This window comes from Cryptomeria japonica, chromosome 9, assembly GCF_030272615.1.
Source record: "Cryptomeria japonica chromosome 9, Sugi_1.0, whole genome shotgun sequence".
Classification (NCBI taxonomy): domain Eukaryota; kingdom Viridiplantae; phylum Streptophyta; class Pinopsida; order Cupressales; family Cupressaceae; genus Cryptomeria; species Cryptomeria japonica.
Genome location: NC_081413.1, coordinates 316,191,050 through 316,263,138, shown reverse-complemented (window position 1 = coordinate 316,263,138; position 72,089 = coordinate 316,191,050).

Here is a 72,089-nt window from a genome sequence, read left to right as displayed (position 1 = left end):
AGAAAGGTGCTCAGGTACTGTAACTCCCTTTCCCTTTCCCCAAACATCCGTCTGTGTCAAGAATACATTAACAATCACAAAATTAGTATAAATCACTAAAAAATAAGAACATAATAATGTAACAGTTTGCTTCTATCTAATTTGTACAATTACAATGAGGTTTACCTGCTTTGTAGAAGTGTTGCAAGCTACATCCCTATCTGCAATATGTGATGGATCCATGTTGGCCTGTGACAAAGAAAAAATATAAAAAACATTAGCAAAATTAAACCAATAGACTTAGCAAAAAACTTCATAATAAAATGGTATATTGGATTCATTAATTGGAGGTTGGTCAATTTAAATGGTATATAGTATGTACCACCCCCATGATATTAACTTTGTTTGTATCTATACGATTCAAACTGTAATCGATTAGAAGCTCTTCACCTGCACTAATTGATTTTATCGCACATACAAATACATGATTTCCCTCATGCGCATCAAATATGTAATTGGGTTGTTTATTAGTTGACCCAAGTCGCATACTATTTATAAAACCTACAATATTCTCGGTTGCTTTTGGCCAACCATCAATGTATACAACCACTCATTTACTTTTATCATTATATTTTTGGTGTATATAATTTTCTGATAGTGCATACATATGCATACTTTTTTATATTTAACAATCTACATCCAATTATTGTAATTGTAACAAGGTCCAACAAACTCCATCAATTCAGCAACTCTATTGTAACAGACCTTTATGCCGTCCATGGAAAATAAGCCTAAACCATGTAACAACAAAGGTGCTATGTGATATATCCTATCATTAACACAAAAATCGGTGTTTATTGGAGGAAGTTCCTTGGGCACCCATTGTTTTTGTAGATGCTTGTACCTTAGTGGCACCTCAATATCACCTTTGGTCTCATCATCTTAAGAACATGACCCCCCTTGAGCAAGGAAAAATTTCATTCATTTATTGAATTTTCTTCTAATCTTTTGACCTCTTGTTGGTCTCCCTATTGTAGACCTACTACATGTGTCACTTTCATTTTCTATTCCTACATTTTCCTCACTCAGTGAAGACAGATCTGACAAATACCTATTTGGGGGTACCTGCACTCCATGAAATGAGAGAGTTAATTGGTAATGATAGAGAAATTTTTCAAATGAGGGTAATGTTGATGAAGAAGTCAGCCCTAAAGTTGATTTTGGGATTAAAATTGGAATAAGTCCAACTAGGGCCTCAAGTGTTGATAATTGTATTAGATTTGCTGCTAATGTCGAGGTTTGAAAAACTAAGGAAGTTTGTTTTCCAAGTAATTCTTAAAAAATAAATTGTTTCTATAGGGTGTATTGACTAGTTATACCTGTCCATCCATGAGATTGTGTAGGATCCTCGTCAAAGGGGTTCAGGGTCATGTATAATGTAATTCAATTATCTTATGTTAGCTAAAAATTACATAGTACACAACATGAACAACATGAACTTTGTAGACAAAAAGAGTATTAAATAATAAAAAGATGTTGTCATCAAAATCATTGTAAATTTTTGAACTCCTTACCTTTACTTTACGTAGACTATGCAGGATCCTCAACTAAATGATTGATGATGTCTGTAGTCAATGACCTGTTCCCACCAAGGGTGACAGCATCACATGAGGACTATACCTTAAATCAACACCATCAATTGAGCATCATAAGCATTACTACATTTGTAAGTTGATAAACAATAAATACATACGTATCATAAGCATCAGAAGCATCACATCACATCATGTGTCATCATATATGTAATTGAGCATCACAACTAGCATCATATATGTGTCATCATAAACATTTAATCCATCACATATGTATCATAAATCACCATCCATCACATAGGTAATAAACAATCCACATTATATTTTATCGGCCTTCCTCTTGGATCATGTCTAACAACAAATGACCAACCCGGTTTATGTGGAACCTCTGAGTAAAATACTTGCTCACATTGGCTTGGAAGAACATAGGGCTCATCCCCAACTAGTTCAAATGACCTTGTATTTAGCTTTACAAAACCATTATCATGTTCAATAATAGTTCTATCGGGATCATTTTTATTCAATCGTATTTTGTACCATTTGACGATGAACAAAACTAATTTGAAGGAATTAAAGTCACACTCAAGTATATCATCCAAAATGCCATAGTATCAATTTTGAGACTGTTGAGGATGTATGTCATTTCTCGATGAAATATTTGTCACCTCAAAGACTACAGTGATGCCAGAATCACAAGTTTTCTTCGTGTCATCCAACTTTTTTATGCAAAATTTATGACCATTGCAGCACATAGCGTTGTGGTGTTTGACCTGCAATATGTCAAACATGTAAAATTTATTGCATTGTGAGTTGATAAACATATGGGTGATTAATAAATTTATACGTACCTGTTTATCTCTTAAACCATATGTTAAGAAATTTCCCTTTCCGTAACATTGGAATCTCCATTACGATGAGCTTCTTTAACCAATGAAGCCACACCTTCCCATGTTAACGTGCATCCAGAATGTTGACAACATTCAATCCATACCATCATCCAATCAAGATTGTTTGCAATATACAAATGTAGTGCATCCCACTCTTGACCAACTGTACAAAAAATAAATAGATGTCTTACAATCGATTTAATTTGAAGATTAATAATTAATTAACTACAATAACATCTTATAATTACCTCTCACTTTCCTCAATCTACCTTTCCCCGTCAAGTACTCCCCTTCAAATTTGATAATGGTGTTGGGATCCCAAATACGATCCACATGGATCTTTGCTACAAACTTAGGAAGGTATTCAAAAATATACACCATAGTCTCGTATACAATGTTACTACTTATTATAGTTGCCATTAGTTTTATATCCAAAGTCATTCTATATACTCTAGTCGGTTACTACTACCGAAACATTCAGTCAATATGCATAGAACAGTCGGTTATAGAAGAAAGTAGTCATAGAGCCTAGTATTCACCGAGCTATCTACCAAGTAACATTCCATGTCTACCAAGCAGAAATAATGATACACCGAGTGAAACGTGTTACCAGATTCATTGAATCTAGACACACATGGGAAAACATGTTACAAGATCAAGGAACATAGAACCATTATCACATTGGAAATTGCACTTAAAGATTGTGTATGATTTTGATGTCATCTAACCAATGAAGTATTTTGTATAGTTATGCATTCGATAAATCATGATTGTAAGATCGAAGCAATGAACCTGATCAATGACATAAGAGATCTATTTATACAGCATGGATTGAGATCAGATATAGAGATACATAGAGGTGTATGAAGCAAGACATGTGTGATACATAAGAAAGCACTGAATGTTATGACTGTTACAGAGACACAAAGGTCATCGAGAAGGATTTCAAAGAATAGTCAAAGAACAGAGTAAATAGAAGGGTTTACCTAGTTTTTATACGGGTTACCGAGGTATGCTATAAGCAAGGTAATCTCATTTTGAGCATATAGAATCTGCTATAGCATTACAAATGTAAAGTTGCAAATATTTGTAGAGATTTTATTGTAATGTTTTGAAGTTGTAAGAGAAACATTTAACAGGGTAAAAGACTCTAACAAAGTCTATAAATTGTAAAGCCTTTAACCAGGTGCAGCATTTAGAATAAGTGTTGTAAAATCCTTTAGCAAGGTAGATCTAACGATCTTGATACTCCTAACAGGGTAAGCTATCAGAAATAGTTGAACATGTAGCTCTAACCGAGCAACCTTTATTATTGCAGTAGTGAAGTTGTGGGTGCCATCCCCACTACAGTTTTTCTCTCTAACCAAGAGTTTCTATGTAACCAAAATATATGTGTTATGGAATGAATCATGTATGATTGTTATTTATTTGTTTTAGCTTTATGTTATGTTACAGCAGTTTGTAGTTTATGCATAATAGTAAAGATATTGTTGATAAAAGGATTTGAAGTACTGATTCACCCCTCCCCTCTCAGTACATTAGCTTTCCATATTGGGCCTAAGAATTGGTATCAGAGCTTGAATCTTGGAAAAAGGTTTAACAACCTAAAGAGAAAGATCTTATCAATGGAAGGCTATAAACAATCTCAGAGAATTGTGAATCTACAAGAAGAGTTGGATCATGCTAATCAAGTGATTGCAGACATGCAAACACAAATGCAAAAATCATTGAAAGTTAGAAGGAGATTATCTAATGATTTGCAGGACTCTCAAGAGTTAGTGGAACAAATTGAAACATCATCTAAGAATAGTATATCTGAAGAGACTGAAGAGATGATTGAAGAACTAAAGGAGAAGAACAAAGTATTGACTAATCAACTAAAAGCAATGAAAAGAGGACATGAACATTTCAGCACACAGATGACTGAGAATCTTGATGCATTAAGGATAGCTGCAGATAAAGTAAAAGATCTAGAAAGAGAAAAACAACAGCTTGAAGCATTAGTATCTGAAAAGAATGATGAAATCATAAGGTTGACTGGGATTCAACAAAATTTGTCAGACCAATTGGGCTATGCACATCATGAAGCAAATCTCAAAGATGATGAGAATCAAGCATTGAAACTTGAAGTATCAAGGTTGACCAATGAACTTGAAATAGAAAATAAATCCAAGGAAACACTAAAAAAGAGTTATGAAGCATCAAAGATGTTGGATGAGCAATTGAATACAAGAAGACCCAACAAAGAAGCAGGACTCGGTTACAAAGAAAAAGACTCTACAGAGAAGGGAATTCATACAACCAAGAGAGGAGAATCATCAAAGCAAGCTAGAAATAAGAAGAATATCAAAGGAAAGAACCCTGTTTGCAACTATTGTGGAAAACAAGGTCACACTACTAACATGTGCCAAATCAGAAAAGGTAAACAACCGAATGTCACTAGGTCTAATGGTTATTGTCACAATTGCAACAAATATGGTCACACATCTAACCAATGTAGGACAAAGTCTACTAGCAATTATAAGAAGGCAAAATTCAAAGGGTTTTGTAAAAACTGCAATAGATATGGACATAGTACCGAGGAGTGTTGGTTTAAGTAGAAAAACTATATGTGGTCTACACACCGAGCAAATACTAGAGATTACTGAACTCACACAGATCCTTACCGACAATATTCTGCAGTACCATGAGATTACAATACAAGGATATGGTGTGAATGTTGTGGAAGATATGGACATATAAGTGCCAACTGCTTTATAAGGTTTAGAATGAACAACCGAAGATCATGGAAAAATCCTGGTATGGCATGTTTTCATTGTCACAAAGTTGGACACTTGGCTAGAGATTGCAGAGATCAACCTAGAGAAGACACTGAGGAAATAAAAGGTAAATTACAGATGATTTGGAAAAAGAAGGAAATTGTGTCAAATGAAGAAAGCACCTTACCTACCAAGTTAGGTGCACATATTCCAAATTAATCGGTAAAGGTATGAAGGGACTACATTATCTCAAAGGTCAAATCTTAACAGTTCCTATTTTATTTTGTACTTAATTCAAAATCTGCGTAATTAAAGATGCATTAGAAAATTTGAAATTTTATCAAAATCTTTTGGAAGCCTGTCAAGTCGGTAAATGCAGGAAGTCTGGCTACTTGGCAAAAAGCATAAAAAGGAAGTAGTGGTACCAAGTGCATTTAATGTTTTCTAACCTAACTGCACGAAGCCCGATGAGGTATAATGAATACTTAAAGCTATTGCACAGTCATTTTTCACTCACCAAGTTTTCAAGAAAGTAGAGCAAAGCGAATCAAAGGCGATCAAACCTCCTTTGAAGCAAATTCAAAGGTATTTACATCAATCACAACGCATTATCAAGATAGTTTACCGATCATATCAAGTTGTTATTATTTGCTAAATAGAAAGCGTATATCATTTGAAAGTCTTCAAACCCTAAGGATCTTTTGTTAGTATTTATCTAAAATTTGCAATGGCACCTAAGATCCAGAATCCCATTGTTGTTGAGAATTTTGAAAAGCCCTCACTAAAATACTCTTTAACTCCCAAAATTGCATCTAAACCGGATGACAAAACTGCATTTTCACTCATTCTAGATAGAATTTTATTAGTCGAGGATGTGAGATTCTTTACTAAATGTTTAGTTGAAGAACTAGGTCATGTTGAGATCAAAGACACATATTATAAATTGTGTACCGATGGTAAAATGGATAGCAAATATGAACACATCAAAATCAAGGGATTGACCAAAGCCCTAACCTATCCCTGTGTCTTCAAACCCCAATGGATCAAGTTTGTTCTCAGCAAAGTTCATGATGACTTCATGTGGCTAGAAGAGCAACCATTTAAGATCACCAAGGAAATCATTCATTTGATCATCGGTTACCCTATTTATGACTATGCCCAAGCTCAGAAAATGATATCACAGAAGGAATTGATTAGTTTAACTGGAGTAGAATCTGATTGCAGGGGACTGAAATTGAACAATGTCACTGATGCAGAGCTAAAGGTTGCCATTAGAGTAATAGGTTATTGTTTCTTCCAATCAGCAAGGGAAAATAGTGTACCCTGTGCAGCAGTCGACTTAGCATATAAAATTGTGAAGAAAGGCATGAAAATTAATTTATGTGAGGTATTGTTGAAAAACCTGTTTGAGAATCTCAATACCATAAGGAAGCCAAAGAAAAACAATTCGGCTAATACACTAAAATTTGGATCACTTCTGGTATGCATGTTTTTCTATTATGAAAAATTCTTTCCATCAGTCGGTAAAGTTGTTTGGGAACTACACCGACCAATCACCCATCAAATCAATGACTTCATCAATAAGCTAGGTGATAATTTTAATCATATTATGGATGATTATTTCAACAATTTTCAGGAGAAGATGCATAATAGATATAGAATTCCACCCAAGTTAGTGGAGAAATACAAGGATGACATATGTTTTGAAGTGGACACTAATTACTGATATGTTAATGTTGTCGAACTGAGAACTCAATCTTTTCCACCTATGGGTTACGAGATTGATTTTGACATCACACAATAGCAGATAGATGCTTTTCTTACATTACCAAGGCATGCTACCAAGCTGAGGTATGGAACATATGAAGAAGTGAAGGAAAAAGTAAAATTGAGCATTGTAGTACCCAAAGCTACAAGGAAGGCAACAAAAATGATCAAGGCATTAATAGAAAAATTTGGAGAAGGTTCTTCCTCCATACCTATCAAGGGCACTATAGCCATCACCGAAGAGGAATCTAAAGCCCAAGAGGTAGCTATAACACTGAGCATTGAATTTCCTAAAGAGAAAGTTTTGAAAAGAAAGAAACAGGATACATCCAAAGTATCACCGACTCCTCCAGCAAAGCGACCTAACACAAGAGCATCTGCACCATCACCGAGTAAGAAACCAAATAATGTTGTCGCACCCAAGGTAACAAAAACTTACAAGAAATCTACTCAAAGACTCATTTTGACTAAAGAGCCTAGTGATACTGAATCCAAAGACAAAAACAAATTTCAGATTGTCAAGAGTACAAAGGTAAATGTACATAGTGTTGAAAATTTATGTGCTAATCTAAAGCAATATGGTGAATTTCGATCATTCAGATATGTAAAATATGAATCCAGATCCGATGATGAAAAGAGACAAATAGAAGAAACTGTCATCTGCACACTATTGAAATTCCGATTGGTCCCATTGGAAGTATGTAAATCTCTTCCAAATGAATTATATTTGCATATTGACAACAGGAAGAAGTATGCAATGGACTTAGAGAAATAGATGAGAGAAAGAATTATGGTACATCTTTTCCCAAACATGTCAGTAGATGAGATCACCGAACATCTGAAAAACTACCACGCAAAATTCCTAGTCAAGCAAAGAGCCTTGAAATTGATGAATGGCCTTTACTTGGATGTAGAGAATGAGACCAAAGAAAAATGGCAGGAAACATTTCGAATCAAGAATGCTGGTGAGCAAGCTGAAGTTGAAATAGTTGATGTCACCGAGCAAGATCCTGATATCACCGAGCAAGACCCCACTGACACCATTCAAGTAGAAGAAGATATCATGGACATCGAGGCACCTGAAAAAGAAATGATAGAAGGGAACGCTTATGCCCAGCTTGTATCCAGTGAATTAGTTTTGGAACAAGTTCAGCCCTATCCTCCTGTCAATCAGCCTATTTCAACCGAGGTCCCTCAGGATACGGAACAAGGCACCGAAGGTCACAAGTCAACAGTAGGAGAAGGTACTTCTCAAGAATAGACCTCTCAAGCTCCCTCTAGCACTGAAAATGTTACAACCGAGACACCAAGCTCAAAGACACCAAAGGACACTACAGAGGCTAACGAAACTGACCAAAGTGTTGCCTCTACCAAGCAACCTATCGAGGGTCAAAAAGCCTCCCAAGCCATTGTTTTACTTCAACCGATGAAAGATAAGGAAAAGAAAATGAAAAAGAATAGTTTCAAATTAGATTTGTCAAAACCAATAATGTTTCCCAATGTCGATATATCCAAATTAAAGAGGCAAGCACTCATTGGATTCGGTGAACTATGCAAAGCCAAAGCTGAACAGGAGAAGCAAATGGCTATTCAAAAGAAAAATAAAGTACTTTAGAAGGTGAAAGCACTCTTAACCGATATGCTACCTGAAGCAACCGTGACAAAAGATGTCGCCATCCACATTCAATTGGATGAACTCCTAACCAAGATAGAGACATCTGGAGTAGATGCATCTGAATATTTGAGCAAGATAAAGGACAAGGAGCTCACTAATAAAATGATTGAAGAGGTACAGAAATCTATTGCTATTGGCAAAGTTAAACTTGTCAAATTTATTGTTGAGTTGACCCCTCAACTCAAGCACCTTCTTTATTTATTTCAAAAACTCTATACATTTTCTTTATTAATTAAAGATATCAAGAATAAAACTAAAGTGATTGAGAAAGAGATCACCGATCTCTCAAATAGGTTGACCACTGAGCCAAATTCCATTCAGAATTTTTATATAAAGTTACAAAAGCTCATGGCTCAACAATTGGAACTCAGGAATGAAGAGCACAAGATAAGGATGGACATAATGACACTTCAAACATTATTCATTCCTCATCTTTCCTCCATCCAATAACAGATCAACAAAGCTACCTCCCTATCCACTCAATAAGAGGGAAGCACCTTAGATGGACTAATTTCATTATTAGCTGACATTACCACTCAAAATTCACTTATGGACAGTGTTAAGGATGCCCTCTCTACCAATCTCACCGATGCCCGAACAAAGTACAAATCCATCTTTGACCAGTTGCCACCACAGAATGGTAACTAAGTTTTGATGTTTATCAAAAAGGGGGAGTGAGTATCATATCAAAGTATCGTATCTAAGTATACAGGGGAATGTAGTATATAGGGGGATTATATTGAGTAGAACAGAGCATATGCATAGTTAATTTTGACAAGAAGAGCAGTGAACCAACTAGTACACTGAGCAGTGATCATCAAACAAAACCAAGTACAGAATATTGATCACCGAGCATGCAAACTCAAAGTTTTGTGCAGTATATTGATAAGGGGAGTATATATGAATATATTATTTCATTGACAAAAGTATATGCTATTAGTTTTGTCAAAAATTTGTAAGTATATAGATTTTTGAGTTTTGACTTTGAAAGTAGTTTTGTTAAACATCTCAACTCATATCAAAAGGGGAGATTGTTACTACTTATTATAGTTGCCATTATTTTTATATCCAAAGTCATTTTATATACTCTAGTCAGTTACTACTACTGAAACATTCAGTCGATATGCATAGAACAGTCGGTTATAGAAGAAAGTAGTCACAGAGCCCAGTATTCACCAAGTTGTCTACCAAGTAACATTCCATATCTACTGAGCAGAAATAATGATACACAGAGTTGATATACACCGAGTGGAACATGTTACCAGATTCATTGAATCTAGACACACATGGGAAAACATGTTACAAGATTGAGGAACATAGAACCGTTATCACATTGGAAATTGCACTTAAAGAATGTGTATGATTTTGAGGTCATCTAACCAATGAAGTATTTTGTATAGTTATTCATTCGATAAATCATGTTTGTAAGATCGAAGCAATGAACCTGATCACCGACATTAGAGATCTATTTATACAACATGGATTGAGATCAGATATAGAGATACATAGGTGTATGAAGCAAGACATGTATGATACATAAGAAAGCACTGAATGTTATGACTGTTACAAAGACATAGAGGTCACCGAGAAGGATTTTAGAGAACAGTCAAAGAACAAAGTAAAGAGAAGGGTTTACCTAGTTATTCTATGGGTTATCGAGGTATGCTATAAGCAAGGTAATCTCATTTTGAGCACATAGAATCTGCTATAGCATTACAAATGTAAAGTTGCAAATATTTGTAGAGATTTTATTGTCATGTTTTGAAGTTGTAAGAGAAACATTTAACAGGGTAAAAGACTCTAACAAAGTCTATAAATTGTAAAGCCTTTAACTAGGTGCAGCATTTAGAATAAGTGTTGTAAAATCCTTTAGCAAGGTAGATCTAACGATCTTGATACTCCTAATAGGGTAAGCTATCAGAAATAGTTGAACATGTATCTCTAACTAAGCGACCTTAATTATTGCAATAGTGAAGTTGTGGGTGCCATCCCCACCGTAGTTTTTCTCTCTAACCAAGAGTTTCTGTGTAACCAAAATATATGTGTTATGGAGTGAATCATGTATGATTGTTATTTGTTTGTTTTAGCTTTATGTTATGTTACAGCAGTTTGTGGTTTATGCATAATAGTAAAGATATTGTTGATAAAAGGATTTGAAGTACTGATTCACCCCTCCCCTCTCAGTACATTAGCTTTCCATATTGGGCCTAACATACCATATATCCCTCCAGCATAGAACCCTCAGAATGTGCTCTTTGTCGAACCAAGCCTTCAAAAATTTCAAGTGCCTCTCCACCATCCACATTGACCTAGTGTGTATATATCCACATGATTCAATCTACTCAACTTGGTGTATGAGGTAGTGTTCTTGTGCATTGAAAAAAGCTAGAGGTAGACACTTTTGCATTTCACACATTAAATGAGGAATTTTTCTCTTCCAATATTTAATATCGTCTCTATGGATTTCTTTACATGACAACCACCTACAAGATATTCAAGATGCAAAAAATATATTACATAACAAGTAAAACAAATAGAAAATATAATATCTATACAACAAATTGAACAAATAGCACTACTTACCTCATATATTTTCCAAGATCATATATGACTTGCTTGACATTATTGTCAAAGTCGTTTGGGAGAGATAGAGGTAAAATGTACTGCAACAATTATAAAATTATCTTTTCATTTTTTTGTAACATAATACAATGAAAAGTACATGTATGCGCAGTACTTAAATACATACTAAAAACACAAGAACATGAATTACCTTAATGAATGTATGCCAATCATGCATTTTCATCTCTGGCCTAAATTCACTTTTCTTTGATATAAGATTGTTTATGTTGGCAACAAATCCTGTGGGAAATCAAATTTTTCGTATGACTTCTTTTATAGCATTGCTTTGTTGGTCTGTTAATAACCAAGGAAGCTCACTTATATTAATTAGGTCTCCATGGCTATTTGATTGAATTACATTTATCATTGCATGATTGGAATCCTGAATGTCACTACATATTTTGACAATTTTTCTTTGTCATGCCTTCCATCCAATATTTTCCATACTGTCTTTGTTATATTATTTCCAATATGCATACTATCAAACAAATGAATAATTTGTAATTGCTTGTAGTAGGGCAACCTACTAAATTTTTGGGGATAACTTTTTAGTCCCTTAGGAAGGTGGCCATTTATGCCTTCATTACCTTCATGATCATCAATCACATCATTAGTAAACAAAACAAAATAGAAAAGATGTTTTATGACAAACCAATAGATGGAATGGCATTACCTTGATGATTAATTCTATTATATTCCAACTTCTACAGGTGATATTTCATTCTTCGTGGCTTTGATTTATTCTCTTCTTTCCCATTGAAAAGATGTTTTTCAATATTTTGATACATGATTTTTGTGGAGAAAGTGCCTATACTCATCAAACACCTGCTTTCCTAAACTTTTTGAATGATGAGATTTCATCTTTGGACCACAAATAGGACATGCAAATTTTCCCTTTGTTTGAAGACCTACAAGATAATGTATAATTGGATTAAATATGATAATTTTTTGAATTATAATGTTTATGCACAACTTAAACACTATAACATACCACAAAAATGTGGTATCCCCGGGGCATCGTGTATTGTCCATAGAAGCATCGCATGGAATTGAAATTGTCTTTGTCCTATTGGTCTAGAGACGTCATACATAGTGACACCATTCCATAACTCCAGCAACTCATCGATAAGAGGCTCGATATATACATTCATATCTTTAACGTGGTACTTACCTAATCGAATGAACAAAAACATTACATAATTATTATGACCATTTTACTGCAATATTTATAATTAAATTTAGATGACTATATTTAAATGATAAAATACCTGGAACAATCTTTGCCAACATTATGTACTCCCTCTTCATTGACATCCATGGAGGAATGTTATTGTTGATAACAAAAATAGGCCACACTAAGTAAACAAATCTCATCTCTCCAAATGGATTGACACCGTCTCCTGCTAATGAAAGCCTGAGATTATGAGGTTCTTCTTTAAAGTGTGGCCACTTTTCCTCTATGTCCATAAATGTTGAACCATCCACAGGCATTCGAATAATTTCATCTCAACTTCTATTACGCCATGGTAATCCATAAATTGTGCCAAGCTAGTGCACTTGATTAATCGTTGCATACGTGGAATAATAGGAATATAGCAAAGAACCTTGCGAGGAACACTTTTTGTTATTTGATATGTTCAATATCTACTAATATGACATTCGAGGAATTCAGTTCAGAATTCATGTTGTTTGTGATATATAATATGATCATTGGGACAAGCATCTATTGCTTGATACTCCATTCCAATCTCTTTCATAATGGCAGATAATTCTCGGTATGAGCAAGGTAGAATATTTGATGGTGGTAAAAAAACTCACCTATCAATCTATAGCAAAAAAATATAATTTGTTAATATAAAGAATATTAATGGTACAGCATGATTCATAGTTTATTATGACATATATGACATACCTTAACATACGTGACATTGTTATGTTGGATAAACCATTCATAACCTTCAAGTTCACCAACAACAATACAGCAGAGAGAAGAGTTGACTGTGAGCCTTTGTAAAGGGCCTCAGATGCCTTCTCAAGTAGAGGGACATCATGAACAACATCAAGGTCATCTTCCTCATCATGATCAGTTGTGCGAGTACTAAATAAGTCATGGATCAATGTATTTGTACCATCATCTTCAATTGTATTTTCTGGCTCATGATCGTCATCTTCCATGGGATCATTATCTTTAGCTTTGATATTCACACCTCCATGTTTGTCCACTTTGAAAACCATATTCTCTAGGTTGTGTTCATCCATACCATATGCTCTAGGGTGCTCAACCTATATAAAATTGATAAACATAAATAAACCATGATCATGATCTCATCATCATATGATTTATTATGTATATAAATTGTTAAAATGATATAATGAAAAACTTACCAATGGATGATAATCATGTCCACCTTCAATGTGACCATACAGCCTACAATGTTTCTTCATTGTTTTGATTAGAAGTCTTCTAGTCGTTAACCCCTTACAAATTTTGCACGAACAATAACATTTTCCATCACCTTTTATTTTCAAGTTAGACCACAATCTAGCAATTGTCTCCTTATTTTGTTGTTCGTTGATATTGTCTGACATGGTCTTTCTTCACAGGCAAGAAAATCGGGCTATAGAACTAGTTATATAGAAGTTGAAATGTTAGTTATGAAATCACATTTCAGTATAATATACCAAATCAAATTACTTGAAAATAGAAATTATCATCGATCCAAAACCATTTAACTCTTCTTTTTCATCTCAAAACATATCTAATGGCTTTGTGGTATGCAATCCTTGTATAAGATATTAAGTTGACTGATGTCTAATCAAGGTAATCCATGAGTGTCTAATGTGAATTTAGTATCCTAAACATTGGAGAGACCTTATATGACTTTCCTAATCAATGTGGTTGTTGTCCTAATATGAAATACTGAGTTCTACCGTTGCCTCTGCAACAAACTTCTCACATCATGTTTCTTCAACAAAACACACTAATATGAATTGAGCCAACACCTTGAGGATAGGGTCAAGTATCAATATGGAAACTAATCATAATACATGAAGATGGGGTTCACACATAAGTGTTGGCTCTCAACAATGCCACACTTCCAAAGTTGCAAGTCTCAAGACTTGTCCTATTGGGTGAGCACTCATTGATGGCCACAAGGCCAAATCAATGTATGTAGGCTTTGAACTCCTAACTCTAGGCTAGGAGGACCCTACAGAAGGTCTATGAACACTCACTTGGTATTACAATATAAATATCCTTCCTCTAGAACTTTTTTTGTAATGCACACATCAATATTGGTAATAATTATTATGATGGATGGTCTATTAGGACGGTAAATAAAATGCTTATTCTTTTTCCACCCTTTGAAACTACAACAAGGTATTTGTGGTGCAGGTGCACCAAGGCAAACAAATTCAAATTTTAAGACCTTTTATACCAAGGAGGAGTGTCCAACATTAAACAAATTCAATAAAATCAATTATGAGATCCTAAAGCCAATAATGGCTTTTGAAACTAAAAAAATGCAAAAGTTGTCAAATTGTCCTGAAAGTTGTAAAATGTTGTCAAATGTTGGATATTGGGTCAAAACACCCAAAAATGGATTTAGGAGGGTTTAGATTCATAAAATATTCCAATAAGGATTAAAATCCAATAATTGTAGTTTTTATTGAAAAAGTTGTCAAGCATTTGCAAAAAATGTAAAATTCAAATTTTTAAGTTCCAACGGTTAGGAAGAATTAGCAGGGAAAAGCAAGTTTTAATTGTTTTAGTGTTAAATAAACTTTGTAACCAACCATATGGCATTTGAAAAAACTTGGAGAGGCTATTTAAATATATAGACATGCTATGTAAGGCAGATTGAATGCCAAGGAGTACGGACTATTGTAGAAACTCAATGAAAATTCAGAATTTTGGAGTAATTTTTCATATTTTCTATTCTTTGTGAAGGTTTACTTTAAATTTGTTCATTCCCTAACATTTTAAATAACTTTTATCAACATTCCACACCTTTGTGGATGATTTGATTTTATTATTCATTCTGAAATTCTGTTATAGGGCTGACTGTCATAACTTTTTGAGTATTTTCCTTTGGTAGCTTTGACAAAATTCAATCATGGGGTCATTCCATGAATGTTGAAACCTGTTTCTCATGGGATTACTATTTTATAACATGTATAATACATTCTAACAACTAAAATGTGCAATTGAGGGGTTTAGTGCAGGTGATCACCATTTGAAGGAGTGAGAAGCCTAGTGAAGAGGCTCGGTAGGGTGAAGGTTGGAGAGATCTACCTGCATGAGGGGTAGTTTTTATGATTTGGAAATTGGTAAAACACCTATCTAAAGTTGAATCAACAACCAATTTGATCCAGGAGTGAGTGGACGTGGGAGATTGGAGAAACCCTAGATTTTAGGGCTTTTGATGAAAATTTGGGGCTTTGGGGGTTAGAGGTCTCACAAACTGAAATTGATTGTGGATTCCTTCATAATTTGATATTTAGAAAGACTTTTTTAAGGTTAGAAGTACCCAGAAGTAATATTTCTTGTAGTTGCGTTGTTAATCCACCGTTCTAGTTGCTTGAAAATGAAGAACAGTCTAAAAATAGCAGATACTTTCCAAAACAAATTGCTAAATTCTCTAAGTATGTTATAGAAAAGCCAAAAAGGTATCCAAAAATCTATTTTATTTGTCTTGTGTCTTGGAAATTTGTAGATTTATCATTAAATATCTCTCGTTGTAGGGCTAATAGGGGCTTTAGGGCTAGTAGGAGGAAATTGGGGTTTGGGCATTTGGGTGTTGAATAGAAGGCCAAAACTAGTTTGAACCTTTCATAATAGACCTAATTACACCTTCTAAACCATCATTTTCATTTGGGAAGGTCTTGTTTCATAATTGGCCCATTTGAACCATTTGGGGTGTTTGTAGGCTTAAGGGGATCTATCATTTCCTACCTTGTATTTCCCTTATATTTTACAAAGTCATCTATACATGTTTTGGCATTGTCTTATACCACCATACCTCTGCCAATTCTACATCAATTTGACTGTGGCAATCAAATGCCCTTAGGATAGTCATAGAAATTTAATCTATTTCATTTGGTTTTGATTGACAATCCCTTTCGAAGGTTGCATAGGGTCCCCTCACCCCTCTCTCTATCATCAACCACTTCAAAATACCAATCACTTGGTCTTCCCACCAAATTCTTCCCTGATATGATACATAGCATGAAAAAAGGTCTATCATCAAGCATGATATGATACATAGCATGAAAAAATGCACATAAAACCCCAATTTCATTAAGAAAAACTCTTGGATGGCATGCCAAAGGCCTATTTATTCCCATCCAAGTGTGTTACAACCTCAAACCACCATAAACCAACTTTCCAACCATATTTTTAAGAAGTTTCTACAAGAAATGCAAAATTTGTCATGGCAATATGACAACTTTTTTCCCAATGGACCTCAAACTTTCACAATTAGGTCTCTATTTGTTGTTAGAATGTGATCTATTATTAAGTATTAGAGGATCTTACTAACTTGGGTATCATAATTTTATGTGTCTCTGACATGAATCCTAGTAACTATATAAGGATCTTACTAGTCCTAGATCTATGCCCTGTCTTTTTTATATGGTTCCTAGTGAGAATATATGAATCTTACTAGTTCTAAATGTCATAAATTTGTGTTTTGCATGCTCCACGTGTGTCACCAATGTTACTCATATTACTCACTTTGTACTTCCCTTTTATCTCAATATTGTAGATTGACAATATCATAAGTCTTGGGAGCTACCACCTTTCCAAACTTGTAGACATCTTGACTCTTCAATATCTTGGTGAAAGAATATTTGGTTTCTCCATATTTTCCAAAGAGTAAATGAGCATAATTTCATACTCTTTCTAAGAGGGGGCTAAATATTCAATCATAAGTTGTATCTCTTTAAAAATATACACTAAGTTTGGACTCAATTTAAGTGGTTGTGCCTTATTTATGCCTAATTGTACTTAGGTTTGACAATGTTTCCATAAATTTGGTTCATTCCCTTACTCATGATGTTCCTCATGGCTCATTTTTATAGGACTAGGGTCTTGGGAACCCTTATTCATGGAAATTGGACCTAAAATTTGAAAGATGAATGGTGGATTCACAAATAGTAGGAATTTCCTCTCCAAATTTGGACTTTTGCAACAGTTCAATTTGAAAAGGTGCAAGGTGATAACTCAATGATGAACGGATAGTACCAAACCAGTACTGAGAGGGGGGGTGAATCAGTACAGACAAAAATCACAATCCTAAACTGGTTTGTCAACAGACACTGTGCTTGTACAGACAAATAGTAACCTCGGTCTTAAACAAAGTACAACCAGCAAAACCCAGAATAACTGAGACAAACATAAACCGGTTGACACTTATCTTCTCACACAATCTAATACTTCATTTCCATTTCATCCTAGTGCATGAACAGGTAATCTATCATCAAAGACATATATATAAATAGCTAGATCAACATGATTCACCACTTGACAGAAAACAACATATCATCACATGAAAAAGACATCACATATGACACACATATTTTTCACATGGAAACCCAACTAGGAAAAACCACGGTGGGGATGAATACCCACAAGCTTGTTTTTTAACTCTTTAGAAGTCCACTCTGTTAGGAGTCTTGTCTGGTTAAAGACTGATACAATAGGTTCTGTTAGGAACTGATCCTGTTAGGGATCACTCGATTAAGGGATGGATAGAATACCTGGTTAAGGGTTAAACCTTGTTAAAGGTTACCTTGTTAGAGGATTTCAAAAACTCAATGGTTTTGATTCACCCTGTTAAAGGATTTATAGCAAGTTGGTTAAAGCTACCCTGTTAAGGGATTTCCTAACTATTGAAGTGGTTGGAGATCAACAGGTGTTATAATGATCTGGTAACAGCACTCTCTGCCAATGTAGATCCGCTTTAGCTCCTCTTCACCTTCTACACTTACACTCTGCAGGTATCACTTCACTCTTCTAGTATGGAAAGAATCACGTATCTCTTCACTTAGATACTCACACACAACTTTTGCCAACAACCTCAAAAAGAAACATAACATCGACCTTATAGGAAAATAGATAGGTCGGTAGCATAAACCCTAAACCTTTAAACTTGTTAGGTTAAGAAATTCAAACGATTCAATTCTGACCATTGAGCACACTGCATTAAATGCAACAGTCTTGATCCAATCTCAAGACATTCTCCATTGTTCATTTTCCACCAATTTTATGGCGGTTGATAACCCATCACACGTTATCACCGTTTATAGACTTCACACATTCCCCGAGTAGATAGGAACAATCTCCTTCATGCAAGATCCTTCATGCGCACAAGGCTGACGTGGCACCATGATCTATTCTTTGTTACTATGCTAACTCATCACACAAAGTCACCGATTGAGTCACACAGGCTTGAGACACTTCAACCAGAAACCCTAAAGTTGTGACTACCAACCGGTAGTCATACAAAGCTTCCATGTGTCAGTTCCCATAACCACATGCTAGTTCAACTTAAGCAAACACACCACTTTACTTTGGCACAAATGTCAGTTCACAGTGTTATACCAGTTCTCATATATACCAGTTCTCTCCTCTTCAGCATATTGACATCAATGACAACATACAATGTCATTATGTCCTCATATCGGTGCACATAATGCCAACACAAGGACCATCCATATAAGGTCCATCTTGAAAATTAAATGATAATACCATGCATGCATATTAAATGATATAGTCAAGTAATAAAGAAGGAAAACCATTTCCTGAAGTTGTCAAATGATTTTAAAGATGCACAACTAAAAAAGCATGCTACAAGATAGTGGGTAAGATGCAAGGAATGAAGTTAAATAGACAAAGAAAAACCATGAATATTACCAAGTCAAAAGGAGTAGCTATGACCTCTTAGGTGTTTTTTCACTTGCATAAATTAGACTTCTTAAGGATAGAAACACATGTAGATAGGAGTATGAAGTCTTTTTGACAATTTTTGAAGTAGTTGAAGGAATGGCTTATTTTAGTTATATCTAACCCAAGACAATTTCAACTCAAAGTAAGGAATAAGACCATATTTCCTCTAAGTTTGGGAAGCTAATTGAGTAGCTGGATAAGGTAGATCATGACTATAGGGTAGTCTTGAGACTCTTTTAACTCAATTAGAACATGTACCAAGTATCGAGGAGCTTACAAAGCCAATTCAACCATATATCAAGTGAAAATACAACAAAAGGAGTAAAAGCTTTGAATACACCTCAAAAACCACTCTGGCGGCCAAGTAGGTGGAAATAGTCTTTTCCAACATTTTTTTTCTTCATAGATGCAGCCCTATATTCTCTTTATTATTTGAGATGAGAAATACATTGTTGGCGGTTTCGTTATTACCCAGTCTAGTATCGATCTGATCTTGATACTTTCATAAAAGGAGTGACTATCCTAAGTGCTTGATACTATCACAAAAACTGAGTGTTGCAGCAGTGAATCTTCCTTTGACCTTTGGGTGGTTGGGAGGGTAAATACCCATGGTGGTATATCTTTAGTGGTTCTTGTAAGAGTATCCAAAAGTACATTGGTTTTTGGATATCTAGTACATTTTGTGAGTTGAGTACCAGGGGAGAATAGAAGACCCAGTTGAACGAGGATTTGTGTGAATAAGGGTTGAGGGTGTTGGTGGTGATTGAATGTTAGAGAGTTGGATTGTGACTTAGACATGTTTATTTGTCCTATTTGAGTGTGATTCAATGGCTGGGTGAGGGTTGGTGAGTATGGGTGTGTTTTGGGGTATTGAATCCTTTTGAGGAACTTGTGGCCTTGTGAGGGGTCTTGTGAGTAAGTGAAGGGTTGACACCTAATTGAATAGGTGATTTGGGAGAAATATCTCCCTTTTTGGTTGAGTTTATTGGATTCTCTGTGTCAGCATGCCTTTTCACTATCAATCCATTCAAACTTCCACCCAAAGATTCAATCTTGTCAAAGTTCAAAATAAATTTCCTTGTTGTCCTTACTATCTTGCATCAACTTTCATATCACTAGGTAGTCTTTTGCTTAGAACTATCATCTTTCATGGTAGGATACCATCTCAATCCCTTGAGTTAAGTTAGCTTACCTTTAGAATTTATCATTTCCTAATCAAGTTGTTCAAGGGTAAAATGTCACTAATCAAGTTGAAATGTCAATTTCTCAATCTACCTAAGGTAAAAGGTTAAAATAAATTACAAAAGATAGAACAAGGCTATGAGAAAATGAATCATCGGTATTACCTAAATCCACATTATCAACAAAATCTAGAAATAACCTTGTATGTAAATAATTTATCATGCCAAAATTGCCAATTCTAACATCAAAATGAGACCAAGGAAAGCTCTAGACGAACTACTACTATTCATTCACATGTTCCTTATTAACCTCAATCACCATGAAAGATGCACAAATTGATTATAACAAAGAAGATGTTTCATAAATGTAAATATTAATTCAGGACTAAGGAAAATGAAAGAAATAAAAGAATAACAAGCAATAAAAAAATACTACCAATATCACTGCAAAATATGAACTTCATTTCCATTAATTCTCCAAAATATACTAGCAAAGAACAAGTATTCAACCTACAGCCTATTGCTAAATGTCTTTTGAAAGAAAACACACTAATGAGTGTTACTAAACTTGGACCTTAAATAATAAATTATTAGACCCTCAAAATGAATTTTGAAATTACATTTATAGGAAAACTTTTTCCTCAAAATTAGAGATTAAATTCCACCCAAAACCTTATCAAACTAAGAGGTACAATCTACACACAAGCTACTAGCCTATAACTGAATTAAGAACTATAAGTTGACTTGTGAAAATGAAATATAAGTTAGAAGGAACTTAGAATATGGAGTCAAAGAAGCATGGAGAACAAGAAAAAGAGGATCTATCTAGGCCCCCACCCCCAAGATGACTCCTCCAAAAAATTTTAACTTAGGTGCACAAGTAACAAGATGAAGAACAAAGGCCAAAGTAGGTTGTAACTACCATGAACTCATCCATCCAAAGTGATGAGAATCTAGATGTTCCTAAGTGGCTACAATTCAACTTTGAAAGGATAAAGAAGAGAGTATTAAAGAAAGTAAGTTTGCAAAAGATGATCATTGAGGTTGAGGCCGCAAGGAAGCCAAAGAAGGCAATGACTTTGTATGCCACCTAAAACTATGCAAAAGGAGAGATAGTTGCCAATACCCTAAAATAGAGAAGATTTAGTAAAAACTGCCAATACCCTAAACTAGGGTAACCCAAGACAGTAAGAAAATGGTTCGGGGATCATATAGACTAGCTTTATATTGTATGTTAATTACAAAGTGACAAGTTGTGTGATTGGAGATTTTCAGTCCACCCCTTCTAGGTTAGGATTGTGTTGAACTGAACACAATTGTATCTCCCTAGGGCTTCCAGGTCGGGTGTGTTAGGCTAGTTGGCAAGAGAAAGAAAGGCTTGCCTGAGCAACACTAAATGAAGGTTGCAAATCACTTGAATAATATTCATTCCCATTATTTTCTTGTGCGTTGGTTTGATCTCCATCGATTCAGCAACCAGAGGCAGACACTGCCCTATATATTAGCTTGTACAATAGTGATCAATCAACACATATATGGGAGGAAGGGATTGCTGCAACAAAATTGAATGCTCACTCCTCAATCATAGTTCTATGGTTTTACGAGGAGTGGATTCCTACAAGGTATTACGCATTCAGGGAACCACACCTTTGACTAGGAGCCAATTAGCCTGAGATTGGATAATCATTATGAATATGAGATTAACCAATTTGCATTAAAAACTAGGGCAATTAACCACCACATGTCTCATTTCCTAACATCTTTTGCATAAAAAAGGAATCTCTCATACTCCAAGAGTTGCTTCCACAATCAGTCAATATCCCACAAGAATGCAGGCATAGCTAGCATGTATAAAAGCAAGCAAAAGTTGTAGAATCTCTTGAATGGTATATTTTTTGTAACATGAAATTAAGGTGAAGAATCTACCTCCTGCGCAGGATTGCAAGCAATGCACAAATGCCTTTAACGTGGGTTTGATGTTGTTGGGGTTGAGGTCACCACGGACGCCTACCCACTTGCAATGCACAAATGAATTGCCCTCTTCTTCTTTTTCAAGTAATGGTCGTTGTCGTCAGAATTATGACGAACTCGAGCACTTTTTTGAAAAAAAGAAAATCTTCATTGCTAATGCCTTCTTCGTTCAAACCAAATGGCAAATTTTCGTTGGAATTACGATGAATTCGAGCATTTTTTCAAAAAAAAATCAAATTTGGTCACAATATACCTTCTTCGTTGGAAACCTCAGTCGAAAATCTAGTCCAAATGTATTAGTGCCTAAAGAAGTGATCTTTAGTTGTGCAATTTTCTCTTTTCTTTTTTGCCTTAAGGTTGTGTGCCTTATCTTGCAAGTCTGGAGCAGTGAGCTCCCTAGCTTGTGGCCTAAATCATTAAACACACTTATTACATATATTTTGAGTTGAATTCTCACCGTTATTTTTTGTAGTTTGAGTTTTCCACGTAAAAATCTTAGTGTTCTTGTGTGGATGTATTTGCTATTTCAGTTATTTACTCTCATGCACATGTGTTGAATGGGTGTTATTACGCCAAGAGGCGTATTAGGCTCACAAACAGATGTAAGATTCTATGTCAATAAAAACAAAACTCATTTAAGTCCATGTGTATTTGACCTTCAACCAATTTGTCAATTAAAAAAAGCATTATCTATATTTTTTAAATTCAAATTTTTCTTTAATATTGGTTTTACAATATTACTAATCAAAATACAATATAAAATTTTTAAAAATAATTGAAAAAAAACATAATACTTTTTAAATGGAATATTTATTTAAAATTTTAAAAATTAGATTTTATAATTTTAAAATGGAAAGATTTTTTTTATTAAAAACATAATTTAAATTATTTTATTTTATTTTAATTCAATTTTTTCTTTAAAATTGGTTTTACAAATTTATCATATTCAAAAAAAAGTACTAACTAAAATATAATATAAAATTAAAAAATAATAATAATTGAATAAAAAAACTTGCAATTTCATAAAAATTGTAAGTTTTCCTTACTAACTAATCAATTTATACTAAAGTCCAGTTAATAGTATTTATTTTATAAAAATTGTAATTTTTCCTTATTAACAATATTCTTAATTAGAAAAGACATTTCATAATTTGCAAGTTTTCCTTATTTATAATCTAAATTTTCCTTATTAATATTATTCTTAACTAGAAGAGAAGCTACATATTTTGCAAGATTTCCTTATTTATATGATAAAAATATCTTTCCTAAAAATGAACTTAACTAAAGTAAGTTTTTAAATTCATATTTAAAAAATATTTCTGATAATTTTTTTCAATATTTTAAAAAATGAAAAACCATTTTTTTTTTTTTTTTTTTTTTTTTGATAAAACTGGATAGAACCACTGAACTATATTAAATTTTAAAAGGTTTTTACAGTGTTTGGTTCAAAAAGCACTGAAGGGAAAGAACCAGTAAGAAAACCCTTCAGTATTGCTTAAGTAACACAATCCTATTCTACCCAATACCAAATGTCCATTGGCATAGTACATCAAATAACCCATCCCAATTACATAAGCCGCATTAGATATAAAGGAAGCCACCAACAGAAGCATATAGAAGGAAGATTAAAGTATGATCACTGAAGGATGCATATCCATTGCTACCAAAAAATACTAGTCTAAATCACCCCTGTCTATGAAACACAATTCTCCAAACCACTGGTTAGAATGATACCACATAGCAGAAATGAAACCAAAATTAGAGACCCTGTCAAAATAAACATTGTGATCAAGCATAGTAGAACCCACACCAAAGAAAAGCCACACCAAATAAGGAGGTTGATGAAGACTACAACTATTCCCTTCTTTACTTCAAATATTCCAAAACCGAGGAAGGGATCTCATCCACACTTACCTCCCACATATTAGCTTCACTGTCAATGGCTAAGTTAGCCAAGAAATCTGCAATCTTATTCACTTCCCTATAACAGTGGGAAATCAAAAAGGAATCAAAAAAATCTAATTTTTGCAAAATACGATCAAGTATATATTGTAATTGCCAACAATTCGACTTCTTTTTCATGACACTTTGAATAATAACCATAGAATCACCCTCAATTATCAAGTCCTTAATTCCCAAAGATATAGCCATATCCAAACCAAAGGACAAAGCAAAGAATTATGCACAATTGTTAGACTTGAAACCAATCGCATGACAACGAGCCTGAACAAATATTACCTTATGATCATAAATTACCATACCTGCCCCTACCAGGCCAGGGTTCCCACGAGAAGCACCATCAAAATTCAATTTAAAGTGCCCTTGCAGAGGAGGTTTCCAGCAAGCAAAATTTCTCTTACTTATAGCATTAGTCTTATTTAAAATAGATCCATGAGAAGGTAAGACTGATAACATTCTCCAAACTCAAGTTACCATACCATCTCAATGAGAAAAAGAGGTAAGGGTTTCCAAATTCTTATAGATAAAAGACAAAGCAACTTCAGAGATGGAAGATTCAATCCTCAATAAAACCTCAGCCAAGGAAGAACTTGTTTGTTTAAAAATCCTATTAGTATGTTGTAACCAAATATTCCAAATCACAATAGATGGAGAAATAATCCAAAGACATGCATAGAAAGATGAGGGAAACAGGAGAGGCCAGGCTCTAAAGTGGGAAAGGAGATCCTTACCAATAACATTACTATATTAAAAAAATATATATATTTTTTATAAACATTCTATAAATTGATATATATTAATCTTATAAATTACAATATTATATTATTTGATTAAAATAGTGGAAAATTAAATTATTAAATTATTTTATATATAAAAAAAAAATGGATAGTTTTCAAGTTTTTTATTTTTTGGTCTTTAAAATAAGTTTCTACTTAATTGCACATGTTAGATCATTGCTAAACTTGTTTATTTAAAAACACAACATCGGGGTCTATTGCCTTAAGAAGAATTATTTAAAAACACAACATTGGGGTCTATTGCCTTAAGAAGAATAAAAAAGAAAAAGAAAAAAAAATTGATAAAGAATGTTTCCAAGTTTCTAATTTTTTTTCATTTTTAAAGATAAGTTTCTTTATAATTACACATGTTAGATCATTACTTAACTTGTTTATTTTAAAACACAACGTGAGGGTTTATTGCCTTAGGAAGAAGGGAAGGTTGTTAAAGTGGGGTACTTAGCATGATTTAACAACACAGGAAGAGTATCATTTCGTTTGTTTTTTTAATCATTTTCTTTTTATTTTTGTGCATTATGGGTGGGGATGAGACAAAGGGAGATAACATCTAAGAGGACTAACATAGCTATCACTTTCATCAATGTACTTATATGAATAATCATTTTTATTATTATTATAATTACAAGTTTGATGAAACTAAGTTAAATTTACCTTCTTATAATTGATATGAATATTGAGAAAAGATAGTTTTGTTGGTAATTTGAGTTTGTTGGTATTTTGCATGGAGATTGCATTAATGATATGTTGTCATTCATGTCAATTGAACCGGTAATGGTATTTATGTTATTGTTGATATTGTTATTTTTGATATTGGCTAGTAATCGGTAAGAAGAGCTTTGTGGAAGATGTTGTAAACCTGTATGTAAAGTTTGTGAGATGAGCTGGTGTAAAGGTGTAAAGGGTTAAACCTTTCTATGTAATGTAACTGGTAAACCCTATCAACTATTAAACCCTAACCGATCAAGTTTGTTGGTTTATTATCTGATGAGCGGTAATGATGGAGACACATGTGATCATTGAATGAGGATATGTTCAAATTGTTTTGGCGCATTTGTTATTGTCTAGGAAAGGAGCAAAGTGGATTGCATCTAATAAACAGCGTGTGATGAGTTACAAAGTCCAATGAAGCGGTGATCATGGAGCAGTTGGAATTTTCTTGAAGAACATGAAGAGATTGTCATGATTTCTAATTGTCAAGATTTTACCGACTTGTTTGTAATCTTGATGATAAGAATTAGGTTTTTGTTGTGTTACCAACCTAATTGATTTCTATTTAAGGTCGATGAAGTTGTTGTAAAGGTTGTTGGCAAGATTGGTAGAAAACCTGTTGAGTGTGCAGTTGCCCAACCAGTGAATGGATCTACACTTTGAGTGAAGGTAGATTGAAGCATAGAAGGATATGATCAAGCAAATGTAGTGCTACTCAAATAGATCAAGAAAACTTGTTGTTTTATAACAATTACAGTAGAAGTAAAATCTCTTAACTGAGTAAGCTCTAACAAGCTTGGTTACTCATTAAATCCTCTAACAAGGTGGTCCATTAGCTTGGATTCTTAAATCCTCCAGCAAGGTTACTCCTAACAGGGTATTGTGCTTTTAATCAAGGCATATTTGTAAATCCCTTAATCGGGTGATTCCTAACCGGAATTAGTTCTTAACAGGACTTATTGTAAAGCTTTAACAGGCTTGGCTCCTAACAGGGAGAACTTTAGAAGAGTTCAGATAGCTATCCTTGTGAGTCTCATCTCACTGTGGTTTTTACCTATTTGGTTTTTCCACGTATAAACATTTGTGTCAAGTGTTGGATGCCTTTATGGTTGTGATCTTATTTGTTGATGTGGTTAATTTTTGATAAGGCATGTTATGTAGACACATTGAGAGATAAATATATTGAGTTATGATTAAGCATTGTTGATATTTACAAGATTGAAGTTGTTTGTTGTTAAAGTTGTCATAATAGTTAAAGTGGTTGATGTCAAGCATTCTTATAAATATTGATCTTGACTAAGATATGTTTACTTTGTTTGACTAAGTTTGAGTTTGGGAAATTTGTATCAATTTTTCAATATACTGATTCACACCCCCCCCCCTCTCATTATTCTACTAGATACTTATTCTTTCATCATACCATCAATTGGTATCAGAGCAACTTAGGTCCTCTTAATCTAAAAGCCTAAAAGCTTGAGGAAAAGATCTTGTAGATCATGATGAAGAAAGAATGTCTGAAGTTCAACAAAGATAACTATAGAATATGGAGTGATAGAATGAAGATTTACATTAAGATTCTTGGTAGTCAATATTGGGATCATATAGAAAATAAGTATACTACACCTACTGGACCCCTGACTGATGATCAGAAGAAAGAACAAAAAGAAAATCACCAGGCATTAGAAGCTATTATCAGTTCCATGTCTGATGTTGAATATGTATATGTTCATGGTCTTGAAATTTCATATGAAGTATGGAATAAATTAGAAGAGATTTATAGTGATGATGAACATGTTAAGATTGCCAAAGAGGAGAGTTTAAGAGAAAAGTTTGATGACATGACAATGTCTGAAGGTGAGAATATCTAGCAATACAATCAAAGGATTAAAGAGATATTTGGTGAGATAAAGAGTGCGGGAGGGAAAGTGGAAGATGCCATAGTAATCAGTAAGGTACTGAGAACCCTGCTACTGGTCTATGCTATCTGAGTAGCAACTATTCAGGAGCTGAAATCCATTGACAAGACAAAGTTAACTCTTGACTCTATTATTGGAAAACTTATTGCTTTTGAACTAAATGGCTATGATGGTAGTGTACAGAAATCAGAATCTGCATTTGGAGCTTTTGTCTCTAACCCATCTATGAGAAGAAGTAGAGATACATGCCATAACTATGAATCTAGATCCGGCAGAGATGCTAAAGATGAAGACAGCTTAGTATGACTTGAAGCATTGTTGGAAAAATGACTATCAAGAGGCACTGGTAAATATAGAGGTAAGCTACCTTTAAAAAAAATTGCATGCAACAAGATTGGTCATATAGAAGTAAATTGCCCTAATCATGAAAATGAATACAAGAAAGACAAATTTAAGAAGTATAAGGGTAAAGGCAAGAGAGATTGTCTTGTAGCTATTGATAATGGTATTACTAATAAAGAATTTGATGATGATGGTGGTGAAGATATTGTGTTTGTAGCTATTAAGGAAGAAATATCATATCAGAAGGCACTAGTATCCAAAATGGATAACTCTGATGATTGGATCATTGATAGTGGTTGTTCACATCATATGACCAGTGATCGGAGCAAATTTATTTCCCTGAAAGAATATTATGGCAGTGTTGTCAGATTTGGTAATGACTCACCCTGTATGGTTAAAGGTAAGGGAGTTATTTCTCTTAATGGGAAGAGCAGTGCTAACGATGTCTATTGGGTTGAAGGCCCAAAGCACAATCTGTTAAGTGTGGCACAACTTATTGGCAGAGGATACCCACTGGAGTTCAGAAATGGAATGTGCAAAATCTTTGACAACAAAGGTGAATTGATTGCAATAGGGAAACAGACTAGAGCTAATCTATTTCATCTCAATCCTAAAGTTAGCAACTATTTGATTGCAAAAATAGATGATAGCTAGCTTTGGCATAGGAGATTTTGTCATATAAATTTTGACAATATTGTTAAAGTAAGCAAGTCTAAGACAGTAAGAGATAGCTAAACAAACCAGTTAATGCTCTTTGTAAAGAATGTCAACTAGGAAAGATGACTTCTTCAACTTTTAAGAGCAAGTCCTTCTCAGCAGAGTGTGTGTGTGAAAAAAAGAAAAGAGTTTGATAGCTATAGGCACAACACTTCAATTAAGTCATTACATATATGGTTAGTAAATCAATAATCAATAAATAATAAACCATAACAAATCAACTAATTGCCTTCTAAAATATGTGAGTATAAGATTTCTCTCAGATTTTTATAAGCAATACCGGTGACTAGACTACACCACGATGAAGGATTTAATCTATATGAGCATGATATGGATGTATAATTCAACCAAAAATGAATTCAAGCAGTACGGATGCAAATAATCAAAAAAACACAATGTATTCAATGACTCCAGAGCAAAATCGGCATAATAATAATCTCCAAGCATGTTCTCAAAAATCTATGGGGTGTTTTGAATGAGAGTTGAAGGTTGAATTTATAGAGAATTTGCAAGAGAGATAATGAAAAAGCTCAATTTAGGATTAATTCAAAATAATTGAGAAATCAGGTTCAATTAACCTTGAGATAGATTCCAATTATAGTTTAACTGAAATACATTTAGATAGGAAGTTCAAGTTGCATTAGAAATAAGAATTAATTAATTCCATGCATCTATGATAAAAATAGATAATTTTGTGATTTATTCAAGAAAAAAGTCTTTTTAATGCAACTGAACTTCTTTTTCTGAAAACCTTTGAGTTCTAATTTTAGAGAATAATTCAATTTAATTGCTTTTTTGATTTCAAGTTCTAAATTTAGAAAAATAAATAATATCTCAAGTTTGATTTCTCTCTCAATTCTTTTATTTTATTTTCAATTCAACTCTTGCTTTGTAATTAATTCCTCTTTTGCAATAAATTAATTCCTTTTTGCATGATTAAATGGCAAATTTATTAATTAATTAAATATGCTAGGATATTTAATAAATTAAATAGGATAATTGATCAAAATGATATTCTTGGAATGATTTAATTAATTAAATAAATATTTAATTAATATTGAGTAATTGACTTGCCATGTAACATTTGATGATTAAAGAATTAATAATGTGCTCAAAGTTGATTTACTTGCCTTTGGTTAGGACCTTGGTGATGTTGTCGAGATTAGGGGCTCATGGTTTAGATGACCATTTTTAGGGTATTATATTTTCTCCTCTTTGAGTTAATGTGTGAGCAGCGTGTTGGTTCAAAGAATAGTTGATGTCTAGGAGATGCCATTTCTGAACTTGATTGATCACGAACCAGATGAAGAGCAAGGTGTTTGCTTTGAAGCACAGAAGTTGAACATAGTCTGATTAAAGTGATATCGATCCTGAACTTGATTGAACTAGGAATGATAGAGAGCAAAGATACTAAATTTGAACTTGATTGATCAAGAAGTGGATCTTACTTATCTAGAACTTGATTGAACTAGACATAGCAAGCAAAGATAAAATCGATGTTGAACTTGATGGATCAAGATACGATGAGCGAAGATAAACTATCCAACTTGATTTGATGTGATGAAACTGAACACCTACTTAGATTGAGTGTGTGATCGAAGATACTCTTTAAACCCTTGATTGAGTTTAAACAAATAATCATCTTGATGAAAAGCAATGAAACTGATTAACGCTAAGAGATTAATTAAGATGAAGACAAATATCAGCTTGATTTGAAGTGATGAAACCGATATGCCCCTAGCGATAAGATTTTGATTGATTTTCTTTAGTTGAAAAGATTTTTGCTCAACTTTTGATGAAAATTTGAAACTTTTCTCGACTTTGAAGATGTGAGGTCATAAGGTCATGAGTATGCCCCCTTGGGAGCGAAATCAAAAGATAGTGAGGGTACATGATTATAAGCAATTTTTGGCGATGATTTTGATTTCAGCACAAATGATTCAAAGGAATTTTTGAAAATTTGGCATTGTTTGATAAGAAATTGAGTGCAAATGTGATTTGTAGAATGAAATTGAGATTCAGCATTGATTGATGAGAAATTGAGCGAAATTTGAAAAAAGAATGAGCTTTTGATGAAAAGCGCTAAGTGGTCCAATTTTTGTGAAATTGACTAACAAAATGATCTTGAATTTTGATTTCGATCTTGAATTTTGATTTTGATCCCGAAAATGGAATCAGAATAGGCGAATTAGCTAAGGGTACAATTTTCATGTGCATCGGAGCAAATTGAAAAATTAGGGTTTTGGCTATACAAGGGGTAAAAGTGTCAGTTTCAATTCATTTTAACCCTCCGAGTTTGAAAATTCAAAAAGCCTTCTACGAAGAAAAATGGTGGTCCCCACTCGTGAGCATCGATTCAAGCGCCAGAGATGACATAATCAACCACAAAATTATGAGCCAGCGGTAAGTGATCTATCTTAAGCCAGTTATTCATTTCAATTTTGAATTTTTTTATTGATTTTTCAAGTTTTTGGCATGTTGAAGTCGGGCTTTCATGTTTTGTCGTGCAAGACAGGATCCTGTCTCATATGACAAACCATTAAAGTTTGTTTTGTCATTTAAACCTATAAGTTTTTTCATTCAAAGCTCACCCTTGTATCGTACGACAACATTCAAAAGAGACCATTTTGTCATCCTAGCTCTAGTCCTGTATCGTATGGGAGTCTTTTGTCGTATGAAGCCCATTCCTAACTCGTACAAGTTTCTGCCCTTTTGTGTTTTGTCATTTGGAAAATAGTGAGCATTTTTGAAAGTGTAAACTTGAAATTTTGATTTTGTAATTGACATAGTTAAATTTGCCTGATATTTTACTTCTCTTGTAGGCTTATTTGGAATGTTTTATGATACTTCGTTGTTCAATTTTTGCATGTTCAATTACCTCATGTTCTTTTCAGATGTGTCTATCCACCTACTATGACATTAGTACAGTAGTTGTAAGATGTTGACCAGGCACATTGATTTGTGCGGTTTGACCCACCTTCTTGGGTTACCCGATATCCATGTGAATCACGGTATGCTCACAGCGTTAGTTGAGAGATTTCATTCTGAGCATAGCACCTTCCACTTGCCAGTTGGGGAGATGACCATCACTCCTAAGGATATTTACAAGATTCTCTGTATCCCTTTTGTTGGGGGTAAGGTAGATTATGATGCAGTGCATCTTCCTAGATTATAGGTTGTCAGACGTGTATTCAGGGATCCAGACATTCTGACACATTCTATTAGTTGGGACATTATGATGAGTAGGTATAGTGAGGATTTTCCACTGGCTTGTGTCTTAGCAGGGTTTATCGATTGTTTTCTTATTCCAGATAGAGGACAGCAGGGATTTCTTTATGGATGGGGCAAGATGCTAGAGAGACTTATTGAGACCCCTCAGAGATTAGGCTGGGGTTCATGTATATTGGCCTACATGTATCATGAGATGCATGAGATTATTTATAGGGAGGGGAAAAGCATGGTTGTTGGAGTTTTGATCTTACAAGTATAGGCTTGGGAGCACCTCCTAGTATGCAGGTGGATTGTATATGATGGTAGAGAGCCTGGTCAGCCTATTGTGTATAGATATTCTAGATATGTTACTCAGCACCATCTAGGCAAGACAGATTTTTGGAGATGGCAACTAGATGATTTGATAGCTGAGATATGGAGACCTTACAGGGATTTAGAGCCATGGGATGACTGGAGGATCGTACACAGAGATTTGTTTGTTACATGCCCACTCATCAGCAGATTGTAGACTATTGTAGAGCGATTTATGGTTTCATGAGTGATGAGGCAGTATGGCAGACCTCAGGGGATCTCACGGGAGTTCACTGCATATGTGAGATATGTTGATGAGGAGAGGCGGGGATGGGACCGAGGTTGTCTTATGCCTTGGGTATGCAGGAGTTGACTGGATTACAATGAGTCCAATGGGATTACATGGATGACATTGTAGATACAGGGGTATTGCCCCAGTACAGGGATTGGTTCTAGTAGCATCCATTCCCTAGATTCATTGATCCAGCTGAGCAGACACCTCGCATTGAGGAGATTGAGGATGATGCCCCCGCATAGGAACAGAGAGCTGAGGCTCTAAGGTGGGCAGGTGGCGATCCTTGTGCTAGTAGCAGTAGGGTTTCAGCTAGGGTTAAATAGTAGAGGGGAGAGGGTGGATCCCTAGGGAGTATTGGTGTGAGGTTTGGTGGAGCTAAGGAGGAGCGAGTAGCTCTGAGATAGGTCTGACAGAGGAGAGGAGAGTAGGGGGGATCTAGAGGTGCAGATGGAGGTGGAGATGGAGGCCAAGAGCCTATGAGGGATGAGAGAATGCCTAGTGAGGTTACAGTCACAGTTGACAGTATCATAGACTCAGCTGGTGGAGCGAGACCGTCAGTTAGCAAAGGTGAGAGAAGAGTGAGACTCTTTGCGATAGGAGGTTCTTCATCAGATGAGTCAGGCAGCCTACTATGTTGCAGCTTACAACATAGCAGTTTCATTAGTGTAGCAGGTTGTACCGTACTCACAATACATGGCACCATTAGAGGGAGCTCAGGCACCTCGTCAGGATCCCGGTCAGTGAGCTCCACCTCCTCCACCAGGCGATCAGGGAGAGGCTGAGAGCTAGATATTCTTTTTGTATCTCTGATATTTTTTTGTAGACACACCCATTTTTTGTAGCCTATACGATTCTTGCTCTGATGGGAGTTTGTAGATGTTAGTTGACATCATTTTGTACTCTGATACTTAATGATTATATATATACTTCATTCTATATGTATGCATATCTATTTAGCATGGATGTATGTAATGTAGATGAATATGAATGTTTGTTTTTCTTTCTTTTCATATGCAAAGAAATCATGAAAATGAGTAATGAGAAATGCAATTTTTCTTTTTCTCTATGCAATAAGATGAATGTGAATGAGTAATAATGAAATGTATAAATCTATATAAGATGCTTATGTATGCAGTCAACATCTCAAAACACAAGTACTCGATTGGAGAAATGATGAAAAAGAGACCACTTAGCTAAGAAAAAATGATGTATCCAAATCTCATTCAGAATATAAAGAGATTATTACCATACCGAAATCACTCTAAAATCACAAAATACAGAATGAAATGCAAAATGAGATGCAAAATGAAATGCAACCTAAACCTAGTCACTGGATTTAAAATGCTTAAGTTTCATCACTAAGCATAGAAAACACAACAAGAAGATTAGAGTTCCTTTCTTTTCATGTGAAATATTAATTATCTTGTCTACAATGACCCTTATTTTGTTCATATCCTTGGACAGATTTCGCAGGGACCCAGATTGCGTGATAAAGAAATTCCCTCAAAACAGACAAAGAAATGATGGGAACCTCCCTGTAGCATACAAGTAAGCATAGTCGAGGTATGTCTGGTGATTTCACCTTGTTGTGAAGGCTCTTATCACAAACACCTAGCTTATTAGATGTTTCTAGATCATCAGAATCATTCCTACAAGCAGAAAACAAAGAAAATATTATGCCCCCAATCCTTGCTCCTCTTAGTCAAGATAGACTTCCTCGAGTTACTCAGAGGGATAATAATCAAAAATCAATATAAAAGATAGCATACAAAGTAAATTTTCATTCATAGCTCAAACTATTTAGTGATTTTTTTCAATTTTGTTGTTTTGCTTGTGTACTTAGTGATAAAACTCTTCGGTAGTTAGGAGACAAGTAACTGACTCAAAGTGGACGACCAGGCTTCAGTGATGGAAAGATGACTTGGTTGATACTTCTTAGGACATGTAAATTTCTCTGTCGATTAACCTAAGACTAGGACATTAATCAATTTCAAGCCATGAGGGTTCCAACTAACCAGAATGTCACAAAAGTGACTGAAATATGTACAAGCAATAATAAAGATGCATGAAAGCGGGAAATGCCAACGTTGCGTTGATAGATGGAGCGTTGAGTACAAGAGGAGCCTATTTGCTAGGTTTTCACCTACTTGGGAGAGATTCTTCTTTCTCTTTTTTTACCAAGGTGCCTGTTTACCAGGTTTTCACCAAGGCATTTTTCTTTTTTTCATTTTTTTTTTTCATTTTTTTTAAAGACATTTTTTAGCTGTACAGGTTGATGGAGCAAAGAATGCTAAGTGAATAATTTCTTCAAATGGATGGTGTTAATTTGTTCATGGAGTTTTTATCCTTTTGATGTTGAGAGATGATAGGCACCAGAGCCAAATATTACAGTGACGATGTAGGGACCCAGCCAGTTGGGTTCAAACTTCCCTTTGTCTTTTCTCTCAAAACTAGGTCCCCAACCTGAACTTCTCTTTGTCAAACCTTCTTGTTATATCCTCTAGACATTCTCTTTTGATACACTCTGAGATAATCAAATGCTACTTTCCAACGTTCATCCAATAGTTCGGGTTCTTGCAATCTAGATATTCCATAGTCTTCATCAGTAACAAGACCTTGCAAAGAAACTCTTAGAGATGGTATTTTTACTTCAGTAGGTAATACTACTTCGGACCCATACACCAAAGAGAAAGGTGTATCCCCAGTATGTGTTCTAATACTTGTTCTATAAGCCCATAATGCAGGATTGAGCTACAAATGTCATTCCTTCCCAGATTTGTTCACTATTATGTGCAAGATAGTCAGTAGGTTTTTGTTGGATGCCTCAGCTTGTCCATTACCTTGGGGGTAATATATAGATGACCAGTGTTGTCTAATTTTGAGTTTCTCATAGAGCTCATCTAGATCTTTATTCTTGAATTGTCCTCCATTGTCAGTCATGATGGACGGAGGTATCCCATACCTGCAAATGATATGATTTATGATTAACAGAGCTACTTGTTTGTCGGTTGCTTTGATGAGCAGAACCGCTTCTACCCACTTAATGAAATACTCAATGGTAGTTATGATAAATTTATGTCTGTTAGATGATGTAGGATATATCTGACCAATGAGATCAAAGGCCCATTGTTGAAAATGCCAATGTGTAATGAAGGGTATGAGATCCCTCTCTGGAGCATGTATGATATTTCATGTAGCTGACATTTCTCACAAGTCTTAGAAAATTTTAGAGTGTCCTTCTCCATGTCTGGCCAGTAGTAGCCAACCCTTAGTAGTTTTCAAGCTAAAGTAAGACCATTCGAATGAGATCCACAAATACCTTCATGGACTTCCGATAATGCATGTTTAGATTCTTCAGTTTCTAGACACCTAAGCAATGTACCATCCAAACCTTGTCTAAATAGATCGCTATTAAAGATGATGTATCGTGAAGTGTTTCAGGTTAGGTTCCTTTTCTCATTATGGATAAGATTTTTCAAGGATAATTTGGTCTCATAGATAAGAGTAAATGTGGTTGTATCGAGGTGAGTCATGTCCAATAATAGAACAAACTATTTGGGTCTCAAGAGAATCATAGGTAGGGTAATGTAACTCTTCCACCAGGAATTCAAAGTGAAAATTGGATTCTTGTAACTCAGGTATAGACGCCAAGGTGGCCATAGCATCTGCTTCTCTATTTGCAAATCTGGGGATCTATTGGAATGATACAAAAGAAAAATATTTCTTGAGGTCATCCATCATCCTCTTATAAGGCATTAGTTTCTCATCTCAATTCTGATATGTATCATTGATTTGATTGATGATTAGCTGAGAATCTCCATAGATGTGTAATTCTGCAACCTTCCATTCTATAGCTAGCTTTATCCCATTGACCAAAGCTTCGTATTCTGCAATGTTGTTTGTGCAAGGGAACAGAATCTTATAAGACTTTGGGATTGAATACTTCTAAGGAGTAATAAATAGTATTCCAGCACCAGAACCATTTTGAGTGAAAGGCCCATCAAAGAACATTTTACAGGATTGTTGAGTAAGGTGCATTATTGATTCATCTGGAAACTCTATATGCAACGGTTGAGTATCTTCAAGTGGAGCTTCAACGAGTTGATCTGCAATTACCTATCCTTTGATGGCTTTGTGTTCCACATATTCAATATCAAACTCTGTAAGTACCATGACCCATTTTTCCAATCTTTCGATGAGTGTTGCTTTGTTGAGAAGATACTTGAGCGGATCTATCTTAGCCACCAACTTGACTAAATGTACTAACATGTAGTGTCTCAATTTTTGTGATGCAAAGACTAATGCCAAGCATACTTTTTCTATTATGGTGTAGTTCATTTCATAAGACACCAATGTTCTGCTGATGTAATATATAGCTCTCTCTTTTTTATTTTCATCCTATTGTGCCAGAAGTGCCCCCAGTGATGAATTAGTGATTGATATGTATAAGATCAATGGTTTGCCTTGAATTGGCAGCATTAATATTGGTGGATTAGACAAGTACTCTTTGATCTACTGAAGATGTTGCTCACATTCTCGATCCCAATTGTATATTACTCCTTTCCTCAATACTTTTGTGAAAGGTTGAGCTTTGTCTACCAGCTGAGAAATGAAGCGTCTGATTGATTGGAAATGTCCCTATAAACTTCTCATTTGACTGATGTTCTTTGGAGGCAGAATTTCCATTATAGCTTGGACCTTCTCAAGATCAACCTCGATTCCCTTCTTTGAAATGATGTAGCCAAGCAATTTCCTAGATGTCACTCCAAATGCACACTTTTTTGGATTTAGCCAGAGTTTGAATTTTTCCATTCTATCTAGTTTAGGGCCTAGCTCTTGAATATGTGTGGATCTCTTCATAGTCTTTACTAAAGTATCATCAACATAGTCTTCCATATTCTTATACATCATATCATGAAATATAGTTCTTACTGCTCTTTGATAAGTTGCTCCTGCATTCTTTAGCCCAAATGGCATGACATTCTAGCAAAAGGTTCCCCATGCACAGGTAAAAGCTCTCTTTTCTTGATCTCCAGGAGATATTTTGATCTAATTATAATTGGAGAATCCATCCATTAGTGAGTACATCTCATATCCATCAGTCATGTCGACTATCATATCAATGTTTGGAAATGGAAAGTCATCCTTCAGACAAGCTTTGTTGAGATCTCTAAAGTCTATGCAAACCCTAATAGATTTGTCTACCTTTGACATAGGTACTATGTTTGAAATCCATTTTGCATAGTCTATAGCTCTAATAAATCCAGCTTTTAGTAGTTTTTCTAGCTAAGCTTTGACTAGTAGTGCCACATGAGGGTGCATCTTACAGAGTTTTTTCTTGACTGGTTTAACTGCTGGTGTGATAAAAAGATGATGCATGATAAGATCAGGATCGAGGCCTGGCATATCAGAGTATGTCCATGCAAAATTGATCTTCTTTTCTGAAAAGAGATGAGTGAAATCTTTCAATTCTTCTGTTGATAGTGATTGAGCTACATGAATGATGGGTGGTATCTCTTGATTCCCAATGTTCATTGGCTGAGTTGGCTCGAGCAATATAGAAGATCTCTCCTAGAAGTGACTTGGCAGTATATCAAGTATCTCACCTTCAGGCACCTTAGAGAGGTTTTCACCTTTAGGTACGTCCTTTATTTTCTCTTTTTTAGATTATGCCACCACCACAATGTGGTTTTTGCCATCAAATCTTTTATTTTTATTTTTCTTATTTTTGCGACTAAGATACTTGATATCTGTTTCAGTCATGTTTTCACTCTATTCACTGGTGGAAGAGTCCATAGGTTCAACTGCATTGAGATAATAGGCTAATGTATAGTCATTGGAAAAAGTAGGTATATTCATGGGATGGTCTTGTAAAGTACAATCAATTAGTTCTAGATGTACTAAGGATAAATTTTGGATAGGTTCGAGGGAGTTCACGGTATTGTCATCACAACTATGGATTGAAAAGTTGAGTTCCAGAAGGATACCTTGCATAAATGTCTCGAGACAAGGAAAAGTCAGAATATGATTATTAAAGTGTATGTTAATATTTAGTTGACCTAATCCAATAGACATACTTGTAGCGTCATTCTCTATGTCAGATTGGACTTCATACCATGGTTCGACAGCAATAAGATCAGTAGATATATTTTCATCATTTACATCAGATGATTCAGAGTTGGATGTTGAGTAGATATGGTCAAGAATAAGACTATTGTCAGAGTCATCAGAGTCATTGGATGAAGTTTCCAAGTCTTCTTCAAGTGGTTGAGTGAATGTATGTATGGTATTGATACCAACATCTTTAATGCTGCAAGTTCTTTCAATATTTGTCTCATTTAGCATTTGTATCTGATAGACCTATTGACATGAGCTTGATGGTTTTGTGACTTCCTGTCATCTACTCCATTCATCTTCCTCTATACTGATGACTAGTTCTATTTCTGTAGCTTCCAATTCTTCTTTTGTAAACCAATACCTGATTTGTTATGTTTTATTAGAGGGGTATATAATAGATGAAAAACTTTCTAGTATTCTTCCTTCCTCTAGCCCTTGTTCATAGTCTGCTTGTCTTCTTAGTCTGATTTCCTAGATCTTCTTTTCTAGCTTTAAGCGCATCAGCTCTTGAGTATCATCTATGATACCGCTAGACTCTTCTAGAGTTTCTATACTGGATGTATCTGAGAGGTGGTCTGGAACCCATTCATACTCATTTGAGTCAGTCTCTAAATTGTCTACTTACTTCCTACCAATGTATGTGACTGGAACTTTCAATGGTGCAAACAATTCTCTGATTCTTTCTACTTCATCTCTTATATCCTCTAGGACTTCAACTCCTTGTATTGTTGTAGCTGACACCATCAGAGCTTTAGTGCTGACTATTTCTTCTTCCTTGACTGTTGATTCCTCTTTCTCTTTTACACACTTTGCTTGAGTTTTTTGGGTGTTTGTTTCCTGTAATGTTGAAGGCGATATCCTTTTCTGCCACTTAGACTTAGAAGCATATTTTTGGTCTGATGCCTTTTTTGGATTGTACCCCAGTCTAGCCTTATAATTTGTTGATTTTGTTTGTAGTTGAATCGGTTCAATAATACCCTCTTGATGTTTTCCCAGGGGACTAGTGCTTGAATATCCCATGCATTGAATCATCATGTAGCCAGGACCATATTGGGTTGAGGAAATCTCACAATGTTGTACTTCCTCATTTTGACTATCTTCCTTGAAAAGCCATTTAAGAATTGTATCCTCTTCTATTTCATCTGCCAGGGAAGTAGAAGATTGTACAAAAAGACCATCATATATGATATTCAAAGCTGAAGTTTGTGTTCTCATAGCCTCTAATGGTTTGCCCAACTATTTTGGTGATGGAGGGAGAGAGGCTAATGAAAGTATAGGTTCTATCTTGTAGCCATCCATGCTGGTATTTGTAATCTTCAATTTATTTTCTAATTTTTTCATCAGAGCTTCCAGATTTTCATTTATAGAAGCTTCCCTATTATGGAGCACAAAGGTATCAGTGCCTTTTGGCAATGCATTACAGGGGACATTTGTATCAGCAGGAATACTGACTTCAACTCCATTGTAGGGAAATTTTAAGCATTGATGGTATGTAGATGGAATTACCTTCATTTCATGAATCCATGGCCTACTTAATAAGATATTGTATGACAAAGGAAGATTAGGTACCTAGAAAATGACATCTCTTTCTACATGTTCCACCCTGATTGGTAATGATACCAGACCTTTAGAGGTCCTTTCCTCTACATCGTAGGCTTTAATTATTATTTTCTTGCCCAGATCAATGACATTTTCAGAAAATCCTAGTTGTGTAAGCAGACTGTAAGTACAGATATTCAACCCTGTGCCTCCATCTATCAAAACAAGTTTGATTCTGTGTTTATGGATCATGGCTTCAATGTGCAATGGCTAGTTATGTGGATGATTTAGTGATTTGTCATCTTCTTCAGAGAAGGTCAAATAGTGAGGTGAATTTAGATGACCCACCATGGATTGAAACCGATCAATGTCTAAATATTTTGGAATGTTAATGGTGAGCAAGGCATTGTCCAGGATCTCTTTGTGACTAGAAGAGATTTTTAGTAATTCAAAGATTGAGATTTGAGCATTTGTCCTTTTCAATTGTTCAACAACACTATATCCAGAGGATGATGTTGAAGTTAGCCTTTTAAATTTATCAAATGTTGATTCTTTTTGTTTGTTTGACGAGGCTGGTAGGTTTGATGTTGCTTGAGTCAGAGTTGAAGAACTAGCTTCTTGGAGAGTTACTTTCTTTTGAGAACGGGTCATAGCTCTTGCATATCGTGATTCATTTTTTTTATCTTGGATTATAATCACATTGCAATATTCAGATTGGGAAGGCTCAATCATGTTGATGACATTATCATTGCTGGTATAAGTATAATTGACTTTGGCATATCCTTTGGTCTTTGAGGTTTCACCTTGTTCGTAAACAAGTAAACAATCCTTAAATGCTTTGTGATCAGCATTGGTCAGGTGATTCTCGACAACAATTTTACCAGCGTCTGTGAGATCTTGAATCACATGCTTGAGCTTCATGCAGTTGTTTGTGTTATGACCTTTATTCTGATGGAAGTCGTAGTATTCATTTTCTCTCCACCATTTTAGTTTGACTTCAGGATCATATGGCCTAGAATTATCTGGTAATGTTATCAGGTTGTTACCAATAGAGTTTTGAAAGCAGATTCATATGATTCCTCAAGAAGAGTGAAATCACACTTAGGTTTGGAAAGCCAAGGTTTCTCTTTGAACCACTCTTTTGTTTTCTTTGGTGGATTTTCTGCTGCAGCTTCACCTGCTTTGAGCGATTGTGTGCCACTAGCCAAGTTGAATATCATGGGCTTTGAGTTGGTTTTAATAGTGCCTACTACTCTATCATTAACAACGTTCTTATTGTTGTCTTTGCCATAATTCCAATACTTGTTTTTCTCTTTAGAGCTAGATCCTGGTTGTGTTTCTTTCCAAGGCGAGATATCTCCTTTCTTTATAAGCACATCTTCCATTTGAATAGCATTATCTACCATTTTGTTAAATGATGGGTGTACTTGCATTTGGATACTATATTTCAATTCAGGGACCAGATTATTGATGAATATATCCATTTTCTCAACATCTGGAATAGGTCGTGAATACCTAGAGAACATCTTTCTCCAACGTTGGAGGAAAGTAAGAAAAGGCTCCCCTGTTTTCTATTTAGTATTGCAAAGCTCGATCATAGTCACAGGATGTCGAATGTTGTATGAGTATTGTTGTAAAAATAGTTGGATTAGTTCTTCAAGAAATTTAATCCCTTTAGGTAGACTTGAGAACCATTCCATAGCTTGTCCCCCCAAACTCCTTGGAAAAATGCGCATGAGATACGTTTAATCGTACATGAACTCCATATAGGTAGCACAAAATTTCTTGACATGATCTTAAGGATCTACGGTACCATCATATTTGTCAAATTTTGGGATCTCAACTTGTGAAGGGAATGGAGGCATGTATAAGTTTTTGTCAAATGGAAATGGGCATATTGTCTCCAGAGAATATTGTTTGCGGGATTTATCCTTGTTTTTTAGTTTTGTGGTCTCAGTCCATAAGGCTAGTAATTGTCTATGGACCATCATTATAGGTGACTCTTTCTTTTTAGTGATGAGAGTCTGAACGTCATATCTAGTGGGAAGTTTGGCACCTTGTTTTGCTAGCTCTAGAAAATATTCTTCTTTTTCTCTAGTCATAATAGCCTTCATCATTTTTTAAAAATCCTTATCCTTTTGACATTTATGAATATCTTTTTTGGGAGGCTCAAAATATTCAGCTTCACTTGATGAGGAATCATTATCAGTTCCAGTAATACTAAGGTTGTCTTTGTCAATGTGTTTTGTCTCGTGTATAGTGGGAGATTCAGGTTCATCAAAAATTGGTACCCCTGATGATGAAGGTTTATCAATGAGTAGGTCCTTCACGTAATATGGGTTATCTTGATATGTGAAGGTTTGTCCTTTTCTTTTCGCCTCTTTCTTACAAGAACTCCTGGTTTGAGTTGGCATTTTTACGGATTAGTGTCACCTAAAGTTGTTTGTGATGCAGAGGTCAAGGTCAAATTTAGAGCTAGTTGTTTGGTTAACGTATTTGTTTGAGAGAAGCAACTAAGATTTAGTCTGGTTTCAAGAAAGATCTATCCTATATAAGACATTTATCTAGGTTGATTTGAGACTAGTGACTAAGATTCAGTTTGGTTTCAGGAATGATCTATCCTATATAAGACGTTATCTAAGTGACTTAATTTTGATAAGTAGTTGTTTGAACTAGCTGAAAGATGATCGACCAAATCATGCAACACAAATGGCAGAGGTACATTTTTTTGATCTGTTTATGCTTAGGATGATGATAACTAGTATTATGCTCACTATAGATTTGTTTTAGGTAAGTTTGATTGTTTTATTCTGACAAAATCAGATTCGTACGACAGGTTTTAATGAGCCAGACGACGACAACAGTGTTTCGTACGAGTTGCTACCTAGTACCATACAACAAATGGGTATGTCTAGGACGACAGAATATTCAGTGCAATTTTTTATCGTATGACATAGGATTCAACATCAGATGATAGACTATTAGGATTCGTACGACACATTATTAGGTCTCAGATGATAAATAATCAGACTCATACGACACGGGATATGAAGCAGGATGATAAATGATCAGATTCGTATGACTGTTCATAGGACAGAGACTAAATTCTGAGTTTTCAATAGCTGAGTATGACAACCAAGTATGACCAATTTCAAGATGGACTAATTTTTGACTAGGATAGACTAGTTTTGGAAAGAATTTCAACTCAGGATAGACTAGTTCTGACATGGACAGAGTTTTTGATCACTAAGTTGTTTCTTGTTTTCTCCAGTTTTTGATATTTCAATTTTAGTTTGAGGGATGAAAACACATAAAACATGTAATATGAATAGTAACTCCAATCATAGCATACAAACCCTATAGAATTTGGTGAGAGAAGAAAACCTTTGCTTGTAGACTCAGGTACACACCCAATAGCTAATCAGAATACGATCGTTGAGTCTCATGCAATGGATTCTCAACGCCGTATTATCTAACTCCAAATGCTAATGGGGCCACGAAATGACAATTATCTTGGGAGCATTACTATCTCTCTTACACAAATATTATCCCCCTTTCGAAGGTGAACCAGGTAGCTTCTAATTTTTAATTAGATCTAGTAAGGGGTCCGTTTGACGCGTCGAAGTATAAACTCAATTAAGAGGTCTCCCACCCTTGAAAACCAAGGTATAATATACTCGAAGGCACTGAGGAGAGATATTCCCAAGCACTGTTGTTACTTGATTTTCATCAAATCACGTTTATTTTATAGTGGGTTGGAGTACTTGGTGTTTAGCCATTCCCACTTAGGTCATTCCCCTCACACCGGTTGTAATGGCTTTAAGAGTTTTTAAGCTCCTTGGGAGGGTAGGCTTGCTAAAGATGTACAAATCTCAAACAAAGAAAATGCCTCAAGGGTCTGGATTTCTGATTGTCTAAAAAGACAAGAGCATACTCTCCTACCTCTCAGAATTTACTTTAAACACAAAATATAGATTTGTTCTTTAACCAGATAGCAATTTAGGTGCCTAAAAATGAATTTAAAGAATACACGATGTTTGTTCGATTCTTCTCAGGCAACCTACAAAGACAACGAATCAGTAGTCATATTGTCTTTGTGAGACAAGCATATTCTTCGACAAGCATTCTGCAAAAATTGATTAGAGTGTGAAAAATTCTCAGATAGATAGATAAACAACCAGGGTCAGTCGTCAGTATAATCAATTTGAATAGAAAACCAGAATCATAAAATTCGCTTTTTTCTCTTTTTAACCAGGAAAAATACAAAATCGTATCACAGTATTTACCAAATCGTACGATACATGATTCTAGTTTGTACGACACTTGCAGTTTGTTGTTTTGGCCTGTGATAAATGTCATATGATATTACGCAGAGACTGTAAAGACAAAAATCCAAAAAGTCAAAAATCTGAAAAAATAACAAAAATAAAAAGTCAGTCTTGGAGACCAAAAAAAGTAGTCTTCTGCCCCACGGTGGGTGCTAGAAATGTGTGTATGAAAAAGTGAAAAGAGTCTGATAGCTGCAGGCACAACATTTCAATTAAGTCATTACATGTATGGTTAGTAAATTAATAATCAATAAATAATAAACCATAACAAATCGATTAATTGCCTTCTAAAAGATGCGAGTATAAGATTGCTCTCAAATTTTTATAAGCAATATAACAAGTGACTAGACTACACCAAGATGAAGGATTTAATCTATATGAGCATGATATGGATGTATAATTCAAGAAAAAATGAATTCAAGAAATATGGATTCAAGCAATATGGATGCAAATAATCAAAAAAGCACAATGTATCCAATGACTCCAGAGCAAAATCAGCATAATAATAATCTCCAAGCGTGTTCTCAAAAATCTCTAGGGTGTTTTGAATGAGAGATGAAGGTTCAATTTATAGAGAATTCGCAATAGAGATAATGAAAAATCTCAATTTAGGATTAATTGAAAATAATTGAGAAATTAGGTTCAATTAACCTTGAGATAGATTCCAAATATAGTTTAATTGAAATGCATTTAGATAGAAAGTTCAAGTTGCATTAAAAATAAGAATTAATTAATTTCATGCATCTCTGTTAAAAATAGATAATTCTTTGATTTATTCAAGAAAAGAGTCTTTTTAATGCAACTGAACTTCTTTTTTCTGAAAAGCTTAGAGTTCTAATTTTAGAGAATAATTCAATTCAATTACTTTTCTAATTTCAAGTTCTAAATTTAGAAAAAGAAATAATATCTCAAGTTTGATTTCTCTCTCAATTCTTTTATTTTATTTTCAATTCAACTCTTGCTTTGTAATTAATTTCTCTTTTGCAATAAATTAATTCCTTTTTGCATGATTAATTGGCAAATTTATTAATTAATTAAATATGCTAGGATATTTAATAAATTAAATAGGATAACTGATCAATATGATATTCTTGGAATGATTTAATTAATTAAATAAATATTTAATTTATATTGAGTAATTGACTTGCCATGAAACATTTGATGATTAAAGAATTAATAATGTGCTCAAAGTTGATTTAATTCCCTTTGGTTAGGACCTTGGTGATGTTGTTGAGATTAGGGGCCCATGGTTTAGATGACCATTTTTAGGGTATTACACAGAGCACTTGTTAGATTTGGTTCATACAAATCTATGTTGACCAATAAGAACAAGAAGCATTCAAGGTGACAGATACTTCATGATCTTCACTGATGATTGTTCAAGGATGATGTGGGTCGCATTCTTGAAGGATAAGAATGAAGTTTTTGGTAAATTCAAAGCATTCAGAGTCTTAATTGAGAAAGAGAGTGGTAAAAAGATAAAATGTCTAAGAACAGATCAAGGCGGTGAATTCACTTCTATAGAGTTCACTAAATATTGTGATGATAATGGTATCAAGCGGCAGCTTTATGCACCAAGGACACAACAGCAAAATGGTATAGCAAAGAGAAACAATCGGTTAGTGGTTGAAGCGGCTAGAACTATGTTGATACAAGGAGGTGTATCAAAAACATTTTGGAAAGAAGCTGTAAGTACAATTGTTTACACAATGAACCAAGTTTTGGTAAAAAGAGGTAAGGACAAGACCTCATATGAGTACTGGTATGGGAGATCACATGATGTTAGCTATTTTAAGATATTTGGATGCAAATGTTTTATTAAAAGAGGTGATTACATAAGCAAGTTTTAAGCTAAGAGTGATGGAGGCATATTTCTTGGTTATTCCACCAAGAGTAAGGCCTATAAATGCTTCAACAACCGGACACAGAAAATTGTTGAGAGTGTTGATTTTTCGTGTAGATGAATGTCCTAAAATTTTAGAAGGAACCAGTTCTAAGAAGAAGGATGAAGATCCTTGCATTTTGCTTTTGAAACCTAGAACTGTTAAATCAGAAACCGGTAAAGAAAATCCTGATGTACTTGTTCAATCAAAACAAATAAATTCAGAGGAAGATGATGATGATGAAGAAGTTGAACCTAAAGAGAATGATCATGTTATTCCTAGGTATGTGAGAGTGAATCATAGTCTTCAATAGATAATTGGGGATAAGGATGTTGGAGTACTAACTAGAAGGAGAACAAGAGAGAAATCTTGCATGATATCCACCTTTGAACCTAGAAGTGCTAAGGAGGCATTTGGTGATGATCATTGTGTGAAAGCTATGGAGGAGGAGTTGGATCAAATTGAGAAGAACAACACTTGGACCCTGGTACCCCGACCAGTAAACAAGAATGTTATAGGTACTAAATGGGTGTTCAAAAAAAATTTAAATGAAGATGGTGTTGTAATTCGCAATAAGGCAAGATTAGTATGCAAAGGATATGCGGAAGAAGAAGGAGAGGATTATGGAGAAACTTTAGCACTAGTAGCAAGACTGGAAGGTGTCAGAACATTGTTTGCATTTGCAGCTCATAAGAAGTTCAAGGTATACCAAATGGATATCAAGTCTGCATTCTTGAATGGAATACTGAAAGAAGAGCTTTATATAGAGCAGCCTTATGGTTATGCATTGATAGATAAGGAAGACATGGTATGCAAATTGCATAAAGCTTTGTATGGATTAAATCAAGCACCCAGAGCATGGTATGAACGGCTTCATACTCATCTGATGAAGATAGGCTTTACTAGAACTAGTGATGACAGCAACATTTATCTCAAGTCTGAAGGAGATGATATATTGGTCAGTGAAGTATTTGTAGATGACATTATATTTGGAGGTAATGATGACATGAGTAATTTTTTTGCAAATGAAATGAAGAATGAATTTGAGATGTCATTAGTAGGGGAAATAAAAAAATTCATAGGCTTATAGATACAGCAGATGAAGAATGGTATTATCATTACTCAATCCAAGTTTGTGAAAGAGGTTTTGAAGACTTTAGGTGTGAGTGACTGTAAACTAGTTGGAACCCCAATGGTTACAAGTTGTAAATTGTCCAAGGAAGATGAATCTAAGTTTGTAGATGAAAAGGAATACAGGTCAATGATTGGAAAATTACACTAAGTTGTTCACAGTCGATTGGATATTGCCCATGCAATTGGTATTGTTGCTCGATTTTAGAAGAATCCAAAGGAGGCACATCTGATGGCAACCATGAGAATTTTTAGATATCTGAAAGGTATTTTTGACTATGGGTTATGGTATCCATATGGTGCAAATTTTGATTTGAAAGCATACACAGATGCTGATTGGGCAGGAAATATTGATGACCAGAAGAGTACTACCGGTGGAGCATTCTTTTTAGGAGGAAGGCTAGTCTCATGGAGTAGTAAATAGAAGAGTTGCACTTCACAATCTACTATTGAAGTTGAGTATGTAGCAGCTTATATGAATTGCACACAAGCTATGTGGATGAGGCACATTTTGGAAGGTTTGAAGACGAAAATCTCAGAACCAATAAAGATTTTGTGTGATAATACAAGAGAAATAAACATTTTAAAAAACCCTAATTTGCATGCAAGGATTAAGCACATTGAATTGAAATATCACTTCTTGAGGGAAAAAGTTCAAAGTAAAAATGTTATCTTGGAGCATGTCTCTACCAAGGAGCAACTTGAAAATACCTTTACCAAACCTCTACCTAAGACCACTTTTGAGTATCTTAGAAGTAAATTGAGGGTTGTCCCTCTTCATGAAGTTACTTGAGCATGATGTTGATTGCATCAGTTCCTAAATCACTTGCAGAATTTTGCATGGATTGATCAAGAAGTGGATGTATTCCATAGGGAAAGTATCAACATCACAGTGAGAGAAGAATTACATGTTTTACTTTCACTTTGGCATTGTTTTCAAAGGGAGAGAAGAATTATGTGATTGAGGAGAAGAATTATGTTTCTAATAAGGTGAACCAGCAGAAGGCTGAAGATAGACAGAGCAAGGTGAATACTTGGTAATGTAAACCAGGATTCCTATTCACCAATCTCAGCAGCAATCAAAGACATTGATATTTGTATTGCCATCAATGCCAAAGGGGGAGATTGTTGGTATTTTGAGTTTGTTGGTATTTTGCATAGAGATTGCATTAATGATATGTTGACATTCATGTCAATTGAACCGGTAATGGTATTTATGTTATTGTTGATATTGTTGTTTTTGATATTGGCTAGTAACTGGTAAGAAGATCTTTGTGGAAGATGTTGTAAACCTGAATGTAAAGTTTGTGAGTTGAACCAGTGTATACGTGTAAAGGATTAGACCTTTCTATGTAATGTAATTGGTAAACCCTATCAGTTGTTAAACCCTAACTGATCAAGTTTGTTGGTCTATTATCTGATGAGCAGTAATGATGGAGACACGTGTGATCATTGAATGAGGATATGTTCAAAAAAAATTGGCATGTTTGTTATTGTCTAGGAAAGGAGAAAAGTGGATTTCATCTAATACACAGCATGTGATGAGTTACAAAGTCCAATGGAGCGGTGATCATGGAGTGGTTGGAATTTTCTTGAAGAATGTGAAGAGATTGACATGATTTCTAACGATCAAGATTGTACCGACTTGTTTGTAATCTCGATGATGAGAATTAGGTTTTAATTGTGTTACCAACCTAATTGATTTCTATTTAAGGTCGATGAAGTTGTTGTAAAGGTTGTTGGCAATATTGGTAGAAAACTTGTTGAGTGTGCTGTTGTCCAACTAGTGAATGGATCTACACATTGAATGAAGGCAGATTGAAGCATAGAAGGATCTGATCAAGCAAATATAGTGCTACTCAGACAGATCAATAAAACCTGTTGTTTTCTAACAATTATAGTAGAAGTAAAATCCCTTAATCAAGTAAGCTCTAACAAGCTTGGTTACTCATTAAATCCTCTAACAAGGTGTTCCATTAGCTTGGATTCTTAAATCCTCCAACGAGGTTACTCCTAATAGGGTATTGTGCTTTTAATCAAGGCATATTTGTAAATCCCTTAACCAGGTGATTCCTAACTAGAATTAGTTCTTAACAGAACTTATTGTAAAGCTTTAAGAGGCTTGGCTCCTAACAGGGAGAACTTCAGAAGAGTTCAGATAGCTATCCTTGTGAGTCTCATCTCACCGTGGTTTTTACCTATTTGGGTTTTCCACGTATAAACATTTGTGTCAAGTGGTGAATAATTTATGGTTGTGATCTTATTTGTCGATGTGGTTAATTTTTGATAAGGCATGTTATGTAGACACATTGAGAGATGAATATGTTGAGTTGTCATTAAGCATTGTTGATGTTTACAAGATTGAAGTTGTTTACTGTTAAAGTTGTCATAACAATTAAACCGGTTGATGTCAAGCATTCTTATAAATATTGATCTTGACTAAGATAAGTTTACTTTGTTTGACTGAATTTGAGTTTAGGAACTTTGTATCAGTTTTTCAATATAGTGATTCACCCCCCCCCCCACCCCCCCTCTCAGTATTCTACAGGATACTTATTCTTTCATCATACCATCAAGCTTCTATCTTAGATCTTTTATTATCTTTCAAAATTATATTTCCAAAGACTTTGCAGATGGAGTTTCCTAAAGAAAGAGGTAAATTTCATTTGATTTTAAGTTGTCTTATATATTATCCTTTAAACTAAGGTTGTAGGTTTGCAATGCAATCTAGACAATGATGTGTTTTATTGATTGAATTATTCAATCACAATCTTTATTCAAGTGTTTGTTTATGTATAGTTATAGAAAATATCACCTTTTTAGCAAAAACTATAACTTTTAATTAAGTCTTCTTCTACACATGATAATGAAAAGATTGAGAAACTTGGATGGAAATTCTAATTTTGTAGATATAATTGATGATAATGTTGATTTTGTTAATGTAATTGATAATGATCACTTTCATCTTAAATCAACAAACATATCAGCATCTAGACAACAAGGAATACAAATTTTGCACAAATAAACATTAAAAACATTTTTATTTTATGGTAAGTTAATGCTCAAATATGATTCAATAGAATATTAATGCTCCTATTAAAAAAATTTCATTGATTCTTTAAAAAAATTAAAATTTCTTTAATTGGAAAGCTATTATCTCATACAAATCTATGTGGGCCAATAAATTAAGATTATATCAAAATTATCTTTTTATATTTATAATATGAAGATAGTAATAAAATTATTATTTTGAAAAAATCTATGAAATATTTCCTTTTGAAATTATATAAAAAAAGTAATGAATGAGAATAAAGATGTTTTTTATATTTTCAATTTTATGATGTTTCTAAAATTTAATTACTTAAATAAATTAAAATTATGTCAAAGTATCTTTTCATATTTATAAATATTAATATAGTAACATTTTTTTTTTAATTTATATTTATTGCCTTTACATTCAATCCTCAATTCCATTACATTTTTATAATTTAATTACTTAAAATAAATTAAGATTATAAACCAAATTAAACATTAAACCTATACCAAATTTACCTCTATCCCTAACACTAAAATAAAATAAACCTTAAGCATAAACTAATTGAACTCTATGAATAAATAAAAAAGTAATTTATAAGAACAAATATCTTTCTATACTTTCTATTTCATGATATATCTAAAATTTAAATACTTAAATTAAATTAAAATTATGTCAAAATATCTTTTCATATTTATAAATATCAATATAGTAACAAAATTGTTACTTTTAAATATCTATTACTTTTCTTTACATTTAATTCTCCATTCAATTATGTTTCTAAAAATAAATTAAGATTATATTAGAATTATTTTTTCATAAATTATTCTTTTAAAAAAATCTATTAAAGATTTCTTCCTCCCTATTATATACATAATCTTTTATGAGTCTTGTGAAAGTGAATCAATATGATTAGCAAAGAAAGTGGGCAAACAAATCTATATCTTTCCATGAACAATAAAAATAATTCAACAGTAAGGCATGGATGATGGTGGAATTTCTTGATCTTCACATATACATAATATAGTCTATCTTTAAAAAAATAGATCATGAAAATTCTAGAAATATTAATTCATAAATTATCATGTAATTGTAAAAAAAAAAATCTGAAATTTAATAATATTAAATAAAAAATACAACCATGTAAGTGATCCCACAATAGTGGATTTTTGCTGAAATCATAATTTTTTTAGAAAATATAATGATTTAAGCATTTACAGGTCTCATTTGAAGTAACTAATTGAATAGAGTTAGATCAAAGCCTCTTAGAGTTAGATCATAGTCTCTACTCTTAAATCATATCTACAATGGAGTCTCCTTCATATCAATCAAAATGCTGATAAAAACCCACTTTTACATTAGCTTTTAGGGGGTCAAATGAATTCATTTACAAGTTTTGTTTTTTAAGTTCTTATTAAAAGCTTTCCAAATAGTATAGTTTTTAATATATTTAATTTCATTAATATATTTATGCTTTAAAGGATTGTGTTTCACAAAAAAATTGAAAAATAGAGAATAAAAATTGTAAAAAATATATTTTTCCTAGGTATTGATATCCTCATTTAAATACAAAAAGATTAATTCAAATGCATACACAAAAAGTTATGCATTGCGGAATACACCTCTATCCAAATTACAATTACTCTAACTTGAAAAATTAACTAAAATATATATATGTAACAAAAATTTACGAAAAAATATCCATCCACTAGATATTGGTGTGACAAATCTATATTTTAAAAATTAGAGTTTTCTTCTTGCTATAAAAAAATGTTATGCATTACCAAATAAATGTCACTTCTGAAAAATGTTGATTATTGTAAATATTCAGTGTGGGATATCCTTCAAGAGGGGGGTTTAAGTATGTTTATGGAGAGGCTTAGTGGGAAAGATCCTGCGGTCACCAAACACTTTATCAAAAACTGGAAGAGTGGTAAAATCTTGGTTAGGTCCTAGATGATGACTGTAGATGAGGATATAATTGCTGAAGCTACGGGGATGATCACGGAGGGCATGAAATTTTATAGGGACCATAGCATCTCTGATAAAGCTACAGACAAATTCCCTGTAATGGATGATGAGAGGAAGAAAATGGTTAAAGTTGACAATTCCTATCATTCCCCGAAACGAATATGCAGGCCATGGAGGTTTGTTTTATTTGCTACTATTACTTATATCAAGTTGGATGGGAGGTTTACCAGAGTATATGGTCACCATTTTTCTTGCTAAACCATTTTCGCCACAAGGAAAAGGTGAGTTTTCCGTATTACCTAGCCTGTTCTATGGACCACATTATCAAGGATATTTAGAAAGATCCTAAAGGTGACCATACACTACACCAGGGTCTTATGGCTTTGGTCTATAAAGTTCTTAAAGGGAAGAGTATTGAAAAACCTATAAAAGGAAAATATGCTAGAAATGAGGACACGGAGATTGAAGCCAGCGGATTCAACTTTGATTCGGAGACTGAGGGCGACTCGGAGGAGACTAGCAAAAAAAGCAGGAATAAGGCTAAGAGGAAAAGGATTGTGATGGATTTAGAAATTTCAGAGTCTGAGGCCGAATCCTTTGAAAGGAAATTTATCAAAAAGAAGAAAGGGAAAGTTACTAAAAAGTAAATGTAGAGGAAGAAGACAAGTAACAAAAGCAATAAATAAATCAGCCAAATCCTGATTGATTCTATAGAAGAAGCAGAGGAGAATAAAAAGGATGAGGGACAGGATAAGGAGGGGGAGGAGAATCAGGTCATGGACAACATTGAGGGTTTGAATGCCCAAGACATGTAGAAAGAGGAGCAAGAAGACAAAAGTGGCAAGATTAGTGACTGTGTTGGTGAGAATGCAACTATAAAGGGTTTCTGTGAGACTGTTGATACGATGGTGAAGGATATTGGTAGCTTCAAGAAAGATATGCTAACTGTCAAAAGAGCTATGGTGGGAAAGAAACCCCTAACAGAAAATGTTAAAGAAGTGGCAGTTGCTATTAATAATGTGGAAGCCATTGAAAGCATGGTGGGTAAAATTATTGCCATTGAAAAAAAGGGTTAAACAGATGAAAGAAAATAAGGAGGGCAAAGAAATGGACACTGTTATGAACAATCTGGGTAGCAGAATTGATAAGATGGAGCTATGTAATGCCCCACCAGGAACCTCAAAGGAAAACCCACAAGGGTGAAACAATTTTTATTTTTTTTAAGTATAAACATCATAAGTGCATTTACACAACATGCATGATAACACAAGCAGAAGACTTACACCATAATTCCTTAAGGGTTACCAACGAAGAATTAACTTCAAGAATAAATTTCACAACATCATAAATCCACATATGCATCATTAACTCAATGATCTCAAGAAGCCAAAGAAAATAAAGATTCATCATAGAAAGATTGAAAGGATACAATATAATTTCCACTTGAATAAGCATTTACTAACATCATCAAGGAAACTGATCAAAACATCCAAACATAGGATTGCATTGCTCTTCCAATACATAACTTCTCAATAAACATAAAGGATAAATCTCATCCAATTACAAGGATACATAAGATCAATATTACAATGATACAATGACCACATAGGTCTATAAATACCAATAATATTCAAAACATGAGATGAAACATGAGTCATGAACCATAGGAACACCTGCGAACCAATCCTCACATGAAGGCACAAATCCAAACATCTAATGGTAAGTGGCACTACCACCTGACCATGAAATTCCCAAATGGAATCACCCCATCGTGCTAGGAGATAGCTGAGGACCCTCAAACAAGCATAAGCATGACATGGTCGACAAAACAATACGACTCCATGACAGCACAATAAGACTCCACAAGAATCCAAGTGACTCAACTTCACAAACACAAGTGAACCAACATCACAAAACACAAGTGAACCAAATGAGCGAGTGTCATCACATAGCTTAAGATGGCTACCTTGGTACAACCTCCATAGGTCCCAACTCACTATCCTGGTAACCTCTCTCGACCGTCCGGTTCCAACTAAGTCTCATGCAGACCCTACCAGCCTTTCGTGAAGACAAGGTGATTGGTTTTCCATTCCTGACCTTCTCGCAACATTATGAGCCATGTACTAGAACTCACCTATGCATGAGGGACAATTATCTTTATTAATGTTATGATACTACCCACCTAATCAATTCATTAGATTACCAGTTATTATCTGACTTTCACTGGGTCGTAATACCTACCACTTTGGGTGCAACCCCCAAGCGAAAGCCACTCTCTCAAAGGACACTTCACAAGCATGGTCACTCCCCGAGGACCCTATGTCGAAGCAGATAGCCATAGCACCACTACTAGAAACAAGTGGTCAAACAAGGACGTACTAACTCTTGACTAACCATAAGGCAAAGACACTACATGGTTAAGACAACGGAGCCAACATATATCACTTGGTCAAAGGTACCAATTACACCACCATGGGATGACTGAACCACAGACCAAAATATCACAATAAACACTTGGAAGGATAGCTAAATACATCAAATCCACACTCAGACAATCTTTGAAAATATTAGCATCATAAACACTTGCAACATCATTGATTGAAAATTAAATAAAACACTCCTTTCCAACAGTCACATCTAATCAATTTCCAAATCAATATTCCAAATCTACCCATTTGAATCTCTAATTCATGCCTTAATTTTCATTGATAAATTTATTAACCACATAATAAAAATCACATGAAAATCATTTTACATCATACAATACCACTTTAAATATTTTATTTATAAAATTTAAGTTCTTAACACAAACCGGTTTGGAGATTGGTGAGGGCTCAAAGCTAAGCAGGGGTCAAACCAACCCACAGTTGTGCTATTGTCAGGGCAACAGACACCACTTACCTGTAGTGTTGCTACCACTAGTAATAGCCCTATCGACCAATCACTACCACTACTAACCGGTAACACTACCACTACCAATCGATAGCGATACTGTCGACTGGTAGTGCCCACTACCAACCGGTAGCAATACTGTTGGCCGATAGTTCTGCTACCTGCGGGTAGTAGACACTACCGACCCACGTGATGAGGCAAGCCCATCACGGGAGTGGTAAAGGCCACAAGAGAGGCACAAGAAACATGCCTCCAAGCATTCTAAAACCCAAAAGATACAAAATCAATAACCACAAGGAACATTCCATTTCTAGAATTATTTCGCGGGCACACACATACAGTGCCAATTTTTAAAATATCAAGGAAGAGTTTACCAACAAGGTAAATGGTGAAATTAAATAACCATTTAAATAAACAGAAACACTCAAAACCAAGAAAGATCAAATGATGACTCTCAAATGACCAAACCAAGGCACAATGATACGCATAACAACCAGACGAGGGAAACACAACCGACTAACAACACTCACACGAGTGTAACTGTGGGCAAGCTAGGGTACAACAACTATCTCGTCCACTCCCGTCGGATATATAAAGCATGCTCAAACCTGTGAAACTAGGTGGAGTCAATACCCCGTACCTACCTGATACTAGTACCTACAATATCCTGCACCAAAGAACCACACGTACATATAGACCAATATATATACAGACACGGTAAACACACAGATGAAGGAGAATCATGATGTTCCCTATCTCACCGGAGTGAGTGAAGGAAAATCATCCCCTCGCATCCCAATACACTTGCAAACACACAACATATAAATAACGCATCGCAATAGAAGGGGAAAGTGTCAATCCATGATAATGATCCATAAAATAACATTAATCATAAGCATTGATATACTGCATAAAATCATACACCATAACTTTAGATAAAGCATGAAATAACATCGCATAATATCTGAATCAAAATACAATAATGTTCCCCAGAATAGTCACTAAAGTAACTCAAAACATACAAAAGAGGTTGATCGAGGAGGGGTACTACATCCTCCCCCCAAGCCTAGGCTTACTCCTGGATGCCTAAAACAGATAAGAAAAAATCTCTCTCATCTTCATTGCATCTTCCCAAGTCACAGAGGACTCATCACTGGGATCCCACAGGACCCTTACCTACTTGATGGTATGACCCCTGAGGATCAAATCCCAATGTTGAAGGATGTGCACGAGCTCCATGGAAAGCTGCCCATCCTCAAACTACAAAGCATTCCAATCAAGAACATGGGTCACATCACAATGATAAAGATGAAGAATAGAAACATGAAAGACATCATGGATGCAGGATAGACTCGGCGGCAAGGCAAGACGGTAGGCAATGGGTCCTATCCTCTCAAGGATCTCAAAAGGGCCTATAAAATGAGGCGCCAACTTAGAACCCTTTCCAAAACGGATTGGACTCTTCCGCGGACACACTCTCAAGAACACACAGTCGCCAACAGAAAATTGGCGATCAACTCTATGAGCATCGGCATACTTCTTCTGCCTATCCTCGGCAGTAACCAAATGCCCATGAATCTGCTCAACCTGTTTCTCCATCTCATGAAGCAAATCCGGGCCTAAACACACCCTATCCACCAACCGATCCCAACTCAAAGGAGTATGGCAAGGATGACCATATAATGCCTGGAAGGGCGACATGCCTATAGAGCTGTGATAACCGTTATTATAAGCAAACTCCACAAGGCAAAGATATTCCTCCCAGCGCGACTGCTAATCCATAACATACATGCAAAGCATGTCCTCCAAGACCTGATTCGCATGCTCAGTCTAACCATCAATCTCTAGGTGATAAGCTGAACTAAAGTTCAACTAGGTCCCCAAAGCATGTTGAAGTGAGGTCCACAAGGCCGATGTAAAGATAGGGTCTCTAACAGAAATGATCCGCCTTGGGATCCCATGCAACCTCACCACATCTTCCTTGAAGACTTGAGCCAACACTACTGCAGTATAAGAAGATCTAATAGGAACAAAATGAGAAACTTTGGTCAATCTATCAACAATTACCATGATAGCATCATAACACCGTGAAGAAACAGGCAACCCTACTATTAAATCCATGGAAATGATATCCCATTTCCAATAAGGTATCAAATTCGGCTGTAAAAGCCCTGCAGGGTGCTGATGCTCCGCCTTCACCCGCTGACATTCCAAGCACTTGGACACAAAATCAGCAATGTCACATTTCATACCAGCCCAATGATATATATGTCTAAGATCTATGTGCATCTTCTTGACACCAGGGTGTGCCAAATAAGGTGCACGATGAGCCTCAATCATGATCAAAATGTGAAGACCCTCCAAAGGAGGTACATAGATCTGTCCAAGATGTCTAAGAAGACCATCTGACTCAAGAGTATATCTAGAATATCTACCCTCCAATGGCCTTCCAGACTCCGTCACGGCTCTAACATCTTGATACCAGGTGTTCTGAGGAAGAGCTCCAAGAATTCTCTCACTCAAGTCCACACCAACGGACAATGCTGCAACCTAATGCCGCCTACGGCTCAAAGCATCGGCCACTACATTCTCTTTCCCCTGAATATAATGAACCTCAAAATCATACTTGCAAAGGAATTCCATCCATCTTCGCTATCGAGCATTCAGGTTCGGTTGCATGAAAATATAATGCAAACTGTTGTGATCACTATGCAGCTCAAACCGACGCCCCAACAGGAAATGTCTCCAATGAACCAATGCATGCACTACAGCTGCCAACTCCAAGTAATGAACTAGATAGTTCAACTTGTCATCCTTGAGTTTGCGAGACTCATAGGCAACCACACATCCATCCTGCATAAGCACCACACCTAGACCTTCCAAAGAGGCATCTGTGCATACCGTGAAATCTCTGGATGGGTTAGGAACTGCCAAAATCGGAGCACTAGCAAGGAGTTCCTTCAAGGTACAAAATGCCAATTCGCACTGCTCTGACCAAACAAACTTCTTCCCTTTCCTCTAAAGAGAAGTAATCGAATGGCTTATCCGAGAAAAGCTCTAAACAAAGTGATGATAATATCCGGCCAAACCCATGAAACTTCAAACTTCAGAAACATTGATTGGCACTGGCCAATCAACAATGGCTTGGATCTTAGAAGGATCCATGGATGCACCTTCTCTCAAAACTATATGACCAAGATAGCTCACTTCTAACTGGAAGAAATTGCACTTCGCCAAATTCGCAAAAAGTTGATTCTCCCTCAAGCACTGCAATACCTGACGCAAGTGACCCTCATGCTCTTCATGGATCTAGAATAAATCAATATGTCATCCAAGAACACAAGAACAAAGTGGTCAAGGTAGGTGCAAAAAACCCCATTCATAAGACTCATGAACACAGAAGGCATTTTCGTCGACCCAAATGGCACCACTGTGAAATCATAGTGACCATAACGAGTAGGAAATGTCGTCTTATGAATGTCTACATCATGAATGTGCAATTGATGATACACAGACTTCAGGTCTATCTTGGAGAACACCTTGGCTCCCTTCACTTGATCAAAGAGATCATCAATCTGAGGCAACAGATATTGGTTCTGGATGGTTACCTTATTCAACTGTCGATAATCAAAGCATAATCGAAGAGGACCATCCTTCTTCTTGATGAAGATAACCGACGCACCCCAAGGAGAAACACTAGGACAAATTAATCCCTTGGCCAACAACTCCTCAACTTGCAACTTCAACTCACTCAACTCTTGAGTAATCATCCAACGTGATGCTCTCGAAATAGGTTATGCACCAGGAACCAAGTCAATGTGAAAATCTATGTCTTGTTTTGGAGGCATACCGAGAATATCCAAAGAAAACACATCCGCACACCCTCAAAGAATAGGGTGACCATCAAGAGTGATTTCTTGACTCTCTCCCTCATCCACATCCTCAAGAGCAACTGCAAAAAGATAACACCCTTAACGCATGCACCACCTAAGTTGCATAGCAAAAATCATACGTAAGGATATCGATCACTGAACTCCAAGGATCCCCACTCTCCTACCATGGTCATCTACACACTCTATTATCTTCTGACGACAGTCTACACAAGCGCTATGAGATGATAACCAATCCATCCCCAACACAACTCCATAGGACCCCAAAGGAATGACTCAAAGGTCAACTGAAGTGACAAAGGGTCCTAGGTCCAACTCACAACTGGGAACGAAGGCATCTACACACGCTCGCACACCGGTAGCCAACTCTACTTGCCACCTATCTACTTGCTTAGCAGACATGATCCCGCATTGCTCCACAATGGATGAAGAAACAAAAGAATCTGAAGCACCAGAATCAAAAAGTAAAGAGATAGGGGTACCATGCAACATACCTGTGGTCTCAATCATAGTACTCTGATGCTCAGCCTGACGATCATCCACCATTGCACGTACTCTATGGGATCTACCTACATCCCCCACTGTCAGCTCTGATGCGACTGGCCTCTGACTAACCGATTGATGTGAACGTTGAAGACAATGAGTAGCCTTGTGGCCAAACTAACCACAAGTAAAGCAAGCTCCACTGCTAGGTCCTCTACTTCCAAACGGTCCACTAGACTGCTGAAAGCTCTCCTCGCTAGGGGCCTGAGATTCTCCCTAAGAAGACTGACCTAGAAAGGTTTGCCTACCCCTCGGCCATCTCTTTCTCTTCCGAGACTAAGAGATGCCACCTTGCTAGCCCTAAGTCTACTTCGGTCTTGGCGGTTGCTACTGTTGTCCACCCTTGGCAGGTGCCTGAGGACCCCTAAAAGGTGCAGCAGTCTAGAACTGATTCCCTCTACCTCTAGATCCACTGAAAGGATCACTCCCCATCTGAACTCCAGACTGGCCGCCATGAGCATGGCTAAGGTTCTTCTCTACCAACCTAGCTTTTGCCATAGATACCTCCACTGAAGCAGGCTCAAAAACTCTCACTCCTCCATTAATGCGGTCATTAAGACCCCTCAAGAAGTGTTGCACAAGCATAGCCTCATCATTGTCGATCCCGACATACTATTTGAGCTCATAGAACTTGTGCTCAAAGTGATCCACTGACAATCCAAACTGGCACAGAGCATAGAACTCATCTACTCGCGACTGCCTCCATAGGGGCGAGAGGAATCATTCCCTGAACCTCTCCAAAAAGATCTCCCAAGATGCGGTGTTAATGCTCACACTGATCCTCCCCTCCTCTAATCTCCACACATATCGCCTTGGTGTTGCTACTGTAAGGATACATAGCAAAACACCAGTCTAAAATGATAAGCCAGGTCTCTGCCTCAAGACCGATACCTTTTCCATCAAATAAGGGAGGATTGGACCTCATCAAGTCCCTCATGTGCCCTAAGATAGCTGGATCCAAGTCCACTATGACCTCTCTCCTTCTAGGAGATCTCTCTCTCTCTCTAGAATCCTTGAAGTGACTCCTCTACCTGGCCATGGATGGGCTGATCCATCTCGAGTCTGGGGCCTAGTCTAGCTAGCACCTCATGAAACATCTGACGCAGCTCCTCCCTTTTGGGAACCTGCTCTACTAAAGGCGGTTCCTCTTGATGAACCGACTGATATCTATCCACACTCGCAAGAGTGGGTGGTGGTGAAGTACTATGGGGATCAGAACCTCGACCCCTTCCTCCTCCTCTGCCTCTGGTGCGGCCACCAATGTGGTCACCTCCCTTGGCTTTCCTAGCCATGACCTAAACACTGCACAAGAGAAAAAAAGTTTAGATCAAAGGCAAAGAAAGACGCAAGGAAGTCACACCACAAGACCTACACAAAAAGGTCAAGGCAAATGGGCTCACTACAAACCCAGACTAGCCAGTGTTGAAACATGGGCTCTGATACCAAATGTAATGCCCCACCAGGAACCCCAAAGGAAAACCCACAATAAGGGTGAAACAATTTTTTTTTATTTATTTAAGTATAAACGTCATAAGTGCATTTACACAACATGCACGATAACACAAGTGGAAGACTTACACTAGAATTCCTTAAGGGTTACCAACGAAGAATTAACTTCAAGAATAAATTTCACAACATCATAAATCCACATATGCATCATTAACTCAATGATCACAAGAAGCAAATGCAAATAAAGATTCATCATAGAAATATTGAAAGGATACAATATAATTTCCACTTCAATAAGCATTTACTAACATCATTAAGGAAACTGATAAAAACATCCAAACATGGGATTACATTGCTCTTCCAATACATAGCTTCTCAATAAACATAAAAGATAGATCTCATTTAATTACAAGGTTACATAAGATCAATGTTACAATTATACAATGACCACATAGGTCTACAAATACCAATAATCTTCAAAACATGAGATGAAGCATGAGTCACGGACCACAGGAACACCTGCGAACCAATCCTCGCATGAACGCACAAATCCGAACATCCGATGGGAAGTGGCACTACCACCCGACCATGTAATTGCCAAATGGAATCACCCCATCGTGCTAGGAGATAGTTGAGGACCCTCAAACTAGCATAAGCATGACATGGTCGACAAAACAATACAACTCCATGACAGCACAATAAGACTCCACAAGAATCCAGGTGACTCAACTTCACAAACACAAGTGAACCGACATCACAAAACTCAAGTGAACCAAATGAGAGAGTGTCATCGCATACCTTAAGATGGCTACCCTGGTACAGCCTCCATAGGTCTCACCTCACTATCCTGGTAACCTCTCTCGACCATCCAGTTCCAACTAAGTCTCATGCGGACCCTACTAGCCTTTCATGAAGACAAGGTGGTTGGTTTGCCATTCCAGGACTTCTCCCAACATTATGAGCCATGTACTAGCACTCACCTATGCACGAGGTACAATTATCTTTATTAATGTTATAATACTACCCACCTAATCAATTCATTAGATTACCAGTTATTATCAGACTTTCACTGGGTCATAATACCTACCACTTTGGGTGCAACCCCCAAGCGAAAGCCACTCTCTCAAAGGACACTACACAAGTATGCTCACTCCCCGAGGACCCTATGGCAAAGTAGACGGCCATAACACCACTATTAGAAACAAGTGGTCAAACAAGGACGTACTAACTCTTGACTAACCATAAGGCAAAGACAATACATGTTTAAGAAAATGGAACCAACATATATCACTTGGTCAAAGGTACCAATTACACCACCACAGGATGACTGAACCACAGACCAAAATATCACAATAAACACTTGCAAGGACAGCTAAATACATCAAATCCACACTCAGACAATCTTTGAAAATATCAGCATTATAAACACTTGCAACATCATTTATTGAAAATTAAATAAAACACTCATTTCCAGCAGTCACATCTAATCAATTTCCAAATCAATATTCCAAATCTACCCATTTGAATCTCTAATTCATGCCTTAATCTTCATTGATAAATTTATTAACCACATAATAAAAATCACATGAAAATCACGTTACATCATGCAATACCACTTTAAACATTCCATTTATAAAATTTAAGTTCTTAACACAAACCAGTTTGGAGATAGGTGAGGGCTCAAAGCTAAGCGCGGGTCAAACCAACCCACGGTTGTGCTACTGTCGGGGCAATAGACACCACTTACTGGTAGTGTTGCTACCACTGGTAATAGCCCTATCGACCGATGGCTACCACTACCAACCGGTAACACTACCACTACCAACTGGTAGCAGTACTGTTGACCGGTAGTGCCCACTACCAACCGGTAGCAGTACTGCCAATCGGTAGTTCTGCTACCTGCGAATAGCAGACACTACTGACCCACATGATGAGGCAAGCCCATCATGGGAGCAGTAAAGGCCACAATAGAGGCACAAGAAACATGCCTCCAAGCATTCTAAAACTCAAGAGATACAAAATCAATAACCACAAGGAACATTCCATTTCTAGAATTATTTCACGGGCACACACATACAGTGCCAATTTCCAAAATTTCAAGGAAGAGTTTACCAGCAAGGTAAATGGTGAAATAAACACACTGGAAAGAATAGATAGCCAAATCATGATAGAATAGAAACAAGGATGCACCCAGCAAGCCCAATCTAAAATTCTTTCTTTCCAAAGAAGAGGTAAATCAAGAAATTGTTTGCTATGAACAAATAACACATAGCAAAGAAGTAATGAACAAATTCCTTTCCTGAATGCAACCATATGCTTATAGAATTACACAATCAACTATATTAGGCAATATTTCTTCCATTTCAACATTCCAAAAAGGATCTACAGGCAAAATACATAAATTTCCATACAGAGGAAGCAAACTGAAAATTTCAAAAACCAATTCAAAACAAGAAGGGAACCTCCAACCTTGAAGCAATTAGCAAGCAAAAGGGATAAAGAAACTCTAGTCTTGCAGCTAGGTCGAATTTCTAGCTCCTTTAGGAAGTTTTTCCAGAATTTTCTCTCCAAAAATTCTCTTCTTCTCCTGCCGTGAATGCCCAGAATGGATGCCCAAAATATCTTTTAACCCAAGCTTCTATTTTAAAGTTTTCATCCAATCAAATTTAAATATTTTAAAACTAAAAAGGCAATCAGATTTATTTCTTTCCCAAAAATAATAATTCTTTCCAATGATATAATTAAAAAGGCCAAATGGAAAAATAAAAAGGAAAACTTTTATTTATTTCTTTTTCCATAAAAACTTCCTTCAACATAAGCATTTAACCTTTTTAAATGGCTAGGCAATTTATTTCATACAAATATTAATGCAACTTTATACAATAAATTAAGCCATTTAACCATTTAATCTAGCAATTCATCAATTTAAATAAATCAATAATCATAGAGCATATTAATTAAATGATTATGCCAACACAAGATAGCATCATCCATTTAAATTAAATAACCATTTCAGGGGCTTTTGTTGGCTTTTCTCAGTTTTCTACTGGTTTTTTTCCTTTTGTCATGTTTCTCTCTGTTTCTCGTAGCTTTGTTGTTTTAAGCTTGTAAAGGGTTTCGGGGTCCCTTCAAAACCTACTTTTTCATTAATCAAAAACACTCAAAACCAAGAAAGATCAAATGATGACTCTCAAATGACCAAACCAAGGCACCATGATATGCATAATAGCCAGACGGGGGAAACACAACTGACTAACAACACTCACATGAGTGTAACTGCAGGTAAGTTAGGGTACAACAACTATCTCCTCCACTCCCATCAGATATATAAGGCATGCTCAGAACTGCGAAACCAGGTGGAGTCAATACCCCGTACCTAGCCAGTACTGGTACCTGCAATGTCCTGCACCAAAGAACCATGCGTGCATATAGACCAATATATATACAGACACGGTAAACACGCCGATGAGGGAGAATTGTGATGTTCCCTGCCTCACTGGAGTGAGTGAAGGAAAATCATCCCCTCACATCCCAATACACTTCCAAACACACAACATATAAATAATGCATTGCAATAGAAGGGGAAAGTGTCAGTCCATGATAATGATCCATAAAATAAAATTAATCTTAAGCATTGATATACTGCATAAAATCATACACCATAACTCGAAATAAAGCATGAAATAACATCGCATAATATCCAAATCAAAATACAATAATGTTCCACAGAACAGTCGCTGAAGTAACTCAAAACATACAAAAGAGGTTGATCAAGGAGGGGTACTACAAGCTCACTATTAAGAAGATTGCAGAACAAAATTTCCAGATCCTTAAAGCTTCGGTGGATAACATGAACATCTTGATCAATAGATTTGAGAGCAATACTGAGAAGGAAGTTGATAAGGAACAGCCAAACAAAAAAGGCCATGAGAAGAGAACCAGAGCTAATACTAGGATCAAGGGCGACATCAAAGGTCATGAGCTGGAGGATTTAAAGACTTTGGTGGACAACATGAAGCTGATGGTTGTCCAAGCTGAGGATATTATGAAAAATATATAGCTATCTCTGTCTGTCTTGGCAGTTGTCTTATTTCTATCTTTTTACTGTCATTCTGCTTTCCTGATACTGTCTTTTCTCGATGTTTTTATGTAATGCTATGCTTTAAAGTTTGTGGTCCCTTTTTGTTAGGTTGGGATCTATTTTATCTTTTGAAGTGATCAGGCACGGTGTTTTCTAGTCTTTTCTATATTTCCTACTTTGTAAAAGGTTCAGGTTCCTTTCAAAAACCTGCTTTTACTTAATAAAAACAATATGGACAATGCATTTCTAATTATTTATAACTATATAGTTAGAATCTATATGAAAAATATCACAAATCAATAGTTTACTTCATCCTAAAATTCTTAATGGTTTAGCTGCTATAAGTGTTAGAAAATAAAGATCTGGTGCAAAATGTTGATTCCAGTGTCAACTTTGGTCAAAAAGTGTAACCCACTATTATGGGATCACCCATGTTATAAATGAAATGATAAATATTTAGTTTTGTATTTGATATGATTGACTCATGAATTAAGATTGATTAATTATCATTATCAAATATATAATACATTTAGAATAGTGATAAGGAAAGAGCATAAAGCATAGTCATTAATGGATTAAGATTGATTAATTATACATTTGAAAACAATATTTTATTAGATTGTATTGCTAAGTTGTAGGTTTTATTACATTCAATTTCTTGCATGTATTGTTGCAAATATGAGTTTGTGTTGTTATTGATGTCAAACTTGTTGATCCAGATATGTAACTTGTTGATATCTTTGGTCCATATGTGATTTGGAGTAAAGCAATAATAGTGGATTAGCTCCTTGGTCATGCAGATGGTTGGAGATTGATTACAATAATTTTAGATGGTATATCAAGTTATTATATATCTTTTTTGGAGCTTTGGAGATGATCTTAGTAGTTCATAGTTGGAGTTGGTTAAGCATGAATGTTCTGGTGAACAATCTATCAAAATTTGTTCATATTTTAGTTTGCATTTATGGTGCATATGTTTCATTAGTTCTTGCAATTGGAGAACAATGTTGGTGGATGCAAATGCATGATATAGACTTTTTATTCTCATTTGGTCTACAGTTAGAGTTATGTCAATATGAGTTCAAGTTTGTACAGTGATAGAGTGACAATGTACACGAATGCATTGTATTCCTTTGCCTTCAGGTATTTTGGAAAATTTTAGAAGGTGTGTTGACATTGTGTGATGCCTCACATGTTTCATTTTGCCTTCCACACTTTCATGAAGATTGTTTTTGGGCACCAATGATTTTGATACTACATGTTTTTTATTAAAAAAGCAGTGTTAACTAGGACGCTAACCCTTTACATAGCCAGAGACTATTAAATTTAGATAGACCAAGCAATGGTGCAAACCCCAAAAGAACAAAATTAGATAGGCCAAACAAACCTGTCAAACTAGCAACAACCCAACCCAACTCAAGAGTGGGGAGAAATACCCAAAAATTAACAATGGGGGGGTTGGGAAAGGGGGGTATAATTTTCCTTTCACCTACAACAAACAATCGTTCAGGCAACACTATTATTAGGGACAGAGTGACTGCTAGACTGTTGTTGCAGAACAACAGCAGGTTTTGTTGTAGAACAACAATGAACGTGTGGAGCAGGAGCAGGAGCAACAAAAGTAGGAGCTAAGGGGGTGGAAGAGTCCACAACAACAGTATCATCAGCAAATGCTTCATCGGTAGTAAGGGGCACCTCATCTTAAGAGGATTCAACCGAAACAAAGTTTGAAGCATTAATTGTCAAGTGATCTTCCATAGCATCCATCCACCAAGTAGCAACACCTCTACGATAAGAGAGAGAACAGTATGAAACAAGGTGACCCATTGAGAAGCACCTTCGACAATGAAAGGGGAGGCCCTCATAATCCAATGGCTGAGTCCAAAGCCTATCCCCAACCATTAGAACCACATCCCTGGGGAGGGCGAAAGATATGTCAAAATCAATTAATAGGCGAGCAAAGGTAGAATGACCCATGGAGAACATGGCATCATCAACCTTGAAATGGAGAGGGAGATTGGGGAGGTGAACCCAAACCGGACGACCTAATTAATGATTATTTTGGTTGTGAATGGTATAAAGGAGATGAAATAATTTTGGAGATGTATTATGAGTAGTGTGTGTTGTGTGAAATGTATGTAAATTTGTGCAAAGGTTCACAAGTACAATAGAGTAGTAATGAAGGAAGTTTCAAGTGTGTTTTAAGTGTTAACTATAATCATCATATCAATGGAAGTGGTTGCCTATAGTTCAATATATTAATGTTCATATTTCAATTATAATGTATATTGCTCTAAAGAAGTGATCTTCAGAGTCTGCAAATCTTTTATGTATCTTGTCTTGAGGTTTTGTGCCTCAGTCTTGCAAGTCCACTTTAGGGGTAGTGAGTCCTTGGACTTGAGCCTAAAACATTGTAACCTATTTTTCATATTGTGGGATAGTTCTCACTACTGTTTTTCCCTCATTAGGTTTTCCATATAAAATCTTGGTGATCATGTGTAATTTCTACTATGTTTTTTAGTTCTTTACTTCTGCACATGTGGTAAATATAATGAATAATAATTGATTGGATAAATTAATTAAGTTTTTAACATATGTCGATCATCCCCCCTCTTAGCATCTAGAAGTGTTGAACATGCATATCTATCTTTTAAATAAGGCTTCAATGTCTCATCAATTGATCAACACAATATGATCCTTATATCTATTTTAATTATTTTAATTAGTAAATCTTATCATTTATTTATATTTATGGATATAGTTTACCAAAAAAAAATGATATCTCTCGACGTCCTCTACATGAATTTTATTTATAAAATATAGCTATGCTAGTGATTTAAAGTGCTTTAATCTGATCAAGTTTTAGTATAAGTCTATTTAGCCCCTTTCTAAACATCCGGTAGTACTCAACATTTATTTTATAAAAAATTATATTCAAATAATTCTCTAAAAAAAAATTAAAACACAAACTTAAAATACACTAAAAAATATACAATTTATTAGTTTAAATCATCTCAAAATTTAAATCACATATGTCACTTTCTATTGATTCAATTTATAAAGTTGAATCAACATTGGTTGTTTCCTTTATAAAATTGTGACATTGTAGTACCCCTACTTGTTTGAACTCATTAGACTCACATTTTATTATTGGTTGTTTTCAGTGGATACATTACCATGATATATAATTCAGATTTTTATGACATTATGCTTTATTTGGAGATGAGATGTATAATTTATTTGCAGTATTTCAGTATTTGTGATTTATGGCATTTTATGGATTATTGCTATGTACTAACATCTTACTTTATCTATGCAATGTGTAATTATATGTTGTGTGTTTGCGAGTGTATTGGATGCAAGGGGACGATTTTCAGTCACTCATTTCGGCAAGATAGGGAACGTCGCGATTCTCCTTCATCGGTGTGTATGTCATGTTTTCTATATTATATATATATGCATGTGTGGTTCGGTGATGCATGATATTGCAGTTACAAGTACCGAGTAGGTACAGGGTATCGTCTCCACCTGGCTTCACAGGTCTGAGCGTGCCTTATATTTTCCGATGGAAGTGGAGGAGATAGTAGTTGACCGTATTTTTACTCAGTTACACTCGTGTGTGAATGTCGTCAGTTGGTCTTCCAGTCAGTTAGTTCGACCTTCATATTTTGTCATTTGATCTTTTTATGAGTATTTGCTTGAGGTTTGTTTTGTTGTGTGTGTTTTAGTGGATTTAATTAATTAATTAATTAAGTTTATGGTATTATCCCATAATTGTATTGTTTATGCATTGAGATTATAAATTTAGTTAATTAAAGGAAATTATTAAATTAAGTTACAAGTTGCATGATATTAGAAATATATTTTTATTTAAAAGGAAAAATAAATTAGATTAATTATATTTATTGTTTCCTAGAATTTTAAATAAATAAATAATTAATTGGAATTAAAGTATTGTTTTAATTCTTTATTTAGAAAAAGAATTAATTGGAATTAAAGTATTGCTTTAATTCTTTATTTAGAAAATTAATTAATTGGAATTAAAATATTGTTTTAATTCTTTATTTAGAAAATTAATTAATTGCATGAGAAAATAAAAGAAAGAATAATGTTTTTTAATTATTGCATGTTAGCTTATCTTTTGTGATAAATTTAGAAAATAAAATAAAAATTACTATTATTCTAAATTTAGGTTTTTTGTGAAAAAAAACTATTGAACCTAGAATTTTAGTTTAAATAGGGGAATAGGTTTTTATTTTAGTTACACAGAAATAGGTTAAGAATTTAGGTGAAGAAATTTATTGGGAGTTATTGAAGGGATTAGGGCTCTTCTACAGATTTCTTCCAGGAAAGCTATACCAGGTTGGATAATCTCTTAGTTGTGGGTTTTAGTAAATATTTCTATTTTTCTTTGATTGATGTGTGTGTGTAAAGTTATTTTTTTTAAATGCAAACCCTCTTCTGGTGAATCCGAGTTTTTGTTTTAAAATTCATGCCTGACGTGTATTTCTACTTTATGGAAAAAATATAATTTTGAAAAAAATTAGGAAAATTATTCTAGAAAATTCATCAAGATTTTGTGATGCATGGAGAATTGCAAGATTTGTGAGAAAGGGTATTTACCTAAGAAATTATCTCCTCTTGTTTGATTTTGTTTTGGCTATGGCAGTTTTGTTTATTAATCGAATCTCTTAGAAATTGTTTTATTACCTTAACAAAATAAATTTAATTACACATTAAATTTATTTGGGTTAATTAAATCTTAAAATGTGTGTGTGTGTGTGTGTGTGTGTGTGTGTGTGTGTGTGTGTGTGAGAGAGAGAGAGAGAGAGAGATGAAGGATTAAATTATGTGAAAATGGAATTACTGGAAAAATATTGGTTTTTATTATTACTATTAAAATTTTATTTAAAATATATATATATATATATATATATATATATATATAAATTAATTTTAAAAAAAAAGAAAAAAAAAATTAATTAAAAAAAATTAATGAAATATATATATATATAGTATTTTATGTGGTTTTAATTATGTTATTTTGGAAATGAAAGATATTTTAAATTAAATCTTATTTTTATTATATATTTTAATGTGATAAAATTATATAATATTATATTTGTAGAATATATATATTTATGTAATTATATTATATTATTATATATAATTTTTAATTGAGAATTTAATTTAGATTATTGATATAATCTAATCGTGTCTATTTGTAAATTAATCATGAACATATAATTAGGGGGTTTATTTTTATGTGATTGATTTAACTTTATTGGATAAATGATAAAATTGATTTCTTTGTATTAATATAGTTATATTTTCTTATTGTCTGGAAAATCTTTAATTGCAAGTTATTTGTGCTTTTGGCTATTTTAAGAAAATATTGTTTGTATTAGGATCTTGTGTAAATGGTGTTTGCAGTCAAGCTTAATTTCATTGCAATTCTGATTGAATTGTCATTGTGTCCTATGTTATTATTTCTCCTAGACCAGGTGTTGTTGTATAACCTATTTGATATGAGCCATTGTGTGTTTTTGTCCAAATGGTCAATCTTGGGTTGGTATTTGTGTATCCTTCACCTGTGCTTGTCAGGATTGTTTATGGTTGTCTGTTTCACCATAGAGTTCTCGTAGAGAGAAACATTTCTTGTTAGTGTCCTAGGAGAGAGAGTGGCTTTCGAGCGGGGGTCGTGCCCGAAGTGGATGACAGGTTAACCCGTCAAGAGTTAGTTAAAATGTGATAACCTAATAATTGATTAGGGGGTGGGTAGATTAAATATTAATTAAGATAAATGTACCTCGTGCATAGGTGAGTGCTTATACAGGGCTCATAATGTTACAAGAAGGCCTGGAATGGCAAACTTACCACCTTGTCTTCATGAAAGGATTGGTAGGGTCTGCATGAGACTTAGTTGGAACCAAAGGCTCGGGAGAGGTTACCAGGAGAAACCCAAGGATGGGGGTCGGGACCTATGGAGGATGTACCATGGTAACCATCAAGCTATGCGATGACACTCTCTTCTTAGAGTCACTAGTGTTTTGTGAGTTGAGTCACATGGATGTTTGCAAAGTCTTGTAGTCCTTTCGTACTTGTCTTACTTTGCTTGTTTGAAGGTTTTCTACTCTCTCGTAGCACGGTGGGGTGGTTCCATTTCAAGATCACATGGTCGGGTGGTAGTGCCACTTCCCATCAGATGTTCTAGATTGTATCTTCAGGCGAGGAAAGGCTTCGCTAGCGTTTCTTGGTTCGTGGTTTATGTACCAGCTTTTGTTCGAGATCATTGTTCAGTTGAGACCTTGTGGTCATTATATCAGACTTTTATGTAACCTTGATATGGTATCTTTGTAATCAGTGGTATTATTGGAAGCCATGTATTTATGGATATTGTAATATTATTATGTCAGTGAAATGAATGTTATTGTTTTGATCTTATGTTCAAATGGTTTATGGAAATTGGATGCATTGGAATACTTTTATTTTTTTATTATAAAATTTGGATGTATGTGTAATTTTAAACTTAAGTATTCAATTTATCTAATTAAATGGATTAACTGTGGTGTTAATATAATATGAAATTAATCT